At 36.5% G+C, this 72089-nt stretch overlaps 5 protein-coding genes across 5 annotated transcripts; 2 read left to right on the top strand and 3 right to left on the bottom strand.

Annotated features, from left to right (window-relative positions):
* Window positions 1-16721: 16721 nt before the first annotated feature.
* LOC131635206 (uncharacterized) lies at window positions 16722-17489 on the bottom strand. Its single transcript, XM_058905811.1, has one exon. The coding sequence runs from the start codon at window positions 17487-17489 to the stop codon at window positions 16722-16724; it is 768 nt and encodes a 255-aa protein (XP_058761794.1).
* Window positions 17490-19656: 2167 nt separating this feature from the next.
* LOC131635205 (acyltransferase GLAUCE-like) lies at window positions 19657-21256 on the top strand. The gene is made up of 2 exons (XM_058905810.1): window positions 19657-20091; window positions 20369-21256. The coding sequence occupies exons 1-2, from the start codon at window positions 19657-19659 to the stop codon at window positions 21254-21256; spliced, it is 1323 nt and encodes a 440-aa protein (XP_058761793.1).
* Window positions 21257-28911: 7655 nt separating this feature from the next.
* Window positions 28912-31413, top strand: LOC131635202 (pentatricopeptide repeat-containing protein At1g06143-like). Its single transcript, XM_058905806.1, has one exon. The coding sequence runs from the start codon at window positions 29004-29006 to the stop codon at window positions 30744-30746; it is 1743 nt and encodes a 580-aa protein (XP_058761789.1). The 5' UTR covers window positions 28912-29003; the 3' UTR covers window positions 30747-31413.
* Window positions 31414-32183: 770 nt separating this feature from the next.
* On the bottom strand, window positions 32184-33398 carry LOC131635204 (F-box/LRR-repeat protein At4g14103-like). The gene is made up of 2 exons (XM_058905809.1): window positions 32676-33398; window positions 32184-32588 (listed from the first exon to the last, which is right to left on the bottom strand). The coding sequence occupies exons 1-2, from the start codon at window positions 33396-33398 to the stop codon at window positions 32184-32186; spliced, it is 1128 nt and encodes a 375-aa protein (XP_058761792.1).
* A 5452-nt stretch (window positions 33399-38850) lies between these two features.
* Window positions 38851-40707, bottom strand: LOC131635203 (F-box/LRR-repeat protein At4g14096-like). Its single transcript, XM_058905807.1, has 3 exons — window positions 40331-40707; window positions 39169-39481; window positions 38851-39078 (listed from the first exon to the last, which is right to left on the bottom strand). The coding sequence occupies exons 1-3, from the start codon at window positions 40705-40707 to the stop codon at window positions 38851-38853; spliced, it is 918 nt and encodes a 305-aa protein (XP_058761790.1).
* Window positions 40708-72089: the final 31382 nt, after the last annotated feature.

Here is a 72089-nt window from a genome sequence, read left to right as displayed (position 1 = left end):
TCCAAGTATGCCCATGCGTCTATCGAATTTGGTGGCAAGGTAGTAAACCAAATGAAGGCATTTTTTGTCAGCGAACTAGGGAAATATTTGATCCTTAAATCCTCGTTTCCCGCTAAGTCTCCTGCTTCTGTCAAATATCTCGCAATATGTTCCACCGTTGACTCATTAGTTTCGCCTGAAAATTTTGTAAATTTGGGTACCTTAGTACCCCTAGGCAATTCTGTCTGCATGATATAATCTGATATAGGGGATGTATAGTTTGGACGTCTAAGTCCAGTACTAAGGCCATTATTGGCCATAACCCTTTCTATCATGGCAGTCAAGTTATTTTCTGTAGCCAGATTTTCTCTTCTGACTCTTTGAACAACCTCATCTGGGTGTTCGTTCCTACCCACAATCCTTAATCTGGGTCGATCTTCCTCCGTTTCTTGTCGAACGGGGACGGTTCTTTGATTTGAAGCTTCTAGGTTAATGATTGGAGTTCCTTCGAACATATCTGTTCTTCGTGAGGGGCCTACATCCCTAGTGGCTGTCCTAGATGACGGAACTATGTCTTGTACACGTTCTAAAATGGGCCTCTCTTCTTGATTCGAAGGCTGTTTGTCTTTCCTTTTAGGTGGCGTTATTCCCATGAATTCTGCCATTCGATTCATCTGAGATGATATTTTTTGGAAAGTTTCCATATTTTCTCTATTTGTAGTAGTAACATTTTCCATTAGTGGGCTTAAAACTGAAGTCAATTCTCTGGCCAAAACCCCTACCATATCATGGTTGCTTGCATCCATTTCTTGTCGAAATGCTACTTGGTTATTTGTGGTAAAGTGAGGCATCTGGGTAGAAAAACCAGTGTTATGTGGACTTCGACCCACTGAACTAACATTCGGTGAAAATGTCGCATTGTTAGTTGGGGCATATATAGATCCTGCCCCTCGTACGCCTGTTCCATATGGGTATGGCATTCCATATGAACTATTTGGCCTCCATTCGAAAGCAGAATTCGTGCCTTGACCAGGCAAATTATTTGCAGCATTTGTCGAGGCAAACAATACGTCCTCTGCGCTTGTGGATGAGGGTGCGGTTGTCGACACTGAAACTGGAATAGTCCCTGAAAGCCCTGTATTATTTTCAGGCAAAGCCTGGAAATTATCTGCAGGTCTCGATCCATTTGGACCCGTTGCATCACGTGTTCCTTGAACAGAAGTCGAATTTGCCGCTCCTGATCCTGAACCTTGTGGGGGATCTCGATCACCCCCTACACTGGCCGTAACGACCATTTTCTTGTTGTACCTTCGTTTGGGAATCGGTTGTGCACTGTTCTTTAATTTACCGTTCCTAAGGTTCATACAAGATCTTGATATTGTCTAGACAAAAATAAAGCAATTGATTAAAACAATCTGCTTGACACTGTCCCACTGGGCGTGCCAATTTGTTTACGGTGATTTCCAGTAAACAACCGCTAGTCTTCCAAACTATAATAAATATGATTTGGTTACTCGCAGGATCGACTAGATTGATCCTAGGACACATAGTCAACAAGATTGTTATCAACGTTCATTCGAAACATATTCATTGTTTGTCTTCTTCAATAAGCGTTGTTCGATTAAAGAATAAATAGTCTTGACAATCACTTTGTCATATATAAATGTGACTTCAGCGAAAGGATAAGTAACATAACATAGAAAATTAAAAGGACTATTGAAGCGTAAAGAATCTTAAACTGCAGAAATGTAAAAGACTTTGAAAGTAAATGAAAGTAATTCGAAAGTAAATGACGTTAAAGTAAAGATACAGAAATGTAAATGGCAAGAAGTAAACGAAATGCAGTAATTCTGGAAGGTAATTAAAAGAAGACAAAAGATAATACACATGTATTAAAATGGTGGTGTCATACGTACATTTTCTCAGCGAACTCTTTCTCTTAACGCTTGATACTTGAGTAAATATGTGAGCGATTTGTACAAAATGAACACACAGAAATCTAACATTAAGACTCCTATTTATACTAGTTTCGACCTTAACGGTCCTATACTAATCTGCTGCCACGTTTCTCATAAGAACTTCTAGCGATGCCATCTGTTACTTGGACAGTTACGAAACCGTCTTCGAATTTCAAATCTTCCCGCCTGAGTCCGTCTTCGATGCGTGGCAGTGTATTAAACAAACACTACGAAAAAACACGCTAAGTAGTAATACTTGAATATATTTATAAATTTATCTAAGTCCCCGAAGACACATACTTTTCATCAGCTTTCAGTATTCATTACCTTCATAGCGAACTTAGAAAACTTTACTCTCGAAGCATGACCATCAGTAGCCATTCTTTTATTTTTAAGGGATGGCCATCAGTAACCATCTTTCCTTCGATTTTCTACTTCTTCGAAGGATAAATAATATAAAACGAAATCTTCAGCTAACACTTCCTCCATTTCATTAATATCATTGGATCTAGGATGTTGATAGGTTTGAAAGGACCAAATCCATAATATTAGATGAATGATATTAATGATAGTGTGAGTTGATTTTACTTTATGCATTTTATCTTCTTCTTCTCTTTTTTTCTTTTTGATCGATGAAAGTCTTAATACTTTGAGAATTCTTATGGATTCTTAGTAAAGACTAGATCGTTACCTATTTTCTTTTCGTGCGGTATTGCTTTTGGAGAATGATCTACATATTATTTCTCTCGCATGCATTATCACATAAAGTTTTGACCGGCCTTGTTGTAGGGTGATTTCTACATAAATCACTTGGCGATCTGCTTAACATAGCGCAACATTTCGTGTCCCGAATAAAAAAGATCAAATATGGAAGAGAATTGTATGCGGTTGATTTAAGACTTATGGAGGTTTATTGTGTAGTCGCTATGATTTTATCAAGCTTCTGATAAATTTCTATTGAATTTAAATCCGAGAACATCCTTCACTCACCATCGATCTTCATTACTAACTTTGATAACATACTTGACAAGTTTCAAGATGGTTATCTTTAACATCTAACAATTGACTTTAATTTCCGCACTTTACTATACCGTTCTTTATATTTCTCACTTTATTGCTTTATTTTATCATTTCATCATATTTACATTCCGCTATTTTTCCTTTGTCCATTTGGACGTTTATATTCCGCTATTTTCTCTTTGTCCATTTGGACGCTATGTTTATGCTTCCGCTATTTTTCTTTTGTCCACTTGGACCATACTTTATTTTTATGCTAAAACACTAATAAATAACAAAAATCTAAAAAACTCTTAAGGCTCTTTTGGACTATTGGTTACTATCCCTAGCATTTTGGAGATTCGGACTTATGGACTTAGGACCTCTGGACCCTCATTCTGTTATTACTCTGTGATTGTTCTGTCTGTCTGGCATTAGATTGTTGTCTGTTTATGTGTGCAGGTATTTCCTTGAAAGCCCTTGATGGTTAATTCCAAGGCATTGAGATAAGGATTTTACCCGAAAACAGCCGTTACTCTGCCCGATTTTTGTCAGAATTTTAATGTGCTTAATGCAAAGTGGTGCTAAGACAATAAGTTCATCTGGATCCCCAAGTGATAATGTTGGTTTAGTATTGATATTCCAAAGGAAGGGAAATCTACCTTGACTCACAATGTCAAGTGTTGGCTTCTTATTTCGGTTAGACCGTTTCTTTCCTTAGCTTTTATTTTACGCAATAGGATAGCCTCTTCATCTCCTCCCACTTCTTAAATTTTCAAAATCTTCTCCCTTTTTCAAAAAACCTTCTTATGTTTGCAAACCTTTTCAAAACCTTTTTCTTAAAAAATATCTTTTGCTCTTAGTGGCTTTTTTCCCCTCTTTTTCTTCAAAGTTTAGACACCGTTAATTGTCGAAACGAGTGGTTATACCCCACGATTTTGAAATTGATTGATATAATGAGATCTTTTCCGCGTGAGAGAGCTAGTGGCATACTCGTCGATTTTATCCGAGTTGGAGCCCTTCTTTCATTTGCGATGCAAAGAACTCGTTTGTTCTCATGCTCAAGATCAATGGCTGAGTATTTCTCTCCAACGACGATAAAGTGTTTATTCGTTTTAAAAATGTTTTCCCTTTAAAGCGGAACTACATTAGCTCTGACTTCTCCATTGCACCGAGGAGGTATGTAGGCACAAGGCTTAACGCTTTGCCGAGCTTATTTTAAAAATAAAACAAACCGTTTTTTAGCACACACGACACAGATTTTCAAAAAGGTTCCTGTGGAGTACCACAGATATGAGGGGTGCTTAATGAAGGATAGAAAAACACTTAGAAAGGGGGGGTTTGAATAAGTGTAGCTTTAAAAACTTGACCGATAAAAATAAATTGCACAGTTATTTTTATCCTGGTTCGTTGTTAACTAAACTACTCCAGTCCACCCCCGCAGAGATGATTTACCTCAACTGAGGATTTAATCCACTAATCGCACGGATTACAATGGTTTTCCACTTAGTCAGCAACTAAGTCTTCCAGAGTCTTCTGATCACACACTGATCACTCCAGGAACAACTGCTTAGATACCCTCTAAGACTTTCTAGAGTATTCTGATCCACACGATCACTCTAGTTACAACCTGCTTAGATAACCTCTAAGACTTCCTAGAGTATTCTGATCCACACGATCACTCTAGTTCCTTACAACTTAATGTAATCTATTCTAAGAGTATTACAATTGCTTCTTAAAAGCTATAATCACAAACTGTGATATTTCTCTTAATGTTTAAGCTTAATCTCACTAATATATTACAACAGCAATGTAGTGAGCTTTGATGAAGATGAAGATTCTGAGCTTTGAATAGAACAGAGTTTCAGCAAGTTAATATAAGTTGTTTTGTTCAGAATCGTTAACCTTGCTTCTCATCAGAACTTCATATATATAGGCGTTGGAGAAGATGACCGTTGAGTGCATTTAATGCTTTGCGTGTTCCGTACAGCATCGCATTTAATGTTATACGCTTTTGTCAACTACCTCGAGCCTTGTTCACGCTGTGTCTACTGACGTTGCCTTTAATAGCTTCTAACGTTCCTTTTGTCAGTCAGCGTAGCCTGCCACTTGTACTTTCTTCTGATCTGATGTTTGTGAATACAACGTTTGAATATCATCAGAGTCAAACAGCTTGGTGCAAAGCATCTTCTGATCTTCTGACCTTGAAGTGCTTCTGAGCGTGATACCATCAGAACTTCAGTGCTTCTGATCTCATGTTCTTCTGATGCTTCCATAGACCCATGTTCTGATTCTGCTTCGACCATCTTCTGATGTCTTGCCAGACCATGTTCTGATGTTGCATGCTGAACCCTTTGAGACAAAGCTTCTGAGCGCTGAATTATGCATACTCTTTATATATTTCTTGAAAAGGAAATTGCATTTGATTAGAGTACCATATTGTCTTAAGCAAAATTCATATTATTGTTATCATCAAAACTAAGATAATTGATCAGAACAAATCTTGTTCTAACAATCTCCCCCTTTTTGATGATGACAAAAACATATATAAATGATATGAATTTGCGATCAGAAAGAGCAGACGGCAAAAGACAAATTACACAGCTATAGCATAAGCATGTGAATATGTCTCCCCCTGAGATTAACAATCTCCCCCTGAGATAAATAATCTCCCCCTGAAATAAATACTCGAAGAACTTTAATAAAAGACTTCCCTGATTACTTCGGTAGAGACGATCACATAAGCTTCTGTCTTCAGAGAATTCATAGCTTCTGACTTCTGCTTCCATTGGACAGCTTCAGAACTTGAATTTCTTTAGATCCCTAGAACATTCACAACTTCTGATTCCTGCTTCCATCTAGGACAGCTTCAGAACTTGAATTTCTTTGATCTTCAGAACATTCACAGCTTCTGATTTCTGCTTCCATTTAGGACAGCTTCAGAACTTGAGTTTTCTGGATCTTTAGAACATTCACAGCTTCTGATTTCTGCTTCCCTTGGATAGCTTCAGAGCTTTGAATTTCTACCAACACTACTTCATGCTAGATTTGTATCAGAACATTGTTGAATGTACCAGAGCATCATCAGAGCATCTCTACATCCTGAAATGTTACAGAACAAAAACTAAACGATAAAAGTCAGCATGAACGAGTCAGAACATAAAATGTATATTAGAACACATGATATGTATCAGAGCCATCTAGGCTAAAATAATGTATCAGAGCAAATAGAATTTTGTCAGAGCAAATAGACAAATTTTGGATCAATTTCTATTATCAGAAATTCTGATCATTCTTCTTTCTTGCTTCTGATTTCTGAAGCTTGACAGCACTCAGCTTGCTTCAGTTTCCATAAGCTTATTCTTTTTACAGAATAACGCTACTTATGGTTTTGCTTCTTGTGTTTTGAAGATTCTCTTCGCTTCTTTATACCTGCAAAACACTTAAACCATATAGAACTTGCAGTTCTTGTTAGTAAATGTGTGGGAGCTTTATCCAGCAACTGATAGATTAATCAAATCATTTATCATTTATTTTCTCCCCCTTTTTGTCATAACATCAAAAAGAATATTTCAAAAGATTCAGATGTATAAAACGACAAATAAAATCACTGGAAAGTAAAAACAAAGAAACTTTTCATTGATAATCAAAAGATATTACATGAGAAGATGTTTAACAAGCAGATGCAACAAGGAAAGAAAACTACTAAGACCAAAGACTAAGACCCTAGCAAGACAAAATCTGCGCCAGCATGTCTTGAACCCTGTCATAATTTGCAGTTTTCCTTGCCATGAAGGAGTGAAACGCATCATTGACTGCTTCTTGGGCTTCCAGGCGAAGGGTCAGGGAGACTTGATTCTGATGCAGATCTTCCACAATCTCTATCAGAAACAACATTCTCAGCAGGTGAAGATGAAGAGATTTCTTTGGAATGGGTTGAGGGAGAGGAGAGGTTAGATGAAGAGGAAGTTGAGTCTTGAAGGTAAAAAAGATGAGGAAGAAGATGGAGATGATGGAGGGCTTTCACCAGGGGGTTGAAACACACGTCTAGAATAGTTTCCAGACAACTTTGCTTCGAATGGATTCACCTTGAGAGGGTCATAGGTGATCTTTATCTTTTTGGGTTTGGAAGAAGATGTTTCAACAGCTTTTCTCTTTTTGTTTTGATCATTTTCATGGTTTCCTGGGCTTGATGAAGAGTTCATGATGGATTTGCAGATAATGAACAGCTAGGATTTGATATGAATGCAAAGAGATAGAGAAAGAAAACAAAGACAGAGTGTAATAGAGAAAATATAAGAGGGAAGGAGAAGCGTTTGAAGAGTATTTAAAAGAAAATAAAACAAATGATGGATAGCATTTAATGTTACGTGACATGAGGAGAGATAATAAAGACAAATGAGGTGACTAGCACAGTTACCTATGGTCGGCGTCCCTTCAACTGCACGCGCGTTTATCCATGAACAGTAAAGACAGGTTTACCATCCCGAGATAAAACGTTACAGCTGTTTTGCTTTAAAAGAGGTTCTGAATCAACTTAGACAATGAAACGTTAGTAATAACCGAATCATAATTTCTAAAAGATTTTAATCAGAACTTCGGAAAAAAAATAATCCACTTTCATTTCAGAAGATACTCATACATAAGAACTTCTCATCTTCTCATTATGGGCATAAATCCATACTGATGTTCTTCAGAATGAACTTAAACCTATCTTCAGCCAGGGGTTTTGTAAAGATATCAGCCCATTGATGGTCTGTATCCACAAAGTTTAAAGATAGAACACCCTTCTGAACATAGTCCCTTATGAAATGATGTTTAATCTCAATATGTTTAGCTTTTGAATGAAGAATAGGATTCTTAGATAAACATATAGCAGAAGTATTATCACAGAATATAGGAATGTTACTCTCATATATCTGATAATCTTCTAGCTGACTCTTCATCCAGAGCATCTGTGTACTGCAACCAGCAGCAGCGACATATTCTGCTTCTGTTGTTGATAGAGCAATAGTTGCTTGCTTCTTGCTATACCAGGAGATCAAATGACTTCCAAGAAATTGGCAACTTCCTGAAGTACTCTTTCTTTCAATTCTGTCTCCAGCATAGTCAGCATCGCAGAATCCTACTAAGTTGTATTCTTTAGATTTTCTGTAAACTAAGCCAACATTAGTAGTACCTTTCAGATACCTTAGAATTCTCTTAACAGCACTTAAATGAGATTCTCTAGGATCTGATTGGAATCTAGCACACAAACAAACACTGAACAGAATGTCAGGTCTAGAAGCAGTCAAATATAGAAGAGATCCAATCATACCTCTGTATAACTTCTGATCTACCTTCTTACTTACCTCATCCTTACCTAGGATGCATGTTGGATGCATAGGAGTTTTGGCTTCTTTGCAGTCTAGAAGATTAAACTTCTTCAGAAGTTCCTTCACATACTTGGTTTGGTGAACATACGTTCCTTCTGATGTTTGATTTATCTGTATTCCAAGGAAATACTTGAGTTCTCCCATCATGCTCATTTCAAACTCAGCCTGCATAGACTCAGCAAACTCCTTTCCAAGTGTAGCATTAGATGTTCCAAAAATAATATCATCTACATATATTTGACAAATTAAAATATCCCTTTTAAAGGTTTTACAAAAGAGAGTAGTGTCCACTTTTCCTCTAGTGAAACCATTATCCAGAAGGAAAGAACTTAAGCGTTCATACCAAGCTCTGGGAGCTTGTTTCAATCCATACAACGATTTCTTTAGTTTAAAAACATGATTAGGAGACATAGAGTCTTCAAAAACAGGAGGTTGATGGACATAAACTTCTTCATCTATATAACCATTTAAGAAGGCACTCTTAACATCCATCTGATAGAGAGTGATGTTATATTGAGTGGCAAATGAAATTAATAGACGAACAGATTCTAACCTGGCCACTGGTGCAAAGGTTTCTGTATAGTCAATCCCTTCTTGCTGACTGTAACCCTGAGCCACCAGTCTGGCTTTGTTCCTTACCACTTCACCTTTCTCACTGAGCTTGTTTCTGAAGACCCATTTTGTACCGATTATATTGAATCCATCTGGTCTAGGAACAAGATCCCAAACATCATTCCTTGTAAACTGATTCAGTTCTTCTTGCATAGCAATTATCCAGTCTGGATCTTCTAGAGCATGATCAACAGAAGTTGGCTCGATCAAAGATACAAGACCTAATTGACAGTCTGCATTGTTCTTAAGGAATGCTCTTGTTCTGATTGGATCATCCTTCTTTCCAAGAATGACATCTTCTGAATGACCAGAGATGAGTCTGGATGATCTTCTGACAGATGGTTCTTCAGAAATGCTTAGATTCTCCAGAGAAGCTGATACTTGATCTTCAGATTCTTTGCTTCTGAGAAGCTTTGCTTCTGATGCGTTGCTTCTTGGCTCAACAACTTCTGATACATCAATATCACAATCTGCAAAATTATCAAACTGCTTTGGTTTTTCAGAACCAAGCTTATCATCAAACCTGATATTGATTGATTCTTCTACCATCAATGTTTCAGTATTGTATATTCTGTAGCCTTTTGAGCGTTCAGAATATCCAAGAAGGAAACATTTTTGTGCTTTGGAATCAAACTTACCAAGATGATCTTTAGTGTTCAGAATAAAGCATACACATCCAAAAGGATGGAAATATGAAATGTTGGGCTTTATATTCTTCCACAATTCATAAGGAGTCTTATTTAGAATAGGTCTGATAGAGATTCTATTCTGAATATAACATGCAGTGTTTATTGCTTCTGCCCAGAAATGCTTAGCCATATTGGTTTCATTGATCATGGTTCTGGCCATTTCTTGCAGAGTCCTATTCTTTCGTTCTACAACTCCATTTTGCTGTGGAGTTCTAGGACAAGAGAAATCATGGGCAATACCATTTTCTTTGAAGAACTTTTCAAAGAATCTTTTCTCAAATTCACCACCATGATCACTTCTAACCTTTATGATTTTACACTCTTTTTCAGATTGAATCTGAATGCAGAAATCAAAGAACACTGAATGAGACTCATCCTTGTGTTTCAAGAATTTTACCCATGTCCAGCGGCTATAATCATCTATGATGACTAATCCATATTTCTTTCCTCTGACAGATGCTGTTTTGACTGGGCCAAACAGATCAATGTGCAAGAGTTCTAATGGCCTTGAGGTAGAAACAACATTCTTGGACTTGAATGCAGGTTTGGAGAAATTGCCCTTCTGACATGCTTCACAAAGAGCATCTGATTTGAATTTCAGATTAGGGAGTCCTCTGACAAGATCCAGTTTGTTAATCTGAGAAATCTTTCTCAAACTAGCATGACCTAATCTTCTGTGCCAGACCCACTGCTCTTCAGAAACAGACATAAGACAAGTCACCTTCTGACTCATAAGATCTTGCAGATCTGTCTTATAAATGTTGTTCTTCCTCTTGCCGGTAAATAGGATTGAGCCATCCTTCTGATTTACAGCCTTGCAAGACTTTTGATTAAAGATTATATCATAACCATTGTCACTCAATTGACTGATAGATAAGAGGTTATGTGTTAATCCTTTTACAAGAAGTACATTTGAAATGGAAGGAGAGTTACCAGACTTTATAGTTCCAGAGCCAATTATCTTGCCCTTCTGATCTCCTCCAAACTTGACTTCTCCTCCAGACTTAAGCACCAGGTCTTGGAACATTGACCTTCTTCCTGTCATGTGTCGTGAGCATCCAGAGTCCAGGTACCATGACATGTTGTGCTTTGTCCTTTTTGTAGCCAAGGATATCTGCAATAGGAATAATCTTATCCTTAGGTACCCACATTTTCTTGGGTCCTTTCTTGTTAGATTTTCTCAAGTTCTGATTGAACTTGGGTTTAACATTGTAAGCAATAGGAGGAACAGCATGATAATTCTTAATGTGAGTTTCATGATATTTCCTAGGTTGTGTCACATGCTTCTTAGTGTGTGTAATGTGAAAACTTTGAGCATGTGAAGTGTGCCTAATATCATGTGAGTGGCCATACTTGAACTGATCATACAATGGCTTGTATGTGATTTTCATCTTATCAACAGGTTCAAGTTTGTATGGGGTTTCACCCTCAAAACCAATGCCGACTCTTTTGTTTCCAGACACAGCATATATCATAGAAGCTAGCTGACTTCTGCCAATACTTCTAGATAAGAACTTCCTGAAACTTAAATCATATTCTTTCAGAATATGGTTTAGACTAGGAGTGGATTTTTCTGAATCAGAAGGAGATCCAACATTATTGGATAATTTTAACAGTTTTTCTTTTAATTCAGAATTCTCCAACTCAAGCTTCTTTGTTTCAAATTCAAATAGCTTTTTCAGCTTTTTGTATTTGAGACTAATCTGAGACTTGTATTCCAGAAGTTCTGTTAGACTGGAAACTAACTCATCTCTAGTAAGTTCAGAAAATACCTCTTCAGAATCTGATTCTGATGTAGATTCTGATCTGTCATCTTCTGTCGCCATCAGCGCACAGTTAGCCTGCTCATCTTCAGAGTCTGAATCATCTTCTGACTCATCCCAGGTTGCCATAAGACCTTTCTTCTTATGAAACTTCTTCTTGGGATTTTCTTTCAGAAGTTTTGGATATTCATTCTTGAAGTGTCCAGGCTCATTGCATTCATAGCACATGACCTTCTTCTTGTCAAATCTTCTGTCATCAGAAGATTCTCCACGTTCAAATTTCTTTGAACTTCTGACGCCTCTGAACTTCCTTTGCTTGTTCTTCCAGAGTTGATTTAGCCTTCTGGAGATCAAGGACAGTTCATCTTCTTCTTCGGATTCTGATTCTTCAGGATCTTCTTCTCTAGCCTGAAAAGCGTTAGTGCATTTCTTGATATTGGATTTTAATGCAATAGACTTACCTTTCTTTTGAGGCTCGTTTGCATCCAGTTCAATTTCATGACTCCTCAGGGCACTGATCAGCTCTTCCAAAGAGACTTCATTTAGATTCTTCGCAATCTTAAATGCAGTCACCATAGGACCCCATCTTCTGGGTAAGCTTCTGATGATCTTCTTTACGTGATCAGCCTTGGTGTATCCCTTGTCAAGAACTCTCAATCCAGCAGTAAGAGTTTGAAATCTTGAAAACATCTTTTCAATGTCTTCATCATCCTCCATCTTGAAGGCTTCATATTTCTGGATTAGAGCAAGAGCTTTAGTCTCCTTGACTTGAGCATTTCCTTCATGACTCATTTTCAAGGACTCATATATGTCATAGGCCGTTTCCCTGTTAGATATCTTCTCATACTCAGCATGAGAGATAGCATTCAGCAAAACAGTTCTGCATTTATGATGATTCCTGAAAAGCTTCTTCTGATCATCACTCATTTCTTGCCTTGTCAGCTTTACGCCACTGGCATTTACCGGATGTTTGTAACCATCCATCAGAAGATCCCATAGATCACCATCTAGACCAAGAAAGTAACTTTCCAGTTTATCTTTCCAGTATTCAAAGTTTTCACCATCAAATACCGGTGGTCTAGTATAACCATTGTTACCGTTGTGTTGCTCAGCAGAGCCAGATGTAGATGTAGACTTTGCAGTTTCATCAGCCATCTTTTACTGAAGCGTTTTTCTCTTCCTGAATCTTTTCTAAACACGGTTAAGTGCTTGCACCTTAGAACCGGCGCTCTGATGCCAATTGAAGGATAGAAAAACACTTAGAAAGGGGGGGTTTGAATAAGTGTAGCTTTAAAAACTTGACCGATAAAAATAAATTGCACAGTTATTTTTATCCTGGTTCGTTGTTAACTAAACTACTCCAGTCCACCCCCGCAGAGATGATTTACCTCAACTGAGGATTTAATCCACTAATCGCACGGATTACAATGGTTTTCCACTTAGTCAGCAACTAAGTCTTCCAGAGTCTTCTGATCACACACTGATCACTCCAGGAACAACTGCTTAGATACCCTCTAAGACTTTCTAGAGTATTCTGATCCACACGATCACTCTAGTTACAACCTGCTTAGATAACCTCTAAGACTTCCTAGAGTATTCTGATCCACACGATCACTCTAGTTCCTTACAACTTAATGTAATCTATTCTAAGAGTATTACAATTGCTTCTTAAAAGCTATAATCACAAACTGTGATATTTCTCTTAATGTTTAAGCTTAATCTCACTAATATATTACAACAGCAATGTAGTGAGCTTTGATGAAGATGAAGATTCTGAGCTTTGAATAGAACAGAGTTTCAGCAAGTTAATATGAGTTGTTTTGTTCAGAATCGTTAACCTTGCTTCTCATCAGAACTTCATATATATAGGCGTTGGAGAAGATGACCGTTGAGTGCATTTAATGCTTTGCGTGTTCCGTACAGCATCGCATTTAATGTTATACGCTTTTGTCAACTACCTCGAGCCTTGTTCACGCTGTGTCTACTGACGTTGCCTTTAATAGCTTCTAACGTTCCTTTTGTCAGTCAGCGTAGCCTGCCACTTGTACTTTCTTCTGATCTGATGTTTGTGAATACAACGTTTGAATATCATCAGAGTCAAACAGCTTGGTGCAAAGCATCTTCTGATCTTCTGACCTTGAAGTGCTTCTGAGCGTGATACCATCAGAACTTCAGTGCTTCTGATCTCATGTTCTTCTGATGCTTCCATAGACCCATGTTCTGATTCTGCTTCGACCATCTTCTGATGTCTTGCCAGACCATGTTCTGATGTTGCATGCTGAACCCTTTGAGACAAAGCTTCTGAGCGCTGAATTATGCATACTCTTTATATATTTCCTGAAAAGGAAATTGCATTTGATTAGAGTACCATATTGTCTTAAGCAAAATTCATATTATTGTTATCATCAAAACTAAGATAATTGATCAGAACAAATCTTGTTCTAACACTTAAAACCTTCCCCTTGTATAATCAACACCCGAACCTGAGTTCTCTTTCTTGTTTAAAAAACAAAACTTTGAGTTTTACGTTCTTTTCCCTTTTCCTTTGAAAAAATAAAGCGCGGTGGTGATTTCAAACAAAATATTGATTCGAGTCAATCCTATGGCTTCGATATCAGATTTTCCCCGCTACAGTAGTAGTGAGATTACATAAGCAGAAAAGGGTAATTTGAAACTAGTGGAAGCATGTGGCGAGATCAATATTCAAGGGTGACTTGAATTTTATCAAGATTATGTATTAGAGTTTCAATATGGTAGAGAGCAGCAAGATGGTTTATGGTTAAATTGGTATCACCACAGTTTAAAGTCAAGGTGGAGATTGTCAAAGTATGTCTTAAAACCCTTGTTGATAAAGAGAAACAAAACATATTTTGAGATTTCCAAAAATCAGGAAGCCAAAATGTAGCGAGAATGTTCGGTTTGGACAGTTACAGATTTCGGGTTTGATCGGTTCGACTTACAGATACTTTATTTAATATTATGATATTGAATATATATTAATTTGGAAATAGTCTAAATTAATCTAAAATATATTGTAAGATATTTATAATATTCTATTCTAATAATTAATGGATTATGTTTTGGGCTTTGTATGTTGGGTTTTAGTAATTATAAATATGTATCTCTTCAGTGTTTTACAGTGTGACAATCTTAAAGTTTATAGCGAAAAGGCTTAGTAAAGGTTTTAGGATATTCTCAAGGGAAAACTTAGAAAGGCAAGAGTTTTGGGAAACTTTTGGAGTTATTTAAGGGGATTGAGAAACACTTGTCCAAATCATTTTAGACTATGTATTTAAGTGAGACTTGGGTTGTTCCAAATACACTTATTCACATATTATTAGACTGGTGTGTGGATATAAATGGTGGGTGGCCAGATCAATAGACTGTGATATCATATTACAATTTGAGTTTAGCCTAACACGTCTCTACAAGTGACCTGATCAAAAGACTTTGATGTCATGTAAGGAATAATATAAATTGTACTATATTATGAATAAAGGTGTTCTTTTTATAGGAGAAAAATACAATCAACCAACTACTTAATTTCATTAAAGAAATAAAGAAAATAAAATAAATCTAAAAAGAATAATAATAAAATAAAATAATATATTATATTTTAATATAAGATACTACTCCTTCTTCTACTTCACCTAGAAGGGTTAAAAGATAAGAATCTACAAAAATCCCTAACCTCCTAGAGCAAAGTTTTTCTCCCCATTTGATTAGTGACAAAGGAGGATGAGGAATAGGAGCAACCAATACTCCAAAAAAAAATAAGAAATAAAATGCTAGGGAACTTACAAGTAAGAAAAACTTGGAGACATTTGCATATTAAAGAAAGCATTTTGAGAAAATAAACAAGATTGGTTTACTCTTATTTATACCCTTCAGATAGGGACTAAAAGACAAAACTAACGGATAAAATTCAAAAGATTGTTGAGACTTTGCATACACTATTAAACTAGCACCATGTCACTAGGGATTACATCATCAAATTCATAATGGAAGTTACGGTTCCCAAGTTATAATTATGGCACGCCCATTCATGATTCAACTTCCTACAAAGTATAAGCTCCCCATGGAAGGTAAAAAAGACAGCGAAGATTACACAGTCACATCATAGTATGATAGTAAAAAAGTAAAGAATACAAAAAATCTAAAAATGTTAGATCAGATTTGAAAGTTAATTCTCATAAAAAATACAATAGCGTGAAGTCCGATACACATGAAGGAAGAAAAATTGGACCACAAAATATGCTTTAGGGGACTACTATTTCAGTCTAGGACCATACCCATTTTATAAAGGTCAAATAGAGAAAATGATGTGAATAACGAAAGACCCAAACGCTCCTTAAAGACGTGATTTGAAAGCATGTGTTCTGCTGATAGGTGTCGTCTAAGAGAAGGTTCTAGAACCTTATTATCAAGGCTTCAGGAAGACCTCAAAGTCAGGTACACCTTTAACCATAAAAACTCCTCACTTTTGACTCTTATTGATTTAAACGTTCAAGTGTTTGTAGAAATTGTAGACATTTCACCCTTTTAATATTATCAAACAATACCAACACGAAGTGGATCATTCACTAGAATTTGCCATCTAATATGGGTATAGATGTCAAAAAAAGTCCTATATGACAAAGCCCCAATAATTAGTCCCCTACTTGGCCCTGTTATTTTAAGCCCCCTATTAAATGAATATTTTTTTTACTCCTTATCTTTATCTCTCTTGTATTTTTATTTTTTTGGGAGTCTAATTATTAGCTTAAATTTTAATTTACTTGGAACAAAAAACTTTAGTTTTTTTCTAAATTATGTATTTTTTTAAAACACAATAAAAAATTAATATTTTTGAAAATTAATTTCAAAAATAAAGAAAAGATTATTTAAATTTTTTATTTTCTTTTAAAATTTAATTTTTGAGAAAAAAATTTATTCGAAAATCAAAAAGCCAATTTTTTCTTAATAAAATATTCAATATTTTTTCAAAATTAAATTTGATATATTTTTCGAAAATGAAAAAACGACTATGTTTTTTATTCAAAAAAAATTTTCTTCGAAAAAAGCAATTTTTTTTTAAAATCGTTAAAAAGAATTTTGTAAACAATATTTTTTGATAAATAAGATTTTACCCTTACTTTAAACATAATATTCATTTTAAACAAACATACCCTTACTTTAAATTGAGAACTCATTTTGTGAATCTCATTAGTATTTGTATGGTCACTATCATTTTTCTCTATTAGTTTTTTTTTAATCAAGATATATTAATTTAGAACAATAGTTCTAACAAACTCGGTTACAAAAGGCAAAGACCGCCATAAACGGAAAAAAGCAAACACCGACAAAAAACTAACTTAAGTAATACAAAGGGGATTTGCAAAACTCATAGAAGTTGCAAGGAGAGTTAGAAGTTTTCCCAACAAAGGACCATCTCCAAACGAGCATCTTACAAGACCACACCAAATCATTAACATTGCAAATGGAATTATTGAAGATAATATCATTCCTATTAAGCCAAAGAGTCCAAACAATTGCCAACCAAATGCAACCCTCTTTGTCTTTCCTTACTTTCTTAAAACAAAAATAATTCCAATTCCAAAAGCTCTCCATAATATCATTAGCTTTTACAAGGTTCATTCCTATCCAAAGGGACATATTAAACCATACCGCTTCCGCTATCCGCCAATCCAACAACAAATGGGGAACACTTTCATTACTCTCATCACAAAGGACGCAAACGAGATTCGAAGAGGATAGAGGGATACCTCGGATCAAAAGCGCATTTCTTGTCGGAATCTTATATTTAAAACATCTCCACCCAAAAGCTTTCACTTTAAGAGGAACATCCACTTTCCAAATTAAAGAATAAATGAAGTCAAAACGATTAACCGGACCGAACGGAAAAGATAACTTACGGATCTCATTAAAACAAGAAGCCACGGAATAAGACCCGGAGTCCTCCAACCGCCACTTGGTCGCGTCCGGCCCTTCCGTCAAGGGGAGATCCGCTGGTAGCCCCTGAACAAACCGGTTCAGCAGCACTGTCAGCTCCAGTTCAGCCCCATAACGCACCCCTAAGTCACCCCACTTCCAATCCCCCTGCACCCATCCTCCCATACCGGCTATAGCAACATCCTGCAAAAGAGAAGAATTAAACAAAACCGGAGAAACATGATTTATATTAAGGATATGTTTGTTTTAACTTTAAAAATATATATTTTTTATAAAATAATTTTTATAAATTCTTTTTTTAAATATTATAAGATTTTATTTAAATTCATTTTTTGTAAATTAAAAAATAATTTTGATATTCTGTAAAATAAACATACATTATTAAAGATCAAAATATTGTCAAAATTACAATTTTTTAAAAACATATTATTTCTAAAATAATTTTTATCAAAAAATATTTGAAATAGTTTAAAATTAAGTGACTTTTTAAAATTTTGATATAAAAAAATTCAATAAAATGATCAAATATTTAAATAATATTTTAAAAATAACTACTCAAACTAAATTTTTGTTTAAAATTGTTATAAATTTTTTTTAAATAAAATTTTTTAAACAAAATATGTAAGAATATAAAAATCATATTTTAAAAAAAAAACTAAAACAAACGGATGCTAAAATAGTTTGATCCATAGAAATGAACAAATGGAAGTCAATGTTCGAAGGCGTGATCATATTAAGGGCCTGTTTGAAAGGCTTTTTAAAAACTCTATTTTAGTTTTTGAAAATTTAAAAACTAAAAACTTGTTTGAATATAATATTTTACAAATGTGTTTTTAAAAACTCTTCACAATTTTTCAGTTTTTAAAAGCAAAAAACTGAAATGGCTAAATTGTGTTTTGATTTTTACTTTTCAGTTTTTAAAAACTAAAAACAAAAACTATTTCAAACAGACCCTAAATGTTTAAGTGTTTGTCGATGTTTCATAATGATTGCCTCTTGTAAAAGAAATTATAAACATATTTGTAGAAAATATTTGTTGAAATATATTTTTAAAATTGGAATATTAAATATGATGAAGTTATTAATATATTTTTATATTTAATTTTAGATAAATACCCTTTTTGTGTCTACGTTAATGTTAGAGTTCATTTTGGTCCTTAATTTCAAAAAATATTATATTGGTTCCTTAACTCTTCAAAATATATCATATTGGTTCTTTTCATCTAATTAGTGACAGAAAAATTAAAAATCGATCGTCAAATCAGTCGATAAAATGACAAAAATAAAATGGTACCTTTTGAAGATGTAAGAGACTATATGTTTGAGAATTTGGAGGGAAGAAAGGGGAGAGCTTTGAAAAAAATAGAAGGATTGAGAAGAAAGAATTGAATGATTTTTGTTGGGAGAATTTTAGGGGATTTGCTTTTATTCATGACACAAAAAACTCCCTAATATGAGAGAACTTAAAATTTGTATTGAAGGAGGATTTTGAAGTTTGAAGGATTTTGGAGGACTCAAAAATAAAAATATAGTAATAATATACACTATTTTATCATTCTATACAAAATCATTTTTTATAAAAATATCAAATATTTTTCTATATTTTTAAAAAATTCATTTTCGAAAACCTTCTTCTCCCCTCCTCTTCAAACTCCAAACCATAACCTAATAAAATCTTTTAAAATTAAGGGACCAAAATGAACACCAAAATTAAGATATGGGACCAAAATTTGTATTTTGTCTTAATTTTATTTCATTATTTTTCTTTTGTTTATAATTATCAAATTAATATCTATTAAAGACATTTTAGTTACTAGCCTAGTGTTGGAGACTTGTGTACATTTTCTACAAAGTTATTAAGTAGATAAATTAATTGTAATTTCATAAATCTAAACTAGCAAAATAAAAAATAACAGGATAACAACAACAATTTAAACCGCCGCAGTAGTATCCTCGCGGCGCTTAACCATATATCTCCCGCAGAAAGAAGCGACAACTCTTCTAACATCAGTTTTTGAAACAGCGACACAATATACCTGTTCTCTTTAGGATATATTTTTAAAGAAGTTACTAAACATAATTGATAACCAAAATTAATACTAATTTAACTTATATTTGGTATTAACTCTTGCAGTTAAATATTAAACATATAGGTCAGTTTACAAACCTATATGCATTTTTGCCACATAACATACATGTAACTTTCATGTTAAGAAACTTGCCTAGTCATAAATGTACCAATATATTTGAAAACATATTATATATATTGGGGTCAAAAATCTTAGATTGTTATGAATTACATTAGGAAAAGTTCTATAACATTGTATCCAAAATGGAGAGGATTCAACTAGTTGAAAAAGTTGTGATTGTCCCTGAAAAACCAACACCTCGTAAACGAATGTTTTTATCAAACATTGACTTGTCACTTGTTGTTTACCAAGATTCTGCCTCTTTCTTTGATCCTCCAAGTAACCAAATATCTTTCAAAGATATTTGTAGCAAGCTATACAATGCACTTGGTAAAATCCTTGTTCATTATGACTTTATGGCGGGGCGGCTCGTGGCGAGTTTAGAAGAGAAAAATCGATTTGAAATTGATTGTAATGACGCTGGTATTGTTGTCGCTGCTGCGAAAACTGATAGAAAGTTGAATGAATTTGGTGTTATTTCGGCACCTAATCCAGAGTTAAGAGAATTGGTTGTTTTCTTGCATGAACATGGCGACGAAGATATTGACCTAAAGGAAATTCCCCTTTGTTCCTTACAGGTTAATTTTTTCCTTGCTTCATCCTTCATTTTTTATATGTTACGACCGTTATCAGGACCGTCTTAAGTTTTTAGAGGCTCGGTTGTATGATAGAAATTAATTTACGAGATTTTTTAGTCACGGTTTATCTATGAGAAATTTTTTGTCATGGTTTATATTTTTGAACTTTTGCGGTAATTTATATTGCACGTCTTTAAAGACTGCCTTGATCATTTTATTTCATACATGTTTTTGCTTATTGTTGCACATTGTACATAATGTATTTGTTTTATGATAGCTGACACAATTTGGATGTGGAAGTTTGGCACTAGCTTCTCATTACAACCACTGCATTCTCGACGGTATAGCAATAAGAGAATTTGAGACGAATTTGGCGTCGCTAACACGCGGTGACGAGCTCGTCATATTACCTAACAAAGACAGAACCGTCCTGAAAGCTCGGAATCCTCCAAAGATAACTCACCCACATTATGAATTCTCAAAATCTACAAACATAGAGGATTTATTCACAATCCGAGGTACAACTAGCACAAATGTTAAAAAAAACCTTGTAGAGAATCAAACTCATGTGCTTCATTTATCACCACAAAAAATATCAACCTTAAAAAAGAAAGCCCTAGAAAAAACAACCTTAAAAAACATCACAACATTTCAAGTCATTGCCGCGAAAATCTGGAAAGCGAGAAGCATAGCAACGAAGATCGAAGAAGATAAACTATCAACAATGTTGTTTCCGGTCGACGTTAGAAAAAAGGTTGTCCCCGAACTTCCGAGCGGATTTGCGGGAAATGCATTAGTCCCGGGTTTCACAAGATCAACTATGAAGGAGTTGATTGAACAAGGAGATGATTATGCTATAAAGAAAGTGCAAGAAGGGATTGAGAGATTGAATGATGAGTATATTAAATCGGGTATAGATTGGTTAGAGATGAATAAAGGTGTGCCTTGTAATGAGGATAGTTTCTCTTTGGTTGCATGGTGGAGATTAGGGTTAGAGAATGTAGTTTTTGCTTGGGGGAGATTGAAGTGTGCTACTCCACTTGTAGTTAAGCCTGGTTTGGTTATGTTGTTGCCAGGAGGAGAAGATGAAGGAGGGATTAATGTATGTTTGAGTTTACCTAAGGATCAATTGGATGAGTTTTGTAGGATAATGTTGGAAACATAGAACTTGTTTTTGTATTTAAGTGAATATTGGTATTTTGTTGTAGCCAATGGCAAAATATTATGATCTATGTTGGATTATTTGGCCTTTATATTAAGATGAATAATAGTAAATATTAATAAAATAATACTTCTAGTATACTCCCAAGAGAACACCAATGTTCTTCATGCTTATTGGAAATTACATTAAAAAAAAAATGTTACATGAAACTATATGAAAGACGAGACTACACATGTAATACTTCCTCGTGTCACTATTATTATATCCACTATTATAAATAAAATTTATTTTTCTATTCATTATGAACATTTGAAATATTTAGAGAAGATTAGTGGGTTAAATAACTCAACTATGTGTTAGTTGAATTAAATATGTATCTTATTGGTATAAGGTTCACTAAAAAAAAAAATCTCCTGTCACGCCCAAGAAACCGAGACTATATGCAAAATAACCGTGGCGTAACGCTGAGGTCACGGTTTGGCCACGAAAATCCAACTATGGGATATGCGGCTGTGGCCTAAAGTATAGTCCACGGTTTTTTGGTATATACCACGTTTTTTTGACAACCGTGACTTTTATAGGCCACGGTTTAGATAGTTTGATTAAGGCCGCGGTTTATATTTGCCATGATTACAGAACTGTGGTCATATGGTAAAGCCACGGTTTCAATTTAACGTTTAACATACAGTTTTGGTTCAAGATATAGCCACGGTTTGATTATGACCACAGATTTAAAACCGTGATTATATGTTATGCATTCTAAACCATTTATCTTGCCACGGTTTATTTCTGTATCATTACATAAATATGTCATATCCAAAAACAATATCCAAAAACTATCATTTATTTAGGATCAACCATGTTTTATAAATACAATTCTAGCATTAGATTATGCGATCATGAAAGTATCATAAATGTACTTCTAGTGTGAAGACAAAACCAAATACAGAGCTACTAATAGTTTTACACCATGACTAATGAGTTCAAAGGTATAGTATATGGTTGTGGTTCAGTCTCAAACAGCCAGTGGAAACAGCTAGTGGGTACAACCTTCCCTAAATTGATTCTTTTCAAAGATCGCTTCATGGTCAAAGTGGGTTTATAACCTGCAATCACAAGGAAATCGTTACATAATCTATCCAATCCAAACAGTTGCATAATATACTCAGTTCAAAAGTAACAGGAGCAGCTAAAATTCATGCTTCAGTGAACCAAGTACAATTTCAAAACGAATGATGCACCACACAAATCCACGCAGATTCGGAATGGCCCAAAAGCATAACATTCATCATCAAAACCAAACTTACATTTCAAAACTAACATGGACTCCGGTGTACCTAACGAGTTGAATCCTAACTATTCTTACGATTTGTATTCTTTCAAACAATGGTAAACCAGTAAGGTACTTCAATCCTGTCTTACGAACAAAATTAAAATTAATAATATAATTTAAAAAACACTTTAAATTGTATTTTTGAGTATCATAAACATTCTTCACCAAAAATACATAGAAATAATGAGACTGCATACCATCAGATTTTGCTTAATGTACCCTATTCTTTCTGGATTTGTTATTATCCTGTGACCTGGTAACTCATAGAAATACTGCACTGCATACCATTTGATTCCACTCTTCAATGCTCTGAAACGTTCCTTGTGGATATCGTCCTAATTGTTCACAACGGAGATCCATTATGGTGGATCAAAGCTTTCAAACAGTCAACAATATCTTTGGCCTTATCAAAGATCTTCCTGCGGTTAAACAAATCGTCTATGTAGCCTGCAACGAAAGAAAAATAAGCTCTTATTATAGCATAATTGAGTCCAAATCTAATAGCATAAAGAAAGATGAAAAAGCTAAAAGTTTACTAACTTATTTGCAGCTTGCAATTGTTCAAATGCACAACCAATTTCTGAAAAATTCCAGAAAGCCTCTCTCTATAATCTGACAATTTATAGTCCCTAAAAAATAAAGATTAGTAATAGTGTTAGATTATAATATTACATATCAAATTGAATGGCGCAATAGTATTAGTAACTGCGACTGCAATTGCAATTGCAATCACAAACATTTCGTTAGCTTCTTCATACTGAATTATTGAGAAATTAAACAGTTTCATAACAAAGAAGTAAAAACTAACTCATGTTGTGCTTCATAACAAAGAGTGGACCTGAAACCAAAACAAAAAGCTTAAAAAGCAGCTACACTTGTTCATGACCAAACACACTTGTTCAACCATGCTAATCTTAAACCAAAACAAAAGGTTTAAAAAGCAACTAGAATTATTCAGGGTTCTTAAAATAATGGCCAGTAGTCTCTTAAGCCAGCAATGTTTTAATCACAACTTAAACTAGACTATTAAATATATTGTGGGCTGACACATTTAGTTTGCGGCCCATGCTAACAAGCGCAGCGAACCATCATGTAGCACTTCAAAGACTGGGCAGATAAAGGGAGTGTGATTGTGTTCTTTGCTTCTTGGAAGGACTCAATAAGATAATAAAAGTTATGTTCCCAAATCTTGTTGAAGCCTGATGGACCCCTTGCCAATTATCAATAATGTGTGGTTAATTGTCGTCTAACAAGAAAGGCAACTTTCAATTGGAATTTAGAACACTATTCAGACTGCACTATTCTAGCAAGCAATCAATTTAAAACTATCTCGCAACCCCAGAAACACGGGGTAGAGGTCGCTCATCTGATGGTAGTCCAAAAAGTTCAATGGCAAGAACACCTCACAAAAGCAATATACATATTGTGGACACTTGATTTTTCATGCAATAATTTCCTTCTAGATATAAATCCTGAAAGTCAGCCAATCATGACGCAACTATAGCAGCAATGAAGACTGGCAATATGAAACTTCTATACAATGTCATACTATTAAGAAAATCCAAGCCCTACTTGTATTTCTCCCACAATCAAATTCTATAACCACTGACTTCTCATGATTCTAATCAATTAAACTAACGGTAATTAGCATTCAAACTTAACTGCAACAAGGGACCTTCTAACAGTTTCAGATTTTTTCACATCAAGACCAAGATCTACAGGCCAGCCCTGCACCATTCAAGTTTCATCTATTAAAAAAACATTTCGTCAATAATCATACATACATAACACCCCTAACAGGTTACATAATGTTTGGCATTTAACTTTCCATAATTTTATCTATAATTCTGATCACACTAACATTATTTGCTTTAACTTTCCACAATTCTATCTATAACCCTTATCAAACACTTTCTTACAAAATAATTAAAATATCACCTTGTGATTAAACAAAATCAAAACATGTATAAACAGGAACTTCAGTTAACAGTTAATGCCATAAACATAAAGTGTCACCTCTATAATTCTTCTATTTGATGCAGTGAAGTTATGACAATGTCTCTAAGCCTCAACTTGTTCCACTTAGAATATTCTCACAAGCTGCAAATATAAAATGAAGTTACTACACCACTGAAGTTCAAAAGTACATATATCTAATAGGAATAGCATCAACACTCAGCATGAGACCTTCAATTTTTTTGTCCTTGAATTACAATTGATTCCACTTTAACTTATGTTAAACCATAATATTTATCAAAGTTCGGAAGAATAGAACAATTTTGGTCCTTGAATTACAATTGATCAGTTTTGAAAATTTTAATTTTGATCCTTGATATACAATTGAACAGCATTGAAAAAGTTTTGGTCCTTGAATCACATATATCAAAGTTGTAATTATGATCAACAAAACATTTAGCATAATTCCAATTTAATTAACTCTCTTAACATAGCATTAAAGATTCACAAAAATTATTTGAATCAAGATCTATAAGACACAATGAAATATTGCTGCTAAAATACTAAAGCAAGTTACCTCTGGCTTGCAATATTTGCTAAGTGATCCAAGATGATTAACAAGATAAGTAGAAGGTGCATTAACTCCTGGTCTTGCAAGGTATGAACAGAACAACATGGTCAATTAGCTCCCACACAATTAAACCTAACTTTTCAGAACACTCTTTAATTCAATCCAAAAACAATGTATATATGGAGGGACAATATATAGAGGCACTTACCATTGAAGAAGCATTCTAAGACAGCTGCTCAACTATTACATACTAAAAACTTCAAACGTGAAAGAAAAGCTAGAGAAGAAAATTTGATAGATATTATTCTAAACACTCCATTGTGAGAAATCTACTACTACAAAATCTTAAACAAAATGAGTTGTTGCTCATTATTTGTGTAATCATTTGTTCTTAAACGTTGTTTCATTTTCTTATCTAGAAGCATTATTTGTAAACACTTTCTATTGTAACTCTGTTGAGATTTGATTTCCTCAAGTGACTAGGTTGTTAGTCTGAATACTTTATAGGTGAAAATTTTAGTATAAACATAACACATGCTAACACAGTTGTCTTACATGAGGTCAAGATAAATGTTACGACATCTGGAAACAAACCAGATTTATCAGATTGAATATTGATACTGAATTAAAATTGCAGAATGATAAATAGCACATAGAGATGTTAACCCAATTCAGTGCAAACAACACCTATTCTGGGGGCCACCAGTCAAGAAGGAAGTCCACTATCAGCAATATTAGTTCAAAGCTAAATACCCCAGTTTACAACTTCTCGCCTAATCACTACCTAGTGCTACTTATGCCTAGAAGTCAACATCTAGACCTGAGAAATCGTCATCCCATTTCCAATCACCGTAGTGATATCTAAAAGTCCCAATCCTAGTGATTGTATAAAAAACAAACCAATTTAGAAGATCACACTTCCAATATAAGAACTCTACTCGTTTTCTTAAAAGTTTTAAGAGTGAGAACAAAGAACTCAACTCATTACCTAAAGGCTTATGAGTGAGAACAAACAGCTTGACAAATAGTCAAGCTACATACAGTCTACCACACAGTATTAAAAGATATGCAGAAGACTTAAAGCACAAGAGACTCTCAAAACCTAAGCTTTCTAACCTTCCCGTAATTTATACAATAGTGAAAACTTAGTTACATTAGGTCTAGGGAACTCTTTAAATAGTCTTTAGCATTCCATGGGCTTAGAGATTATTTACTCGATCCACAAGCTGAGAGTTGTAACAAACTTGCAAAAAAATCATTTTGAATCTTGAAAACAAATATTGCTTCAATCTTCTAATTTTAGAAAATTTAATTTTGGTGGAGATTTGATTCCTTTTTTCTAGATTAAATATTCTTGACCTGCGTAAATCACTGACATATATTCAAAGGAAATATCACAGAATCAATTTAAAACAAATCAAATCCGTTCAAGATTCCAAACAACATGTGCTAATTTTCTAAAACAAGGTGTCACGACATTAGTCAGGACTTTTATTTTTTCTTGTAAGCTTAAACTTAGTTGTAACAAGAGATCAAGATGTTATGACATCCTAATTAACATCCTTCAAGCATCATGTTTTAGCAAAATTATGCCAATCCAAAAAACAAGGAGCTAACAATATTCCATTTTGTCAAATTTTGGCCAAAACAACCAAAGACCAAACTACAAAAATATATGTCAATTCAAACGCAGTTACACAAGCACAAGCTACATGCTAAACATGTAAACTTTGTACACGAGAAAGAAGATATGAGACACTCTCCCTCAACATAGTGTACATGAGAAAGAAGATGGGATATACTCCCCCTCAGACACAGTTCCAATTTACCATCCTGAACTTTGTATGTGAAGGATGACATAACTCAGCAAAATACTCAACCATTCTCATAACTCAGACCACAAGACACAAAGATAGGTACAATCAAGATGTTACAATATCCCACACGACATTATGTAGACACAAGAAGAAAACAGACTTAGCAGCAGAAGCATAGAAAAGAAACACACATAAAGAACATACTCAAGACTCAAACAAAAAACAGACTCCCCCTAAATTATTGAATCCTCAATTTAGAGACTAGACTCAATGACATTTTTCTCTCCCTTTTTAGTAAAAACATTGACCAAAAACAAGAGTAGAAAGAAATTGACAAAAAAAAAAAAGACTCAACAAAACAAACGCCAAGGACTGAACTGAGGGAAAAATGATGAAGAAGGAAAGATGGAAACAAAAAAAAGACCCAAAGGTACAAAAACTAACGAGAGAAAACTCTAAAACAAATAAACAATTTTTTTTGTATTTTTCTTTTCTCCCTTTTTTTAATTTTTTTTTTTGACAGATAGCGTATAACAGTTATCCAAATCTCCCTCTTGAGTCAGTGAAACTAACCCAGTCTTCTTCAGCAGTTGAGCTTGAATCATGTAGATGATCATGATTCTTCTTCAGGAAATTCATCTCTGTCACATATGTTTTCCCTGTTCTGGATGCTCTAGTAGATGTTCTAACATTTGTTGCTATGTTGAAGTTAGTCTTCTTTGAATCACCGCCTTTATCCTTATTTGACTTCAGCAGATGATCCTCCTTAGCACCAACATCTTTGGAAGATTTACTCATTGTTGAAACACAATTTGTAAGGATAATGAGGTTGTAAATCCTTTAAATACTAAGAATAATTTTATCTTCTTCCAGTCAAAAATAGTTTTGGAAGAAGATAAAATTATTCTTAGTAATAGTGCATCATTCATTAGGAGAGATACACGTTTCTTACCAGCTTTTCTTTTTTCCATGTTTTGACTAGTGGAAAATAAAAATCCTTTTCTTTTTTCCTCGCATAATAAGTAGAAGATCGCAAACTATCATGCTAACTCTCATTCGCAAAAATAATTAAATGGATCTCATTGAGTACAACAGATGTGAGGGGTGCTAATACCTTTGTCTTGCATAACCGACTCTCGAACCCGCTCTTGGTTGCAACGACCATTTCTTTTCTTTGATGGGTTTTATTCGATATTTTCCCTTTTCTCTTGGAATAAATAAATATTGATGTCGACTATGTTGTATTTTGAGCGTTTCTTACACGGGTATTTTTTTGTGCCGCAACAGCTTTCAACGATACATTAACCCTTATTTGGAGTACATTGAGCACCATGGGAGAATAACGAGATTCCAGAATAATTGATTCTCAAATTTTGGTAATACCATGGAGGAGCGTTTACATCTGCAACTTAGGAAGGTCATTCTCAACAACCTTTGACGCAATATCATCCCTAATCCATCTTAAGCTGAAATACTACAATGTCCATGATGAGACGGAGACAATAAGCGTCAACCTGTTTTGGGTGAAAAGGATCTATATAACTTTGTAGCATGACCGAAAAAGAAGGTGAAGGCAAAACTATAGAGATAAGTGTAGCCTATATGGTCTAAAAGTTGCGAGACATGGTTATTCAGCCTCCTAATAGTAAGGCAAATCTTCATGGTCGAACGTGTACAAGTGGCCGAACTTAATAAACTTGAAGCCAACCACCACTTTCCTAATGGCCAATAAGCAATAGTTATGTCCTCTTAATTCAATTCTTTTGTAAAATTAATAAGTAACACATTGTTCAATTAAAAAAAAAAAAAAGTATTTTCTGTCTTATTTATAAAAAAAAGTTTACTTTATAAATTTTTTCTTATAAATAAAATCGAAGAAAGTAATAAATATTTACTTAACTACTAGTATCTCTTTTCCTTGTGAGTACAAAGCTGACAATGAATAAAGTATTGCATCTTAATTTTGCCAATTGTTGAGAATCATTACTACAATAAGGATTGTTCCTTACAAAAGTGCCAACTCGTGCTTCATATGTTTATGCAATTGCTGCACATTCATGTTTGACTGAAGCAATGCTTATACCCAAACACTTTTCAATTCCAAAACACACAATCCAACTCAACAACAACAATCTACAACACAGTCTCAAAGACACAATCCTAACTCAAATAAAACAATGCTGGAATCTAAAAACACTAGAATCAATCTACGCCACAATGTTCAAAACCAACTTCAACCAAGATTGCTTCCTCATGAACCAATTCATAACCGCTTCATCCTCAATCTCTTCTCACACAAACCTCGCAACTTCCACTTTCACACAAATCAAAAAACCAAACACTTTAGTTTACAACGCACTCATCAAAGCATGTGTTCATTGCCACTCATCAAACCAAGCATTACTACATTACATAAACATGCTCCAAAAAGGCGTCGTACCCTCAAGCTATTCATTCTCCTCTTTGATTAAGGCCTGCACTTTGTTAACAGATTCTGTAAACGGTAAAACACTTCACGGACACGTGTGGAAAAACGGTTTCCATTCACATGTGTTTGTTCAAACTACTATCGTTGAATTATATTCCAGTTTGGGTAATGTGTGTGATTCAAGAAAGGTGTTTGATGAAATGTATGAGAGAGATAGTTATGCTTGGACGACGATGATTTCAGCGTATGTGCGTAATAATGACGTTATATCTGCAGAGAAACTGTTTGATGAAATGCCTGAGAGAAAAAACACGGCTACATGGAATGCGGTGATTGATGGTTATGCGAAATTGGGGAATATTGAGCGGGTTGAGTTTTTGTTTGATAAAATCCCTTCTAAGGATATAATTTCGTGGACAACTTTGATGAGTTGTTATTTGAAGAATAAAAGATATTATGAAGTCGTGAAGCTTTTTAATGAAATGGTGAATGAGGGAATGGTGGTTCCCGATGAAGTTACTATAACAACTGTGATTTCAGCTTGTGCTCATTTGGGTGCACTTGGGTTAGGAAAAGAGGTGCATTTTTATTTGATGATGAATGGATTTTGTATTGATGTTTATATTGGGTCTTCGTTGATTGATATGTATGCAAAATGTGGAAGTGTAGAAAGGTCGCTTTTGGTGTTTTATAAATTGCAGGATAAGAATCTTTTTTGCTGGAATTCCATGATTGATGGACTGGCTGCACACGGCTATGCAAAAGAGGCGTTAAGGATGTTTGAGGAAATGAGGAAGCAAGGAATAAGGCCAAATGGGGTAACGTTTGTTAGTGTTTTAACTGCCTGTACTCATGCAGGGTTTATAGAAGAGGGTCGTCGTTTGTTTGTGAGTATGATTGAGGATTATTGTATTAATCCTCAAGTTGTACATTATGGATGCATGATTGATTTATTGAGCAAAGGTGGTTTGCTTGAAGATGCATTGGAGATGATTAGAGGAATGAAGTCCGAACCGAATGGTTTCATTTGGGGTGCCTTGTTGAATGGGTGTAAGGTTCATAGAAACTTGGAAATTGCTCGTGTTGCGGTTCAGAATCTAAGGGTTATGGAGCCAAATAACAGTGGGCATTATAGTCTTCTTGTTAATATGTATGCTGAAGTGAATAGGTGGTGTGACGTCGCGAATACCAGGAATGAGATGAAGGATTTGGGTGTGGAAAAAACATGTCCTGGGTCTAGCTGGATCGAAATCAACAAGGAACTTCATGTTTTTGCTGCTTCTGATAAGTATCACCCATCTTATGGTCAGGTTAACATGTTTCTAGTTGAGCTGGATGAGCAGCTGAGACTATCCGGCTATGTCCCTGAAATGGGGTCTATTCTTTAATGACTTTGGCTCTTCAAGTCGGAGGGTCCTTAGAAGGATGATTGTGCTGTACATAGCTAAGTTGTTGAAGACAAACTCAATAAGTTCTTGCAAGGTAGGCTCAAAAGATTTCTTAACCTCCTTTCTATCTGCCAGTTTTTTCCGGACATTTTACTGCTGAGCCAAAAAATTTACTAGATGTTTGGTGATGGTCTATGTAAAACTACAAGGCTCAGTAAAGTTTTCTTTTAATACATTTGGATCCAAGACTCAATAAGGGTGCTTTGGCCAGTAGCCTTCCTAATTTGAACAAAGAAAGAATTGTGCAAACGAGGAGGCTCCCGTGAAAAGAGAAAAGTGAGGCAAAGAATTTGGGAACTTGGATAAAGAGAAGAAGCTAGGTAAGACAACTCTCAAATGAAAAAAATTATGTTCATAGAAGTTCCCATTCTCTTTTTTATTTAGGAAACCTGCTACTATAGACTAATCTACATTAGCACACTAAAATAGGCTAACATCTATATTGTAAATTAATATGCAGTATGCAACATATCTTATCCTTTGTAATGAAAAACAAACTGTCATCTATTTATATAAAATGTCAAAATAAATTAGACATTGTAGGAAAATAAATATTAAAAACTATAGATAAGGAGTGGGGCTATATTTTTACTATTGATACAATAATCTCAAGTTATAGTACTGTTAAAAGATCAGAAGATGATATAGAAGGTTTTAGTTGAATAATACTTCATTAGAAGATTTCATTAGAGTGTATTATTTGAAATTCGTCATCAGAAGGCCACATTAGAGTACACCAATAGATATACCATACAATCATAAATAATGATAATTCAGTTTCACAATGTATTTCTTAATGTTGGTAGTTGATTTTTAGTAACTGCTAACTTGTTATCATCCCCACATTTATGTATGGAAAATACTCAGATCATTACGGGACCTAAGATTGGCGGCCTAAAAGCCGATCAGGTAGGAATGGTCGATGACTGCGTGTCGAGGCTCCACAAAGCAGGGTAGTTTATGTAGGAAGTTATTGATGAAGATCAAAATAGAATCAACAAATTTTGTTATGTATAGCGCAGTATGAGCGGACTCAAACAATAACTAACTGTCTCTTAGTTGTTTTTTTTTCTCGGCACCAAAACTGCAACAACAACAACATAAGAGTCTCTAAAACACAATCCTTAGCTAATCAAAACAATGTTCAAATGTAAATAAGATACTGAAATCAAATTTTACATTAATGATCAAAACCAACTTCAAACAAAATTTCTTCCGAAAGAACCATAAATATTCTCTAAAACTCGTTCTCAGAAGTCTACATGATCAATAATAACAGTTGATTAATTCAACACAGGCATTTTCATTATATTTAGAAACCAAGTACAAAAGTTATCATGTAAGAATAACTTGCAGCAAGCCAAACTATAACAGCTATCATTCAACATAAACCTCACATGTAACAGAACTCCGAGGGAATGCCAATAATTTATTCTGTATTTCAAGCTTTTCCTGGGAATTCAAAGAAGACAAACAGTGGATTCTCATGCTCTCCAAAGATATGGAATTCAGCAACATAAGTTGCACAAATCGCAACTCATCTTTCTCTCCTCTATAATTTGTAATAGTACAACTTTTAAACTCCAAAGAAAGGCATTGGGTCAAAATATTTGGGAAAAACCCAAGATGGTAAATATTTGGTGTTAACGGCATATCAAGCAGAAAATTTTGAAGCTTGGGGCAATTATCCAATATATAAAATACAAAACTCCAGTCAATATATATTCCAAAGAAAATCTCCAGATGAGTTAAATTGGTAAACACAGGAACAGCCCCATACATCTGCAACAATCATGAAAAAGAAATCAAATTTAAATATAAATAATTTTACTGTAGTTTAAAAACAAAAGGAGGAATACAAATTCAAACCTCTTCTAACCGAAGAAACTCAACATTGGAAAAGGCATCCATAAAAACATCATAAATAGACACGTTAGAAACATTAGCCCTGATCAAACTGGTAAATTTTTTAACCTCTTCATCATACTCATATGACCAAAACCCCGTTGATAAATTCTTCATTTCCAGATCTTCAAGAATTGGACAAGCATTGAGAATTTCCAAAATACACCCGTGTTCGAAAAAATAAACACTATTCAAATGCAAAACTTTAAGTGACGGAAGGTTTGCAGACATAAAAAGATTCACGCATACAAATTTCAACTTTAGAACAACAAGGTTACTAAGACAAAAAAGAAAACAATTGATATTCAATTTCCAGTTATCAGACATATGAATGTCGATGTACTCGATTTTGCATTCTGCCGTGGCCATTAACAATAACATTGCACTGAATTTACCCGTAAAGCTATCATGGGATTCATGACATCTTAGGCGAAAGCTTTTGATTGGTTGGTGGTCACTTCTTTCTTTAATCGTGACATTTACCAGGTCTTTAAAGCTAATGTATGGTTCTTCTTTTTCGGAAAACCTTTGATCATCAAAGTCAAGATTGGGACTAGGATATAAAAACCATAGTGGCCTCCACCTCTTAGAAAGTACACGAGTTGCAAAAGCATCTTCAGATGGGAGAAATGAGATAATATGACCGAGGATTCCATCAGGCAACTTACTAATCCTGTCATCCTCCATCTCTGGAATCTACATTCCAAAACTGTGTTGTGCTTGGAGTACTTATAGAAATTTTCTATAAAAAAATAGTAATTAATCTCCCTAATTATCATTGCTTTCTCGAGTAAGAATTGAATGTAAAGGATGGCATGCTATCAAAAGATGCATTTATTGTTATGCACTGCACATTATGATTTTAAAGGAAGGACCTTTCATTTTTCATACGTTAGTATGATTTCAGAGGTTGAAATGAAGGTGAACGGCTGTATTTAGTGTTTTTGTTTTTCCCAAATTCTTTTTTGTTTCCAACAAATTAATAGTTGAATTTTTTTCACTCTTCTTAAGGATTTAAGATTGGCTAAGGCATGAAACATAATGGAATAATGGAGTGGAACAAAATATAACGGAATTGAATTTAGTGGATGAAATAAAAAAAATAGGAGCATTTAATGGAATGAGATGGAATGAATTTCCTCTTGTTTTAATCCACTTCATCCATTATTTGTAAATTCAAATTCTAAAATCATAATATTTACCACCTTTTTTATTCTTTTTTATCACATACCACGAATTCAAACATACACTAGAGGGACCACATGCTCCTGCATCGTCCTCGACATGTGCACCCCAACATAAAAATAATAGAAACTTTGATAGAAGATGTTATCACTGTGGCAAATATGGACACATAACGCCCGACTGTTTAGGGCTGGAAATGAGTTGAGTCGAGTCGAACTCGCCTCAGCTCGGCCCGACTCGACTCAACTCAAATATCATTTCGAATTCGTTATGAACTTTTTTCACCTCAAACCCGACTTGTTAAAAGTTCACGAACAACTCGGTTCGACTTGTTAGGTTCAACTCATTTGCTTCACGTACTTAAATTTTTTTTTTAAAGTCTATTCTTTTTTTATATGTGACATTTTTAAAATAAAAACTAAAAAAATAAAATAATTATATGTGACATTTTTTAAATAAAAACTATAAAAATAAAATAAAAGTTATAAGATTAGAATTTTTACAATGTAGATTTTATTTGTATAATTATTTTTAGAAATATTTTGCTTACTTGATAATATATCAATTAAAATTGTTAAATTAAAAGAAGCTATAGGGTTAAGATTTGAAGCAAATCTTTAAACTTATTTAAAAATAATAATATAATACATCTCATATATAATTGAATTGACTCATGAACCTAACGAGTCGAACTATATATAGTTCAAGTTCAGCTCATTTAGTTAACAAACTTAGTTTTTAGCTCATATGCAACTTATTTGGTTCATGAACCTAGTTCAACGATTTAATTGTCGAACCGAGTTTCGAACTATTTTCGAGTTGGTTCGGCTCATTGCCATCCATATGACTGTTATAAACTATACAGATATATCCTCAACCCTATAGTAAATCAATGTTCATAAGAAAAAAAGAACAAGAGTAAAGTGAAGAAGATGTGGAAACAAAAAGAGACACCTCAGAGCCTCATAGGTCATCATCACTCAGAGTATCCTCTATAGAAGATTGATACTATGATAGTGGTTTTTAAATACATGTGACTAGGGAGAAGACTTATCTTAACACGATTAAACCCTACACAAATAGCTATGTTACGTTTGGTGATAATGCAAAAGGAAGAATCAAAGGCATAGGGAAACTAATGTATCATGGCCTTCCTAGTCCTGACAATGTGTTACTATTTGAAGGGCTGACCACCAACCTGATCAATATAAGTCAGTTGTGTAATCAAGGTCTTAAAGTGAGCTTCGATCATAATATATTATTTCTAGTTAGGACAAGAAGTGGTTATGAAAGGAGAAAGGTCTAAGGACAATTTATATCTGTGTATATCTCATAGCAAATGAGACTCATCAACGAGTTTAATGATAATAGTTTATGAGACCAAGCTTTGGAATAAAAAACTCGATCATCTCAATCTCAAAAGCATGAGGAAAATTATTCATGAAGAGGTTGTAACAGGACTACCTAAACTCAATATTGAAGAAGACAAAATATGTGGAGAATGTCAAATAGGCAAGCAGACCAAAATGCCTTACAAAAAGCTCAAGTATCTTGCCACCTCGAAGGTTCTTGAACTGTTGAACATGGACTTTATGGGGCTTATGAAAGTAGAAAGCTTAGAAGGGAAAAGATATGTATTCATGTGTGGATGATTTCTCAAGGTACACTTGGGTTAGATTCATTATAGAAAAATCTGACACGTTCGAAGTTTTTAAAGAGTTATGTCAACTACTTCAAAGAGAAAAGGGGATTGTAATAGTAAAAACCAGAAGTGACCTTGACACTGAGTTTGAGAATTCAAAATTCTCTGAGTTTTGTGCTTTAGAAGGTATTAGCCATGAATTCCCAACCCCTATCACTCCACAGCAAAATGGGGTGGTGGAAAGGAAGAACAAATTCTACAAGAATCGACTTCAGTTATGTTGCATGCCAAGAAACTTTTTTATTATTTATGGGCCGAAGCTATGAACACAACATGTCACATCCATAATAGAGTAACCATTAGATCTGGTACTAAAGAAACTCAGTATGAGTTATGGAAAGGGAGAAAACCAAATGTCAAGTACTTCCATGTCTTTGGAAGTAAGAACCACATCCTGGTTGATAGAGAGTAAAGGAGAAATGTGTATTCAAAGAGTGAGGAAAGAATATTTTTTGGGTACTCCACAAATAGTAGAGCCTACATTGTATACAACAAATGCACTAAAACTATGTTGGAATCTATAAATATTGTCATTGATGAGGCTCCTAAAAATAAGGAAGATGAAGAAGAAGATGAGGTCCCCTCACGCAGACTGAGAGGTTAACTGAGTTCCTGATCAACAATGGATACAATAGAGGAGGAATTGACAAAACTCTATTTGTTAAGAATGAAAAAGGAAAGCTCATGATAGCCCAAATATATGTTGATGATATAGCCTTTGTTGGGATGGAAGATATGATGGCGGACCATTTCGTTCAACAAATGCAATCTGAGTTTGAGATTAGTGTGGTAGGTGAACTTGCAAGGAGACCAAGCCTAACCCTCTCTCCTATTCTCTATGGTGCACTTATATTCACGGTGTTTATTCCTTTATCTGGACATTCGATACAAGCAAGAGAAAAGTTCTCTTATCTGTATTTGGTAGCAAGAAAGTAGGTCTTTCTCATTCCTTTCAAGTGTATGTGCTAGTAAACATGAGACAAAACCATGAGAATTCCAAGAAGGCTTCCTCTAAGAAGAGAGCCAACATCGACAAGGCTCTTGAGAGGTTTCTTGAGGTTGAAAGAAAAAAGAACAAGAAAGCCGATGTAACACTCAACAAATTAGAGTAACAACACTCAACAAATTAGGATGTTACAAATATTACAATTGACAACCTGTCCTATAACACATTTACTAAAATTCAAAACATGCAACACCTGTCATCGCATGCTCACCTTCTCTTAGGGTATCATCGCAACGGAAATCACCTGTAAGCATGCAATAAAAGTCGTATATGTTTTAAATATATTACTTTAATCTTTTGAAAGGAAAATGAGATAAAACCTCCGCAAAATAACAAAAGCATCAAATGTTGAGATTATAACATCCAACTCTCTAATTTAACATCAATAAAACATAAATGAAAAGAAAATAATGTTTGCCCCTCCCGGTGTTACAAAATCAGAACAACATAAACTAAAACATAAAACAACTAAACAAGAATAGCCTCTCGCCATCCTCCAGCTCTAAACAGCTACTCGGTTACCTGCTTATCTGTACTCCAAAGAGGAACATAGACCAAAACAACAACAAAGGGGTGAGAATATATTCAAATAATAGTGGTGCATAAACAATCAAAGTAGATTACTACATGAGAGTTCACGCATATGTCAACTATGCACCACAACAACAAGTATCCATACTTCACTCATATCACATCATATGCATTTATTTAGGCAATGTGACTCACATCACATCAACGACACATAAGCATGTGGTACCGATCTCAACAATGGTTCTTATCATGAATCAGATTCCATCTGCCGAACCCCTGAGCCCCACACTAAGCTCCAAGCCCCATACCGAGCTGGGGACAAGTCACAAGTCCCCTCACCGAGACTCATAACCTATCTATTTCACCATCAACAACAGCAACATAGAACATGTTTAAGGGCACAACCTTCCATTAATTATGAGGAAAATCTCTTGGCCATGAGTGTAAATTGAGGATCGGGGAACACCAGACCTAGCCGACCATCGGAGAGAGATGTTGGTCGGCATAAAGAATAAGGAGATCACATACCCCGATCTAGATTTGATGTTTATACTCCCCTAAACACTTCACAGGAGAAAATTTGGAAAGAATGTGTGAGTATAAAGTTCAAAGAAGTCGGGATCAGGAACCTGTATCTAGTTAGAGAATCTTCTTGGATAGACAAGACAAGTACTACTGTTTCCACAAAAGTCACAATTATAACACGAATGATTGCATCCGACTAAAGGATGCAATTGAAGAAATGATTAAGAAAGGACAATTGACTGAGTACACCAGGAACAACAAGAGAGGCTATGAAAACACCCCAAAGAAGATTATAAAATATTTTGATTGATATGTACTCTATGGCATTGTAACAGAAAATGAAGAGTAATTGGGAGATCTCAAGGTGAGCTGTGTTCAATCAAATATATTCCACCTTTTTTTTCTTCTTATTTCCAAATCTCTAAGATAAGTACTTATTTGATTTTGATCTCAGATTTAGCCTTTCTTTAAGATGTCTCAGTAGTTGATTTTATAACCATTCAATAACTATCTATCTAATCCTGTTGGACATTCAAATGAACCATAATAAATTAAGTTGATAGAATTCATTAACACAATATAAATATTCATGGTTAGACTGCAAGAGTATCCTTTCATTAACTCCATAACTTTTTTTTACTATCACTCTATACATTTTTTTCAGGGAAGTTATTTTTTATTGTTAAATAATGAGATTTTCATTAGGAACCTACTCTAACAACATCCAACATTTAACAGAGATCTTTGGCAATGCCAATAATTCTTTCATCATTTCCATCTTTTCCTGGTTATTCAAGGAAGATGAACTGCATATTCTCATGCTCTCCAACGACGTGGAAATCAACAGTAAATGTTTTACAAACCGCAACTCATATCTATGTCCTCTATAATTTTTAGGCAAAATACTCTTTTTGGTCCCGTATATTAACCTTGGGGATTCATTTTGATCCCTTAACTTCAAAAAGTTTCATATTGGTCCCTTAACTCTTCAAAATGTGTCATTTTAGTCCTTTTTGACATATTAGCGACGAATTTAACGACCAATTTTTGAGTTTTTCCGTCGCTAATATGACAAAAAGGACTAAAATGACACCTTTTGAAGAGTTAATAGACCAACTTGAAAATTTTTGAAGTTAAGGGACCAAAATGAACCCCGAGGTTAACTTACGAGACTAAAAAGATTATTTTGCCTAATTTTTAATAGTGCAGCTTTTAAACTGTAAAGAAAGGCCTTCTGGCAAAATACATGGGAACCACAAAAGATGAAAAACATGTGTAGTTAACGACATATCTAGGAGAAAACTTTGAAGTATAGGGCAATTTTCCAGGACAGAAATTATAAAAGACCAGCTAATATTTCTTCCAAACATGATCTCCAAATGAGTTAAATTGGAAAGCACAGGAACGACATCAAACGTCTGCAACAGCAATGAAAAAGACAACATAAAGAAAATATTTCTTAAACTAAATTAAAGATAAATAACAAAAAAAAGAAAAGAAATACATACCTCTTCTAACCGAAGAAACTCAACATTAGATAAGACTTCCAAATCAACACCATAACGAGAGACATTAGTAACATCCGCCCTTATCAAATTAGTTAATTTTTTAACCTCTTCATCTAACTCATCTGACCTAGATGAGGTTGATATATCTTTCATTTCCAAATCTTCAAGAACTGGACAAGAATTAAGAATTTCCACAATATGCCCATCATCAATAAATTGAACACTTTTCAAGTGTAGAGTTCTAAGTGAGGGAAGGTTAGCAGGTATAAAATGATTCACACTTACACCTTTTAGCTTTAGAACAACAAGAGTACTAGAACAGAAAACGCAAGAATTGGAGTGTCATACATGCAGTGGCGGAGGAACATGGGGGCGGGAGGGTGCTGTTGCACCCCTCAAAAGTTGAAAATTCTATCAAATATGCTTTATCAATTTTAAGACACCTCTCATAATTTTTATATCATTTATATTATCATACATTAGCTTTGGTTGTTTTATTTCTAAAGTTACAAAAATGGATCTAAAAAGTTCTTTTAACTTTATTAAGATACTTAATTTTTATATAAAATTAATTTATAAAAATTTATTATCTTTAAACAATTTAAATATATTTGAGTAAAAAATTGTTGAATCGTCTATATGTATAGACAATATAATTATGTTGATCCTATTGTTTTTTCTTACAATTTTTGTAGTTTTTTTTGTAGTTGGTGTTAGACTTAAACTAATTCATTCAATTTGATTTTAGTATTTTTTTATGTTAGCAATGATATTAAATAGTTAATTGTATTAGTGATAGAATAATTTATTTTTAATTCATTGTATTGAAATTAATAGTTAATTTGTGCATGTTTCATCAAATTTATATAAAAGTTAAACTCTTATCCTTTAATTAATGCAATTTAGAAATGATACAATAATTTAATATTAGAAAATTAATAGTTTTTTAAACAATAAGCATCTAAAATAAAATAAAATAATATAAAAATATTATGAATTTTGTGTTTTTGTTTTAGAAGAGATACAATAATTGAACATGCAAAATTTGATGTTTTTTTTATGAAAAAAAAATCTAAAAAGTATAAATTATATATAATTGTTATGAATTTTAAAAATATTGTTGCCCCCCTTATTATTTTAGACAAGATCCGCCACTGCATACATGTGAACGTCAATGTGCTTCACTCCACGTTCTGCTGCAGCGGTTAACCATGTCAAGACATTGTGTTCAAGCATAGAGTTATCATGATATTCATGACAACGTAGGCGAAAGCTTTTGATGGGTTGGTGCACACTTCTTTCATAAATAGTTAGATTTACCATATTAATAAAGCTAAAATATGGTTCTTCTTTTGTGAAAAATCTTTGATCATCGAAGTCGAGATTGGGACTAGGATATAAAAACCATAGTGGCCTCCACCTCTTAGAAAGTACACGAGTTGCAAAAGCATCTTCAGATGGGAGAAATGAAATAATGTGACCGAGGATTTCATCTGGCAACTTACTAATCCTGTCATCCTCCATCTCTGGAATCTGCATTACGAACAGTCTTGTAGATGGAGTACTTAAAGAATTTGTTTCTATTAGTAACTAATATCAATATTCATTTGCTTTCTCGAGTAAGAAATGAAGGTAAAGGATGATATGCTATCAAATGCATTATGATTATTTATGAAGGAAGGACCTTTCATTTTCCATACGTTTTCATGTTTTCATGTGTTAAATTGAATTGAATGTGAGTGGCTGTAAGTGTTTTTGTTTTTTCCAAGTTCTTTTTTATTTCCAACAAAGAGTGGAAAATTATGATTAAATTAATCATATGTATAAACTAAATTACTAAAATATAAAAACATTTACGGTAAAAAAAATTATTTTAATAGGTAAAGAACTGAACCATTTATTATAAATAATTTATTTAATTAAATTAAAAACTAAAATCAATTTAAATTGTTTATTTCGTTATTTTAAAAAATATTTTGAAAAAAAATATCTTATTAATTTTCTTTTTAAACTGATTTCACTATCACCATGTTTAAATCGGTGTGGTGTCGTTTTCTTTACCTCCCCGTTTCACTTGGGAGGACGGCACGCTAGACCCATCACGCGAAATTTGGAAGGAGAATGCGCCCGTGGCGGGATGAATTTTATTTCAGTTCTTCCTACGATATCACACGAACTTTCTTATTTGTCCTACGAGTAGGAAAGGGGAAAAAAGATCTCAACTAAACCCTAGGAGTTTGCTAAGTGTGGGGATTTACACCTAGACTAGAAATTCTGGAGTCCGGGAGGTCGGTTATACATAGGGAAGTGTTTAAACACCCTACATATCTGTAGTACTCTACAGGAACCTTCTCTGTGTCATTGTGTTTGTGTTTGCTGCTAATGATTGGGAAAGTTTCTCCTTTGTGTTAGGAGAGAGAATTGAATTGATTTGAAAAGACAGACAGACAGACAGACTGACTATTTTTTGGTTTTTTATTAGCTCGCTGAGATTCCTTGTGAACCTCATGCCTACATATCCCTAGTGGAAGTCAGAGCTTAATGTAGTTCGGGGAACTAACTAGGGAAATTAATGTTTTTTGGTGCCTTGCTTGAAGCTCAAGGTTGAAGCTTGGAATTAAATCTCTGTTTACAGTAAAGAGACATGAAATTATCTCTACAGAGAGGTATTTGTACTATTCTACCACAAACATTTAAAGGAGTGACAGAATAACTGAATTCATTTCATTCAAGAGGGGGACCTTACTTGTGTGTGTGCAAGTATGCCAGTCAGATGCCTCTTAAATGAAAGAAAGATGCTCGTCCAAATTAGGGAAAGTGTACAAGTCTGGGGATGTGCCAGAGCATGTCTTTCAGAATCCTAAATGGGAGACTTTGATTGAAATTGAAATTGAAATGTTTGTTTGTTTGAATGTGGTAGAGTAGTAAAAATATCTCTTTATAGAGATAAGCTATGTCTATCTACTGTATGAAAGATTTGACTTTAGCTGGCTTGTATGAGGCCCAAGCTTGAGGCTTTTTGATTGATTAATTAATATTATTGACTCTGGGAGATGACTCTACTGAGGATTAATTACAGGGTATTTTTGTGTTCTGTACAAAGCCCAGAATTGAGGCTGATTCTACTTAGGGAGACTCTATTTATGTGCCTTGTACAAAGCCCAAGGTTGTGGCTAACTTTAGCTAGAGAAAAACACTATTTTCTGCCTTGTACAAAGCCCAAGGTTGTGGCGGACTCTTAAATGAATTAAGTATGGATGACTATATGGGGAAAGATCCTAAGTGTTAGGAATCTTTGACACATGAAAGATATGGTTTATCTGCCTTGTACAAAGCCCAAGGTTGTGGCTACTGAGTGATGAAGGACTCACTGGGGAGACTCTATTATCTGCCTTGTACAATGCCCAAGGTTGAGGCTGACTCTTGACAGGGGAGTTTTATTGTTTGGGTGCCTTGTATGAAGCCCAAGGTTGAGGCTAACTGTTTTTTTTGTTGTTTTTAACTCTATTGAGGAGATTTTATCTATTAAAAGACTGTTTTTTGATGGAAGCTAACCCTTTCCAGGGATTTGACTCAGCTGGTGAATTTGTCTGTTAAAAGACTGACTTTTATCATGTTTTTGGAGGCTGACCCTTTCCAGGGGTTTTGACTCTTTTGGGGAAATTATCTCCTAAGAGAAATGAATCTATTTATTATTTTTTTTTTTTTGACATTTATTAATTGACTTTGGAGGCTAACCCTTTCCAGGGGTTTTTATGAAATGATGGATTGATTTTAATTGACTTTGGAGGCTAACCCTTTCCAGGGGTTTTTATTAAAATGAATGATTTGGGTAGCACTCCATTAATTATTAAAGGATGAAAGGATTGGCAGAAAGATTATCTAGTGGAGACTTCTTGTTTAAAGCCCAAGATGAAGGCTGACTCAATGCTGAGGATGACCAAACATGGATCCTAGACTCTACTAAGGAGGATTGATGAAGATAAGGGTGACAGAGACTGTCCATGTCTCTCATTCCAAAAATGTGCTCAATGTGAGATTGAGACAAACTTAGCTTGTTTTAAGTCTGGTTTAAATTGGAAGAAACTCACCAGGGTAGGCTAAAAGGTGACTAAAGACCTGTTCCTATGTTTATAAGAAACCTGATGGGTCCTTGTATACAAGCTCAAGAGGAAGCTGGAAATGCTTTTAAGAAGCCTGTGGGTCCTTGTACAAAGCCCAAGAGGAGGCTAATCGAGGGTCCTTGTTATAGCACAAGAGAAAGCTTATGTGGTTTTGAACTTATTTTGGCTCTAAGCAAATGGGTAAGAGGTTTCACCGGGAATAATTCCTCTTTGGGTGGATGTGTCCTATTTTTTTTTGATTCTAAGGTTTTTGCCAAGATGTTTCACCGGGAATAATTCATCTTGGGGGTTTGAACTACAGATCTCTAATTAGGAAAGAGCCTTCACCGGGAAGACATTCTCAATCCTAGGTCATATTCCTATAATATATATAGTTTAACTGTCCTAGGGTTTATACTCAAACGTAGTTCTAAACTAATATATGCACAGTTCTATATTTGACAGTAATTTAAACAAAGACTGTAAATTGAAAACTTGTAAAGCCTAACCTGGATGGAGTGGAGGCCATTGAAGAAGTATGTACAGAGCCTCAACAGTATTTTTGTTGTTTTGTTGATAACAGTTGAATGTATATGATGAACAGTTAATGGTTTTTGAAAACAGAAGAAGTGAAGATGGACAAAGGTCACATAGGTATCTGAAGAGTTTCACCGGGAATAATGCCCTTCAAATACCAGAAGAATGTTTTTGAAAACAGAAAGAAGATTTTGAAAATACAGTTTTGAAAACAAGCTAAGAAGAGAAGGTTTTTTGGGACTTACACTCTATTAGAGGCCCACTTAAAAATGATTTACTGTTTATGAAAACAGTTGAAGAAAAGATTGAAATGATATAAGGTTTTGTTGTTTGAAAACCTTAATCATCTGTGTAATCGGAGATTTGAAAACAATTTTGTAGATTGACAAAAGTCAACTTAATTAAGGCAAAGATGAAATCTATACCTAATTAAGACCTAAATAAATAGGGTTTTTATCATAACATTATTCACAAAGTAATTAGGTTAAAACAAAATGAATATATATGTTTTAAAGTATTTAAGAAAACATTTAAAACATACTATTTTAAACCTAATTAAAATACATGAAATAAATAATATTTTTATGATTTTTTTTGATTATTTATAAAATATATATATTAATCAACAAGTGTTTAAAAAATGAAGTCAAAATGAATTAATTTGATAAGTTAAATAATTGGTTAAAGTTGTGAAGGAATTAAGTTAGAAAAGTGATAAAAAAAATAGGTTTTGGTCCTAGCAAGGCTTGAACTCACGCCCTTATAGCCACACACTCAAAACAACACCACTGAGCCAAACGCCAGTTGGTGACTATAACACGCGCGCATTTGGTTTTGTTTTAAAACAAGTTAGAAAAATCTGAAAAAAAAATAAAAGGATGAAAAAGTCTGGGGCGAGGGGGATTCGAACCCCAGACTTGTGGCATGATGATACTAAGGGCGCATGTGTGGCCACTAGGGCAAGTTGTTTAGTCGTTAATAAAACGCATACCATTCAAAATAAAATAAAGCCTGCCCTGAGAATTCAAATTTGCGCGCCACCACCATCTTCGTCTTCAACCTCAAGCTCTCCATTTTTGGATTTCTGAACTCACTCGTTTCTCAACCATTTGTCATGATGTAAACACGAAACTTGCTCTAATTTCACTCACGATTCTAAATATGTAACTAACATGAACTATCATTAACTACATCTAACTAATTTATCAGAAATCGTGAAGAACCCTAAAATTTCAAAATCAAATTAAATGACTATACTGAAAGATAAATGGATGATGATAGAGGGTTTTCAATCCTCTGATGATGCTGAACAAGATAGAATCGAGCTATTTCACAAAAGGTACTTAAATTAGAGAGGTGAAGTTCAGAAACTTACCTCTGAAAATGGAGATCGTGAGGATGATTGAGAGCACCTGGGTTTGAATGAATGATCTCAATAGCTTCCCTGAGACTCAATGATGCTAACTGGATGCTTATTGTAGCCTGAATCCATCTGAATTGTTCTATGGACCTCCCTCGATTTGAGCTTCAAGTGGACATGGAGGTTGTTGAATCCTGAGTTACAGATGAGCTGCAGCCATCTGGTTAGCTTCACTATGACCTGAGGAGTGTGTCTGGATGATTGGCTTGCCTTGAAACCTTCTGAATCACTCCATGGACCTCCAACTGCAAGTGCTCCAAAGTGAGAGCAACAATGGTGTTCCTCCACCTACAGAAGTGATCCAGGTGCTTGGATCACCTCAAATGACCTCCCTTGAGATGTTAGAATGCTCACTTCCCAAAGATAAGCTTTGGTTTGAAGAAATCGATTCTTCTTGCCAAAGAACTTTGAAAAACAATGAACAAGAGGAGAGAAGGAGAAAGCAAGTAATATGGTTGCTTTGGTGTATTTTTGAATGAGGAATGCATCTGTATTTATAGGCAAATGGATCAGTATAGCTGCAGAGGAGTGAGCTTCCTTAGTGAAGTTGATTTGCTTTCTTAGCCATGAAGGAATTTTGCAAATATCTCTTATGCAATGATGAGAATTTTGATTCCAGCTGATCAATCCCCTAGCCCTCGATTTTGCTTGATCTTAGGGGACAATTCTGAGCCAGAAATGAGCTCTAATTGGTTGGTGAGAAGATTCCTTGGGTGATTCATCAATTTGCCATAAATTCACAAATGTAATCATTACATAATCACATGTTCTTGTTTTTTAGAATCTTCTTCAATCCTTATGGCATGGTGAAAATGAATGCATGGCATGATTTCAGATGTGTTATGGGTCGTGTAGCATCCATAAGAGAGGTTATTTGCACAAAATTTGCAAAGTCCAAAAGTGTCCATGACCTATAATTTTACTTCATGAGGCCAACTTTGAACAAGCATAACTCCTAGCTCAAATTGAATTTGGAGAAGGTTGAACACAATTTGGAAAGCCCTAAACATCTACTTCAAATCATTAGTTTATGTCTTCTTCAGAATCATTTAGGAAATTTGTGAAAAATGAGCCTAAAGTTGGATGAAAACTAGGTTAAAACACTTAGAAAAATTTCTAAGTGTTTATGACCTAAACTTCAAAATTTCCAAAACTTCATAAATGGTTGATCTTTTGAAAAAAGTTCCTTTGTAAGATGTTGTTTTATTTTGCAAGATCTACAACTTTCATGTTGGAAGTTTTTTGAGTTGTGTAGGTGAAATTTTGAGATCTCACCATGCCTTCAAAAACCCTAATTCCCGACTTTTCGCTCCTTGATGAATTTCTTTGAATTTCTTTGGCCAAATGACTTTGACATCCATATATTGATGATATTGATCTTTGAAAGTCATTTTTTGACCAAAAACCTTAAAAGTCAATGATGATCCTTCACAGTTGACTTTTTCCTGACAAAGTGAATTTTTGGGCTTTTGTGTAGAAATAAGATCTTCTCCACAAATGGATGATATAAATGGATTATATGGAGGTAGTAGAGATCCTTGAATCATGTCTTGAGTTTTGGATTCATGCCCTGATCAGAAGTCAACTATCTTGGTGAATTAGGTCAAAACCCTAATTTGTCGACCATGTGAAAGTAATGACTGTAGACTTTGAATTGAAGTGTGATGTCCAGTAGACCTTGTAATATGAGTTATTTGAAGATGATTGATGTCTTTGAATGACCCTCTGAGGTTTTTTTTAGGGTTTCCCAAATGTGATCCCTGATTTCAGTCCTTGATAGGCTCAGAACCCTAGTCTGGCGACCTGAGTAAACCTGTACTCATATGACTGGATGTCTAATCAATCATAGATGAGAAAAGTGAAGTCTTTGAGCCTCATGATTGTATTAGGGACTAATCCTTGTATTGATTGATCCTTTGCCTGAGCTTTCTTGTCTTTGAGCATCCTCGATTAGGTACCAGATGGAGAAATGACTGCTCTGGGTACTTCTCTTGACCTGATGAAAAATTCTGAAGATATGTCATCTCAGGGGGGTCAAAAATTAGGGTATGACAGATGCCCCTATTTAAGTTTCTTTTATCTGGAGGGAGAGAGATTGAGATCTCGATCTCTCCTGCGTAAAAGAGACTTAAATATCAAAGAATGCCCGAATTTTGGGCGCTCCTGAGATGTTATAATTGATAAAATCTTTGCATGATTTGATCCTGTTGTCGCGCTTGACGGGGGATGAGGAGACAAACTCCTGTAGAAATACTTGATGTGGATTCTGGAGAATGGATGGCAATGTAGGATGCGCAGTCCATCTTCTTTAACTAAGTGTCGATACTTAGAAAAAGGTAAACAACCTCCTCTCGTTCCGGATGTCCAAATCTCGAAACTGGTCTTAGTTGCGTTTGGACAATATCTCAGATAAAGAGAAAATCTCCAAAGGTTTGTTTCCTCATCAAACTTCTCATCAGCACTTGGAGACGAGACGCCATTTGATGGTAGTAAAGAAACTTCAAAGGTTTGTTTCCTCATCAAACTTCTCATCAGCGCTTGGAGATAAGATGCCATTTGATGGTAGTAAAGAAACTTCAAAGGTTTGTTTCCTCATCAAACTTCTCATCAGCGCTTGGAGATAAGATGCCATTTGATGGTAGTAAAGAAACTTCAAAGGTTTGTTTCCTCATCAAACTTCTTATCAGCGCTTGGAGATAAGATGCCATTTGACGGTAGTAAAGAAACTTCACCATCTTCCCTTTTGACTTGACGTCTTTGAAAGATTGTCATATGGGCCCATGATCTTTTGAGGGGCTAATGACTTCGTTTGAAGGCGGACGAACTGTTTTCGGGGTGAAAACTGCCATTCGTCAACTGATGCCTGGGGAATCAACGAACTATTTTCCTAAGAGGAAAACTGCCATTCATCGACTCTGTGGGGAGTTAAGCATCCCAGAAACAGACAAACTGTTTGAAGAAACTGCCATTTGTCGACCTCTTGAGTATTTAGCAGACAAACTGTCTTTTCTTGGGAAAAGACTGCCATTTGCCAATTGCTAGGGGAGCAAACTGTCTTCTACTGGGAGAGACTGCCATTCGTCGACCCTGTCATGAAAGAAAGTGAGCAAACTGTCTTCTGCTGAAAGAGACTGCCATTTACTGACTTTGTTAGGGAATCTGAACTATCTTCTGGATGAAGACTATCATTTGCTGACTCCGCTGGGGAATCGTTTGTAGATCTGCTGGGAGATTCTGAATTATTTTCTTTGACGAAAAAGAAGGTGGCATCTCTCGACCTTGCTGGGGAAATACCAGACCTGTAGGGAGTTCCGGAATGTGAAGCAGACTATCTTATCGGAAGAAGACTGTCGAATGTCGCTCTGCAGGAGATTCTCGGCTGAGGGATTCCAAAAGTGAACAAACTATCTCTTTGAGGGAGACCACCATTTATTGACTTGCTTGGGGAAACCTCTCTACATGGATCGTTGTCTTGAAGGAAAAAGTTTCTCCAGTGTTTGTAGGGGAAACTTGAGTTCATGCCCTCATGACTCGGGCATTCTCATGATTAAAAGCCTCAATTTAACTATGCAGTTGTGATGTAATGTATGCATGAATATTATGACAATTATAAAATGTAAAGTGAATGTGAATAGAATTGTCGCGGATGTGAAATCCTATGATACGACTGAAATTCTTGTGGATCAGAAGATGTCCTCTTCTTGGAGTTCGAACTCTCTCGGGAATATCTGGTTATCAGTTGTCCGCTGTTTGAAATGAGTAATATGAATTGAAGTGAAGATCCGTCATCGGGAGATGTTCGCAAAGCGACCTCATGGGGAAATCTTGGTTCCCGGAGTCTCCCCCGTTCTCGGAGCAACTGTTTGCATTCTTCCTATTGTTTGTAAGCCTTAGAAAGAACTTTCACCTTTATTTTTGCAAGTAAATTCATTTTTATTTTATGAAAACATTTGTTTCAAGAAATTGACTATTTAAACTTAAAATGCATTTCAAGAAACTGAATAAGACTAGATTGCAAAGGAAAGCACAAGGCTCAAATTATTATATATGGAATGGTAATCAGCCAAATGCTTGATTCCATGGAGTATTTACAAAGTTGGAAATCGGTAATTTTCGGGAAAAGGGCTACGATGAAACGTGACGACCGTTATCTTTCCCTTCCACTCCAAGTTGCGCTGTATTCGTGCTTCGTAGAAGATGACCTACTGCTGATGAACACTCCGCTATGGATTTTGAATGATCAAGTTTGTCCTGAACACAGTTACTTGCCATATATCCCTAACTTTTGCGTAAACTACCCCTTTCGGGTTTTAAGTTTACCGGGATTGATTATCATTTTTTATGTCTCTAATTTTTGCCTGAATCGCCCTTTCGGGTTTTCGATTCATCGAGACGCTCTTTTTTGCCTAAGTCGCTCTTTGCGAGTTTTCAACTTAGCGAGCTGTTCTTTTGTTTATTTAGGCGAAGTATTTCTTGACTGCGTCGACGTTCACAGGACGGGTGAATTCTTCTCCATCCATAGTCGTGAGTATTAAGGCTCCTCCTGAGAAAGCTCTCTTGACCACGTAGGGGCCGTCATAATTGGGAGTCCATTTCCCTCTCGAATCTGTGAGAAAAGATTGAATCTTTTTGAGTACAAGGTCGCCTTCTTTGATTGTGCGAGGTCGAACCTTTTTGTCGAAAGCTTTCTTCATTCTTTGTTGATATAGCTGTCCGTGGCATAAAGCTGTCATGCGCTTTTCTTCGATTAAGTTCAGTTCATCGAATCTGCTTTGACACCACTCGGCTTCTGTTAATTTTGCCTCCATCAAAACTCTCATTGATGGAATCTCAACCTCTATAGGTAGGACTGCCTCCATGCCATATACAAGGGAGAAAGGAGTTGCTCCAGTCGAAGTACGTACTGATGTACGGTAACCATGAAGAGCATACGGGAGCATTTCATGCCAATCTTTGTAAGTGATGACCATCTTCTGAATGATTTTCTTGATGTTTTTGTTAGCTGCCTCTACAGCTCCATTCATCTTTGGTCTGTAAGGAGATGAGTTGTGATGTTCAATCTTGAATTCTTCACAAAGTTCCTTCATCATTTTGTTATTCAAATTTGACCCATTGTCAGTGATTATCTTGCTAGGAATGCCGTAGCGACAGATGATGTGATTCTTGATAAACCTGACGACAACTTGTCTTGTAACGTTGGCATATGAAGCTGCTTCAACCCATTTGGTAAAATAGTCTATGGCTACCAAGATGAAGCGATGTCCGTTGGACGCTTTTGGCTCGATCATTCCAATCATGTCGATTCCCCACATGGAGAAAGGCCAAGGGGAAGAGAGCATGTTGAGCAGAGATGGCGGCACATGAATGAAGGATAGAAAAACACTTAGAAAGGGGGGGGATTGAATAAGTGTGACTTTAAATCTTGAGCGATAAAAATAAAATGCACAATTATTTTTATCCTGGTTCGCTGTTAACGAAGCTACTCCAGTCCACCCCCGCAGAGATGATTTACCTCAACTGAGGATTTAATCCACTAATCGCACGGATTACAATGGTTTTCCACTTAGCCGCAACTAAGTCTTCCAGAGTCTTCTGATCACAACCTGATCACTCCAGGAACAACTGCTTAGTTCACTCCTAAGACTTTTTCTAGAGTCTACTGATCAACACGATCACTCTAGGCTTAGTTCACTCCTAAGACTTTCTGCTCAGCCAACTGCCAAGACTTCCTGCTCAGCCAACTGCCAAGACTTCCTGCTCAGCCAACTGCCAAGACTTCCTGCTTAGCCAACTGCCAAGACTTCCTGCTCAGCCAACTGCCAAGACTTCCTGCTTAGCCAACTGCCAAGACTTCCTGCTCAGCCAACTGCCAAGACTTCCTGCTTAGCCAACTGCCAAGACTTCCTAGAGTATACTGATCAACTGATCACTCTAGTTCCTTACAACTTAATGTAATCTATTCAAGAGTTTACAAATGCTTCTTAAAAGCGATAATCACAACTGTGATATTTCTCTTACAATTTAAGCTTAATCTCACTAAGATATTACAACAGCAATGTAGTGAGCTTTGATGAAGATGAAGATTCTGAGTTTAGATTGAACAGCGTTTCAGCAAGTTAATTTGAATTGTCTTTGTTCAGGATCGTTAACCTTGCTTCTCATCAGAACTTCATATTTATAGGCGTTGAGAAGATGACCGTTGAATGCATTTAATGCTTTGCGTGTTCCGTACAGCTTTGCATTTAATGTTATACGCTTTTGTCAACTACCTCGAGCCTTGTTCACGCTGTGTCTACTGACGTAGCCTTTAGTAGCTTTAACGTTCCTTTTGTCAGTCAGCGTAGTCTGCCACGTGTACTTCCTTCTGATCTGATGTTTGTGAATACGACGTTTGAATATCATCAGAGTCAAACAGCTTGGTGCACAGCATCTTCTGATCTTCTGACCTTGAAGTGCTTCTGAGCGTGATACCATCTTCTGATCTTCAGTGCTTCTGATCTCATGTTCTTCTGATGCTTCCATAGACCCATGTTCTGATTCTGCTTCGACCATCTTCTGATGTCTTGCCAGACCATGTTCTGATGTTGCATGCTGAACCATTTGAGACACATCTTCTGAGCGCTGAATTATGCGTACTCTTTATATATTTCCTGAAAGGGAAATTGCATTGGATTAGAGTACCATATTATCTTAAGCAAAATTCATATTATTGTTATCATCAAAACTAAGATAATTGATAAGAACAAATCTTGTTCTAACAATCTCCCCCTTTTTGATGATGACAAAAACATATATAAATGATATGAATTTGCGATCAGAAAGAGTAGACGGCAAAAGACAAATTACACAGCTATAGCATAAGCATATGAATATGTCTCCCCCTGAGATTAACAATCTCCCCCTGAGATAAATAATCTCCCCCTGAAATAAATACTCGAAGAACTTTGATAAAAGACTTCCCTGATTATTTCGGTAGAGACGATCATATAAGCTTCTGCCTTCAGAGAATTCATAGCTTCTGACTTCTGCTTCCATTGGACAGCTTCAGAACTTGAATTTCTTTGATCTTCAGAACATTCACAGCTTCTGACTTCTGCTTCCATTCAGGACAGCTTCAGAACTTGAATTTCTTTGATCTTCAGAACATTCACAGCTTCTGACTTCTGCTTCCATTCAGGACAGCTTCAGAACTTGAATTTCTGGATCTTTTTGGAGCATTCACATCTTCTGATTTCTGCTTCCCTCGGATAGCTTCAGAACTTGAATGTCTACCAACATCACTTCATGCTAGATTTGTATCAGAACATTGTTGAATGTACCAGAGCATCATCTGAGCATCTCTACATCCTGAAATGTTACAGAACAAAAACTAAACGACAAAAGTCAGCATGAACGAGTTAGAACATAAAATGTATATTCAAATACATGATATGTATCAGAGCCAAATGTATCAGAGCATTTAGGCTAAAAACATGTATCAAAGCAAATAATGTATCAGAGCCATAACATTATATGTATCAGGGCAAATAGAATTTTGTCATAACAGGATAGACAATGATATTCAAATTCTATTATCAGTGCTTCTGATTCATTCTTCTTTCTTGCTTCTGATCTCTGAAGCTTGACAGCACTCAGCTTGCTTCAGTTTCCATGGTTTTGCTTCTAGTGTTTGCTTTGAAGATTCACTTCACTTCTTTGTACCTGCAAAACACTTAAACTGAGTAGAACTTGCAGTTCTTGTTAGTGAATGTGTGGGAGCCTTTACCCAGCAACTGATAGATTTAATCAAATCATTTATCATTTATCTTTCTCCCCCTTTTTGTCATAACATCAAAAAGAATAAAAAAAATTCAGATGTATAAAACGACAAAAGAAAACATTTACTGGAATGTATAACACAAGGAAACTTTTCATTGATAATCAAAAGATATTACAAAAGGTTCCTATGTTTAACAAGATGAGAAACATTCCTAGCAAATACAAAAAAGGATTTCCAAAAAGGAAATCACTACAAAAATTAAAAACAGAACCCTAGCTAGACACGCTCTGTGTCAACCCATCAAGAATCCCGGAGGACTTCTTGTCTTCCAGACTGAAACCTCCACTGTAGGAGAGATCCCAGAACCAAGGAGGAAGTGAGGGACAGTTCACAGACAGAGAGCTAATGTTGCAAACGGGGCTTTTCCTTAACATAGAAGTTAAGAATATCATTCTTAACCTCCTCCCATAACTCAAGAAAGTCTTCTGTCTTTGGGTGAAAGTTGATAACAACATCAAAGAAGAGTCTGACTTGAGCGGTATTAGAAGAGCCATCCCGAGATGCACAGAGATCTGTCGCCTTTGAGTCATGGAGCTTCAACAGGCTTAGGGTGAACGCTAGGTTTTGAGAGAAGAAATGAAAACCGAGAGAGAGAGAGAGAGAGAGAGAAATCTTTGAAGAGGAAAACAAAAAGATAGGAAACCAAAAAACCATTTTGAAGAGTATTTAAAAGAAAATAAAGTGAAACGAATGATGAAAAGCATTTAATGTTACGTGACGTGAGGAGAGATAATAAAGACAAATGAAGTGACTGGCACAGTTACCTATGGTCGGCGTCCCTTCAACTGCACGCGCGCTTATCTATGAATAGTAACGACAGGTTTACCATCCCGAGATAAAACGTAACAGCTGTTTTGCTCTAAAAGAGGTTCTGAATCAACTTAGACAATGAAACGTTAGTAATAACCGAATCATAATTTCTAAAAGAATTCAATCAGAACTTCTGATTAAAAAAAATGTTCCACATTCATTTCAGAAGATACTCATACATGAGAACTTCTCATCTTCTCATTCTGGGCATAAATCCATACTGATGTTCTTCAGAATGAACTTAAACCTATCTTCAGCCAGGGGTTTTGTAAAGATATCAGCCCATTGATGGTCTGTATCAACAAAGTTTAAAGAAATAACACCCTTCTGAACATAGTCCCTTATGAAATGATGTTTTATCTCAATATGTTTAGCTTTTGAATGAAGAATAGGATTCTTAGATAAACATATAGCAGAAGTATTATCACAGAATATAGGAATGTTACTCTCAAATATCTGATAATCTTCTAACTGACTCTTCATCCAGAGCATCTGTGTGCTACAACCAGCAGCTGCGACATATTCTGCTTCTGTTGTTGATAGAGCAATAGTTGCTTGCTTCTTGCTGTACCAGGAGATCAAATGACTTCCAAGAAATTGGCAACTTCCTGAAGTACTTTTTCTTTCAATTCTGTCTCCAGCATAATCAGCATCGCAGAATCCTACTAAGTTGTATTCTTTAGATTTTCTGTAAACTAAACCAACATTAGTAGTACCTTTCAGATACCTTAGAATTCTCTTAACAACAGTTAAATGAGATTCTCTAGGATCTGATTGGAATCTAGCACACAAACAAACACTGAACAGAATGTCAGGTCTAGAAGCAGTCAGATATAGAAGAGATCCAATCATACCTCTGTATAGCTTCTGATCTACCTTCTTACTTACCTCATCCTTACCTAGGATGCATGTTGGATGCATAGGAGTTTTGGCTTCTTTGCAGTCTAAAAGATTAAACTTCTTCAGAAGTTCCTTCACATACTTGGTCTGGTGAACATACGTTCCTTCTGATGTTTGATTTATTTGTATTCCAAGGAAATACTTGAGTTCTCCCATCATGCTCATTTCAAACTCAGCCTGCATAGACTTAGCAAACTCCTTTCCAAGTGTAGCATTAGATGTTCCAAAAATAATATCATCTACATATATTTGACAAATTAAAATATCCTTTTCAAAGGTTTTACAAAAGAGAGTAGTGTCCACTTTTCCTCTAGTGAAACCATTATCTAGAAGGAAAGAACTTAAGCGTTCATACCAAGCTCTGGGAGCCTGTTTCAATCCATACAATGATTTCTTAAGTTTAAAAACATGATTAGGAGACATAGAGTCTTCAAAACCCGGAGGTTGATGGACATAAACTTCTTCATCTATATAACCATTTAAGAAGGCACTCTTAACATCCATCTGATAGAGAGTGATGTTATGTTGAGTGGCAAAAGAAATTAATAGACGAATAGATTCTAACCTGGCCACTGGTGCAAAGGTTTCTGTGTAGTCAATCCCTTCTTGCTGACTATAACCCTGAGCTACCAGTCTGGCTTTGTTCCTTACCACTTCGCCTTTCTCACTGAGCTTGTTTCTGAAGACCCATTTTGTACCGATTATATTGAATCCATCTGGTCTAGGAACAAGATCCCAAACATCATTCCTTGTAAACTGATTTAGTTCTTCTTGCATAGCAATTATCCAGTCTGGATCTTCTAGAGCACGATCAACAGAAGTTGGCTCGATCAAAGATACAAGACCTAATTGACAGTCTGCATTGTTTCTAAGGAATGCTCTTGTTCTGATTGGATCATCCTTCTTTCCAAGAATGACATCTTCTGAATGACCAGAGATGAGTCTGGATGATCTTCTGATCCATTACTTCTGATATACACAGCTTCTGGAGGTTTACTACTTTGTTCTGCAGCTTCTGATAAGACAAAACTGTATCTGCAGAAATTCTTAAGCTCTTTGTTTCATTAGAAACAAGTTTATCATCAAAACAGATGTTTACTGATTTGTCCGCAATTAATGTTTCAATGTTGTATATTCTGTAGCATTTAGAGCAATCAGAAAAATCAAGAATGAAACACCAATGCTTTAGAGACAAACAAAACAGATGGTTCCAAGACTAATAAACTTTCTTTTCTGAATTCCTACAAACAAAGTTTCTTCAACAGATTTAAGAACCAGAACTTGAAAGACAATCTTTCTTCCCTTCAAGTGTTGAGACCAACTTGAATCCAGGTGTCAAGTCATGTTGAATGTTGTCTTCTTTGTTATCAAGAGAATCTGCAAAAGAAATAATCTTTTTCTTTGGTACCCACATCTTCTTGGGTCCTTTCTTGTTAGATTTTCTCAAGTTCTGATTGAACTTGGGTTTAACATTGTAAGCAATAGGAGGAACAGCATGATAATTCTTAATGTGAGTTTCATGATATTTCCTAGGTTGTGTTACATGCTTCTTAGTGTGTGTTATGTGAAAACTTTGTGCATGTGAGGTGTGCCTAATATCATGAGAGTGGCCATACTTGAACTGATCATACAATGGCTTGTATGTAATTTTCATTTCATCAACAGGTTCAAGTTTGTATGGGGTTTCACCCTCATAACCAATGCCAACTCTTTTGTTTCCAGACACAGCATATATCATAGAAGCTAGCTGACTTCTGCCAATACTTCTAGATAAGAATTTTCTGAAACTTAAATCATATTCTTTCAGAATATGGTTCAGACTAGGAGTGGATTTTTCTGAATCAGAAGGAGATCCAACATTATTGGATAATTTTAAAAGTTTTTCTTTTAATTCAGAATTCTCCAACTCAAGCTTCTTTGTTTCAAATTCAAATTGCTTTTTCAGCTTTTTGTATTTGAGACTAATCTGAGACTTGAGTTCCAGAAGTTCAGTTAGACCGGAAACTAACTCATCTCTAGTAAGTTCAGAAAATACCTCTTCAGAATCTGATTCTGATGTAGATTCTGATCCGTCATCTTCTGTCGCCATCAGCGCACAGTTGGCCTGCTCATCTTCTGAATCATCTTCTGACTCATCCCAGGTTGCCATAAGACCTTTCTTCTTATGAAACTTTTTCTTGGGACTTTCCTTCTGAAGATTTGGACATTCATTCTTGTAGTGTCCAGGCTCATTGCATTCATAGCACATGACCTTCTTCTTGTCAAATCTTCTTTCATCAGAAGATTCTCCACGTTCAAATTTCCTTGAACTTCTGAAGCCTTTGAACTTCCTTTGCTTGGTCTTCCAGAGTTGATTTAGCCTTCTGGAAATCATGGACAGTTCATCTTCTTCTTCAGATTCTGATTCTTCAGGATCTTCTTCTCTGGCCTGAAAAGCGTTAGTGCATTTCTTGATATTTGATTTTAATGCAATAGACTTACCTTTCTTTTGAGGCTCATTTGCGTCCAGCTCAATCTCATGACTTCTCAAGGCACTGATAAGCTCTTCCAGAGAAACTTCATTCAGATTCTTCGCAATCTTGAATGCAGTCACCATCGGACCCCATCTTCTGGGTAAGCTTCTGATGATCTTCTTTACATGATCAGCCTTGGTGTATCCTTTGTCAAGAACTCTCAATCCAGCAGTAAGAGTTTGAAATCTCGAAAACATCTTTTCAATGTCTTCATCATCCTCCATCTTGAAGGCTTCATACTTCTGGATTAAGGCAAGAGCTTTTGTCTCCTTGACTTGAGCATTTCCTTCATGAGTCATTTTCAAGGACTCATATATGTCATAGGCCGTTTCCCTGTTAGATATCTTCTCATACTCAGCATGAGAGATAGCATTCAGCAAAACAGTTCTACATTTATGATGATTCCTGAAAAGCTTCTTTTGATCATCATTCATTTCTTGCCTTGACAGCTTTACGCCTCTGGCATTTACAGGATGTTTGTAACCATCCATCAGAAGATCCCATAGATCACCATCTAGACCCAGAAAGTAACTTTCCAGTTTATCTTTCCAGTATTCAAAGTTTTCACCATCAAATACCGGCGGTCTAGTATAACCATTGTTACCGTTGTATTGCTCAGCAGAGCCAGATGTAGATGCAGGTGTAGGTATAGTCCTTTCACTTTCATCAACCATCTTTTAAATGAAGCGTTTTTCTCTTCCTGAATCTTTTCTAAACACGGTTAAGTGCTTGCACCTTAGAACCGGCGCTCTGATACCAATTGAAGGATAGAAAAACACTTAGAAAGGGGGGGATTGAATAAGTGTGACTTTAAATCTTGAGCGATAAAAATAAAATGCACAATTATTTTTATCCTGGTTCGCTGTTAACGAAGCTACTCCAGTCCACCCCCGCAGAGATGATTTACCTCAACTGAGGATTTAATCCACTAATCGCACGGATTACAATGGTTTTCCACTTAGCCGCAACTAAGTCTTCCAGAGTCTTCTGATCACAACCTGATCACTCCAGGAACAACTGCTTAGTTCACTCCTAAGACTTTTTCTAGAGTCTACTGATCAACACGATCACTCTAGGCTTAGTTCACTCCTAAGACTTTCTGCTCAGCCAACTGCCAAGACTTCCTGCTCAGCCAACTGCCAAGACTTCCTGCTCAGCCAACTGCCAAGACTTCCTGCTTAGCCAACTGCCAAGACTTCCTGCTCAGCCAACTGCCAAGACTTCCTGCTTAGCCAACTGCCAAGACTTCCTGCTCAGCCAACTGCCAAGACTTCCTGCTTAGCCAACTGCCAAGACTTCCTAGAGTATACTGATCAACTGATCACTCTAGTTCCTTACAACTTAATGTAATCTATTCAAGAGTTTACAAATGCTTCTTAAAAGCGATAATCACAACTGTGATATTTCTCTTACAATTTAAGCTTAATCTCACTAAGATATTACAACAGCAATGTAGTGAGCTTTGATGAAGATGAAGATTCTGAGTTTAGATTGAACAGCGTTTCAGCAAGTTAATTTGAATTGTCTTTGTTCAGGATCGTTAACCTTGCTTCTCATCAGAACTTCATATTTATAGGCGTTGAGAAGATGACCGTTGAATGCATTTAATGCTTTGCGTGTTCCGTACAGCTTTGCATTTAATGTTATACGCTTTTGTCAACTACCTCGAGCCTTGTTCACGCTGTGTCTACTGACGTAGCCTTTAGTAGCTTTAACGTTCCTTTTGTCAGTCAGCGTAGTCTGCCACGTGTACTTCCTTCTGATCTGATGTTTGTGAATACGACGTTTGAATATCATCAGAGTCAAACAGCTTGGTGCACAGCATCTTCTGATCTTCTGACCTTGAAGTGCTTCTGAGCGTGATACCATCTTCTGATCTTCAGTGCTTCTGATCTCATGTTCTTCTGATGCTTCCATAGACCCATGTTCTGATTCTGCTTCGACCATCTTCTGATGTCTTGCCAGACCATGTTCTGATGTTGCATGCTGAACCATTTGAGACACATCTTCTGAGCGCTGAATTATGCGTACTCTTTATATATTTCCTGAAAGGGAAATTGCATTGGATTAGAGTACCATATTATCTTAAGCAAAATTCATATTATTGTTATCATCAAAACTAAGATAATTGATAAGAACAAATCTTGTTCTAACAATGAATTCTATCGGCGTAGATCTGGCATTTGTGACACCTCTTTGCGTACTGGTAGCAATCTGACTCCATCGTCAGCCAATAATATCCAGCTCTCAGTATTTTCCTTGTCATGGTATGTCCATTGGTGTGAGTACCAAAGGAACCTTCATGTATTTCTTTCATGAGTATTTCTGCTTCTTTTCTGTCAACGCATCTGAGCAGAACCATGTCGAAGTTTCTCTTGTACAGAACATCTTCATTCAGGAAGAATCTACAAGCTAACTTTCTCAAAGTCTTTCTATCTTTCTTTGACGCCCCAAGAGGGTACTCTTGCTTTTGAAGAAAATTCTTGATGTCGTGGTACCACGGTTTGTCGTCGACGATTGCTTCTACTGTGAACACATGAGCGGGCCTATCCAGGCGCATAACATCGATCCGAGGAATGTCATTCCAATAATTTATCCTAATCATGGAAGAGAGTGTGGCTAATGCATCAGCCAAATTGTTTTCTTCACGAGGAATGTGATGAAAATCTACCCTGTCGAAGAATGGTAACAATCTTCTCGCGTAGTCTTTGTAAGGAATTAGCCCTGGTTGGCGTGTTTCCCATTCTCCTTTGATTTGATTGATGACCAAAGCAGAATCTCCATATACATCCAAGTGTTTGATTCTTAGATCCATGGCTTCTTCGAGACCTATGATGCAAGCTTCATATTCGGCCTCATTGTTTGTGCATTTGAAAGTTAATCTGGCAGTAAATGGAATATGGGTACCCTGAGGTGTAACAATGATTGCCCCAATTGCTCGTCCATAAGCATTGACAGCTCCGTCAAAGATTAAGCCCCACTGGGATCCTATCTCAGGTCCTTCGTCTGGTAGTGGCTCGTCGTAATCTTTCATCTTGAGGTACATGACGTCCTCGTCCAGAAAGTCGAAACTGGTTGATTCATGACCATTGAGTGGGTGGTGAGCCAGGTGCTCAGCTAGAATGCTTCCTTTCACGGCTTTCTGTGCGTGATACTCAATGTCATATTCTGACAACAACATCTGCCAACGGGCAATTCTCCCGGTTAAAGCAGGCTTCTCAAAGATGTACTTGATTGGATCCATATGAGAGATCAAGTAAGTAGTATGTCGAATCATGTACTGGCGGAGACGCTTGGCAGCCCAGGCCAAAGCACAACACGTCTTCTCGAGCATGGAGTAGCGGGATTCACAGTCAGTGAATTTCTTGCTCAGGTAGTAGATGGCATGCTCTTTTCTCTTTGTCTCGTCTTGCTGTCCAAGGACACAACCCATGGAATCTTCTAAGACGGTTAAGTACATTATCAAAGGTCTTCCTTCCACTGGAGGAGACAAGATGGGTGGTTCGAGCAGATATTCCTTAATGCTGTCGAACGCTTTCTGACAATCGTCTGTCCAGACGCAACTTTGATTTTTCCGTAGAAGTTTGAAAATAGGAGCACAAGTTGCAGTCATGAGATATATGAATCTCGAGATGTAATTCAGACGTCCAAGAAATCCTCTAACTTGTTTCTCGGTTCTGGGTGAAGGCATTTCTTGAATTGCCTTGACTTTGTCTGGATCTACTTCAATTCCTCGTTTGCTGACAATGAAACCAAGGAGTTTTCCGGAGTAGACACCAAAGGTACACTTGTTGGGGTTCAGGCGAAGCTGAAACTTCCGTAAGCGTTGAAATAACTTTGTCAGATTCTGTATGTGATCTTCTTCATTTTCTGATTTGGCAATCATGTCGTCCACATAGACTTCCACTTCTTTATGCATCATGTCGTGGAAAAGCGTAGTCATGGCCCTTTGATAAGTTGCCCCTGCGTTCTTTAGTCCAAAAGGCATAACACGGTAGCAGAACGTGCCCCAGGGGTGATGAAAGCTGTTTTTTCCATGTCTTCAGGTGCCATTTTGATTTGGTTATATCCTGAAAATCCGTCCATGAATGAGAAAACTTTGGATTTTGCTGTACTGTCTACCAACATATCAATATGTGGTAAAGGAAAATCATCCTTAGGGCTAGCTTTGTTCAAATCTCTGTAGTCGACGCACATGCGGACTTTTCCGTCTTTCTTAGGAACGGGAACAATGTTGGCTAACCACTGAGGGTATTCTGAAGTGACGAGGAAACCTGCGTTGATCTGCTTTTGAACTTCCTCTTTGATTTTCATGGCCATCTCCGGATGAGTTCTTCTCAATTTTTGCTTGACCGGAGGGCATTCTGCTTTTAATGGCAAGTGGTGCTCCACTATACTGGTATCCAACCCTGGCATATCTTGATAAGACCAAGCGAAGACATCTGAGAATTCTTTGAGTAGCTGTATCAAACTCTCTCTGATCTCTGAACTGAGCGAAGCTCCAATCTTAACCTCTCTTCTGTTTCCATCGGAACCAAGGTTAATGATCTCTAGAGGCTCATTGTATGGCTGAATGGCCTCTTCCTTTTGTTGAAGTAACCGTGAAATTTCCTTTGATATTTCTTCGTCTTCTTCTTCCTCTGCCTCGAATACAGGAAACTCAAAGCTTGGAGAAGTCATACGGTCGCACGTTTCAACGGGGTATTTTATGATTAATCTGCATATGTGTGACAAGTTTTATTTAGACAACGAGGGAAGACTCGGTGTATGCAGTTAATAATTTTTTTTTTGATGTTTTTTAAGGGTGTTTTTTAGGATTACCAATTTCCGAAAAAAAGAAAAGGAAAAACTAAACGAAAGAACAGAATGACATTTTTATTTATGGACAGTCATTTCTTGAAACAAAGACCCTATAAAACAAAACTCTATTGCTTTGGGCGAAGCAAAGAGGGACATTTAACTAAGAAATAGTAAAATGCAAAGCCCTATGAAACATCTCTTCACCCTGGGCTATGGTGAGAGGACAAAATAACGGTGAAAGTTCCTACTTAGGAGTGCGAACAACAGTTGAAACTTCAACAGCTGTCCAGTAGTGGCGAACCCCATTGTGCACTAAGTAATCTGGAACCTTAGGCTTAAGCTGGCCTGTGGTAGGTCTTGATTTACCAACCACTGTCTTTGCAACACTCAGACGATCTTCTTCTACTTCAGCAGACTGAGCGGTGTGAGCATACCCATTTCCAAGTGGAGTATGTCGGTTTTTCTTTTGAGGAAATTTCCAATCTTCTGAATGGAGAGACTCGTTGTCGGAGACACTTTCGAGATCATCCTCTTCTGTATTTTGGTCTTGCTCTTCTCCCAAGATGGCATTGACTAGATATGTGAACTCTAGATCCTTAGCTTCGGAAGGTGACTTAGGGATATAATCCTCAATGATGACTTCACCAGTAGGTGATGCTGAATAGCAAGGGTTATACATCTCTTTTGGCTGAGAGAGGTACTCAAAATCACTGTTCCATCCAGTTGGAACAATATCTTCCAGAGAGATTTTTGAACTTTCAGGAGCGGAGTATTTCACCATGTAGTCGAATTTTCCGCTTTGTTCTCCTAATGTATCCCAAGTCTCTTCGGGGATAGGAGGAACTTCTTCTGATGAACCATGACTTCTGGTGGTGAAGCTGTTAGTAACTTCATCACTGCTTGGTTGAGTCTTACTTTCAGATTCTTCATTTGGATAACAGCAAAGTGGTTCAGATTCTGATAGGGAGATGTATCCTGCTTTGTGAAGATAGGATAACCATTCCTCTTCATCGGTGCTTTCCGTATCGATGATATTGACTGTTTGTTGAACAGGTTGAAGAAAACCTCCACTGCAGAAAGTTTCTTGAATAGGGAGAACTACTTCAATCCCTGGGATAGCTTTTGATGATGTCGGAAAGAATCCAATTCCCGTTCTGTTCTTGTTGTTGGTAGGAATATTAATGTGCCCCCAACCACTGGTTGTGCCATCCTTCACAACTTGGATTGCATCTTTGTATGAAGAGATAGACGCTGCTTTCTCCTTTCCTTTGTCCAAGGAAAGTGCTTGGAATTTAGTTCCAACAACTTCTTTTGGTTCTATGTCGGAGAATGATGACAGGTTACTGACGATCAGAGCTCGTTCTCCACATACGGTTACCAATTTGTCATTCCTTATGAACTTCAGTTTCTGATGAAGTGTTGAAGTAATTGCCCCAGCCTCATGAATCCATGGGCGACCTAGCAAACAACTGTATTGTGCTGGAATGTCCATAACCTGGAAAGTGATTTTGAACGTCTGAGGTCCAATAGTTATGGGAAGATCTACTTCTCCGAAAACTGACTTCCTTGATCCATCAAATGCTTTGACGATGACATGACTTTTTCTTAGAGGGTAATCTTCGAAAGATAATCTTGATAATGTTGATTTAGGCATGACGTTGAGAGAGGATCCGTTGTCTATTAGGACTCCTGTGAGTACATCACCCATGCAGCCAACTGAGATGTGAAGTGGAAGATTGTGGTCCACTCCTTCTTCAGGAAGATCTTCGTCACAGAAACTTAGATTAGTTCCGGCGGAGATGTTGGCAATGATGTTGTTGAATTGACTTATTGTAACACTTGGTTCTACGAAAGCTTGTTCCAAAACTTTCTGTAGAGCTTCCCTATGAGCTTCAGAACTCAATAGCAGGGAAAGAACAGAAATCCTAGACGGAGTATGTAGTAATTGATCTACAATGTTGTATTCACTCCTCTGGATTAACTTCAAGATCTCATCATTTTCTTTCGCTTGAACAGCATTGGTCGGAAGATTGTCTTGCCTATGTGGTACTTCCTCCGAAGGTTTCTCCACATTTTCTGTTGTTCTGTTGAAGACTCGTCCACTTCTGGTGACTCGACTAACATCAGCAATGTTGACAACAGACGGTAATGGTATTTCCTTACCATTTTCAATGAATGTAGCGTTGTACTTGTATGGTATAGCCTTGCTGGACTCATACGGTACAGGACCTGGTAAGTAGATGACTAACGGTGCAACTGCTGTTTTCCTGCTATCATACTTAACTTGCATAGGTTCAACTTGATTAATTTGAGGAGATACGGTAAAGACTTCATCATCTTCTCTGTTGGCAAGAACAGTAATGGTATTGTCATCCATCAGCTTTTGAATGTCGTTGCGAACACGCAAACATCCTCGTGAATTTCTTCGACAGATTCTGCATCTACTGTAGGCGTGGAAATCTGTTCCAAAGTAGGCAAGTCCATTTAAAGTTTTGTGGAACCTGACTACCGATCCTTCAAGATCTTCAACTTTGTAGATTTTGTATTCTCCTGGACATCCTTGAACCATGTTGATGTCATGTTCAGTCCTGACTCGGATATGTTGAATCCATCCTAAGTCCATTTGTTCTTGTAATGCAGCTTGAATTACGGCACATCCTTGATTATTCTTTGGACAAATTTCGCATGTGAAGTAGTTGTGAGGTGGTACATGACCGTACCCAGCTTGTTTAGCGTGCATCTTGACAAGATTTTCCCCTATCTGACGAATGTCGTAGATTTGAATGACGTTGGGGTGCTGGTCTATCAGATTTACTGAAGCTTCTTTGTGCTGCGGCAAAGGATTTGCTTGGACGTTTGGATTAGTATCTTTGAAGGATAGCATTCCGCTCTTCACTAATCGTTGGACGTCAATCTTGAAAGAGAAACAGTTCTCAATATTGTGACCTGGTGCCCCCTGATGATAGGGACAAGATTGGTCAGCCTTATACCATGGTGAGGAACTGTTTGTAGGATTTGGAGGACTCCTTGTCTGAATGAGTCCTTTTGCCAGTAATGTTGGAAACAATTCTGCATACGGCATTGGTACGGGGTCAAAGGCAGGATACCTCGGAGCCCGATTGTTGTAATTTGGAGGTCGAACCTGCTGCTGAGGTTGCTGCGACCTTTGTTGAATTTGTTGTTGCGAAACCTGAGGTTGATAAGCTGGTGCTGAGTTAACAACCGGAGTTACTGTTGCAACTTGAGGTTGGAATTTCTTCTTGATTTTGTGTAAGACATTGCTGACATCTTGATCCTTTTTCTTCTGGAAAGAACTTCCATACTTCCTTGGACCAACAGAAGATTCTGGTTCTTTGTTCAAGCGTCCTTCTCGAACTGCTTCTTCTAAACGCACACCCATGTTTACCATTTCGGTAAAGTCACTTGGTGCACTTGCAACCATTCGTCCGTAGTAAAATGGACTTAAAGTTTTGAGATAGATTTTTGTCATTTCTTTCTCTTCAAGTGGTGGACAGATTTGAGCAGCAACTTCACGCCATCTTTGAGCGTATTCCTTGAAGCTTTCTCTATCCTTCTGAGTCATGGCCCGGAGTTGATCTCTGTCGGGAGCCATATCCAGATTGTACTTATACTGTTTGACGAAGGCCTCTCCGAGGTCTCGAAATGTACGAATCTCTGAACTGTCCAAGTTCATGTACCATTTGAGTGCAGCACCAGTCAGGCTGTCTTGAAAATAATGAATGAGCAATTGTTGATTATCAGTCTGAGTTGACATTCTTCGAGCGTACATCACAAGATGACTTTGTGGGCATGAATTCCCTTTATACTTCTCGAATTCTGGTACTTTGAATTTGTGAGGAATCTTAACATTTGGAACCAGACAGAGGTCTGCAGCATTCTTTCCAAATAGATCTTGTCCTCGGAGAGTCTTGAGTTCCTTCTGCATTTGCAGAAACTGTTCCTGGAACTCGTCCAATCTTTCATACACGCCAGCATCCTCACTTGGAGCGTGATGATATACTTGTCCGCCCTGCGGGGGAAAAGTATGCATAATCGGCTGTGGAGAAGCCATGACAGCAGATCTCGGTATCTCAGCGTTCTGTTGTGCGAAACCCATTGCCGTTGCTCTTGGAACTTCAATTTCTAGAGGTTTGTAACCCTCCGGTGGACGCATATCCATGGTGACTTTCGGAGCTTCAGAAGCTGGAGGTATGTACCCTTCTGGAGTAAAGTTATACGGCATGCCCCAAGGTCGATCAGGCGGCATGGTATACTGAGGAATAGGAGTAGAAACAATCTCGGAAACCACAGTCCTTTGTGGTTCTTCTGGCGTTGGTCGATTCTGCGCAACTACCAGGGCTTCTACCATACTATTGAGTCTTTCAACAGTACCTTTGAGAGTATTAATCTCTTCTCTGAGTTCTTCATTCTCTTGCTCAAAGTCTTCCATTCTTTTCTTGCGACTTGAACGAGTGTTGTATGAATGAGACAGCTTGAAAGTCTTGTCCACCTCCTTCTCCTCCTCTCTTTCTGGAGAAAGGAAAGTGACTATTAGATCCGCGACAATTCTCGTGTCAGTGCGTACGACTAAAGCGATGTATGATATGCAATTAAGTTATTATTTTTCAAGGAAACACCATAATTACGTTACGAAACATCAAACTTTTATTAATTAAGCGAAAACGCCGTTTTTACACACTTTGAAAATGGAAATACAGAGAAACTGAGAGAAAGGACTCTAAAACTTTGATGATGAGCCGACTTCACGTTCTAACATCTTCTTCTGTTTCTTGAGCTGAGCGTTCTCTGACGTGAGCTGATCGATGATCCAGGAAGCAGGAGGGATATGATGAGAAAGTGACGTTTGTGTCACTTGTCGATCGAGTACTTCAAGTAACTCATCCTTCCTTCTTAGGATGTTTTGAATTTCAACATTTTCCGTGTTGACAATTCGATACTTGTTCCTCCAAGCATTCCTTTCTTGGCATACCTTGTTTAATGCTGCTTGCAGTTTTTCAACATCGGTGGAGAAAAGGTAAATTGGTTCCCTTAGGGGAATAGGTTCTTGATGTTGATATGGCATCCTGAGCTTGAATGCTCTGACGCGTACCCATTGAAGGTAAGGATCCAGGGAGATGCAAAGATGTTTTCCTAACAATCTTCTCCCTTTGCTGTGAACAAGACGCCAGGCTTGGACAATTTCCTTCTTCAGCATGTTGCCATGATCGTCGATGTTCTTGAAGAACAGACCCTCCAATTGAATATTACTTGGAATATTTTTCATAGGATAGCCGTATTGACGACGGGCTAAAGCTGGATTGTAACTGATTCCTCCCTTAGTTCCAATAAGGGGTATGTTGGGGAAACTTCCGCAACTGAAGATGATCTTGGTTTCGTCGTTGTCAGGACTACACCAATCAATGTCTGTATGAGTGAGAGACATGATTTTCTGTGACCAGTAAAGGCCATCCCTCATGTTCCAGAAAGTGCTAGACTTTGGCAGGTGGGAAACGAACCATTCGTATAACAACGGTACGCAGCATGTGATTAATCCTCCTCGCTGCAGGTTTCTTGAATGCACAGAGTGATAAGCATCCGCAAGCAAGGTTGGAACTGGATTTCCAATCAAGAAGATCTTAATTGCGTTGATATCGACGAAATCGTTAATGTTAGGGAACAAAAACAATCCGTAGATGAGCAAAGCCAAGACTTCCTCAAAAGCGCTCATATCTTGGATGCTGACGAAGTACCGAGCTTGATCAAACAGGAAGTTGGAGGGTAATCCTTGAATTCCTCCTCTACTCACCATATGAGTTCTGATGTCGACTACGTTCAAGGGAGTAGTTGCAGCAATGATAACGTCGTCAGGATTCTTTTCCAAACCGGAGTACGGATCTTGCGCGTACACGGGTATTCCAATCAGACGAGAGTACTCCTCTAACGTAGGCATGAGCTGATAATCTGGAAAGGTGAAGCAGTGATACGTTGGATCGTAAAACTGTACCAAGGTGGGAAGGATCCCATCCATCATGTTGGTATTGAGCAAAGGCAGAAGTTTTCCATACTTCTCCTTGAAAGCCTGGGGGTTGACCACCAGTTTTCCGAGCTTTCCCAGTTCCTCGACCTGGGGAATCTTGAAGGTGTATTTCCTAGCTCTTTTTCTTCCATAATCCATGGTATAGATCCTTAAGTCCTTTCTCCGTTTCTCTCTTTCTATGAAGTTCAAAACGTTCGTTATTTAGTTTCCTTGAAAAACGACTCGAAAAAGACTCTTTTTGTTTTTAGTTGTTTATTAATGAATGATGCATGAATGCATGAATGCACACACAAGAGTTTCAAACAAACATGGCGTTGAAGGGTATAGTGGTCATGAAGTCCAAACGCAATCTCCGCCCCAATGGTAAACTAAGGTTAAGGATTTTTGTACCTGTAGAACGGGTTCTAGGGGTCTCAGAGTTTTTGCTCAACCTTAAAGATACGTTGATTGGTATCTATAAGAGAGTTTTCTCTGAGTGTAGTATCTGCGTGACAATTACTTCCGTAATCACCGCTCTACGTCCTAAAAAAGGCTTTAAGTGGGGTTAATGTGTTTCTAGGTCCTCCTGGTACAAATCAGTCTCGGAATGCAGTGGCGCAGTTAATCACAACCAGCCAGGCAAATCCCAAGAGTAGATTTGGAAACCAAGATTAGAGGGCCTTCACCGGGAAGACATCCTCCATCCTATCTTATGTTGCACTCAAATCCGGGTATAGGATTTCTCACCACAAGGGGGAATCAAGCCCTTTCCCGATACAGAATAAACAAAATAAACAAATATATATGCAACAAACACATGATATGACACAGAGGTTAGGCAGGACCTCTCTTGTTTGAGGGGGAATTTGGCATCCCTAATTCCTCATTGGGGCTGGACCAGCAACAGGTCAACCATTGGTTTGGATGAAAAACCAAGGTTTTGAACACTTATATCCCCAGCAGAGTCGCCATTTTTCTGTGGTGTCGTTTTCTTTACCTCCCCGTTTCACTTGGGAGGACGGCACGCTAGACCCTTCACGCGAAATTTGGAAGGAGAATGCGCCCGTGGCGGGATGAATTTTATTTCAGTTCTTCCTACGATATCACACGAACTTTCTTATTTGTCCTACGAGTAGGAAAGGGGAAAAAAGATCTCAACTAAACCCTAGGAGTTTGCTAAGTGTGGGGATTTACACCTAGACTAGAAATTCTGGAGTCCGGGAGGTCGGTTATACATAGGGAAGTGTTTAAACACCCTACATATCTGTAGTACTCTACAGGAACCTTCTCTGTGTCATTGTGTTTGTGTTTGCTGCTAATGATTGGGAAAGTTTCTCCTTTGTGTTAGGAGAGAGAATTGAATTGATTTGAAAAGACAGACAGACAGACAGACTGACTATTTTTTGGTTTTTTATTAGCTCGCTGAGATTCCTTGTGAACCTCATGCCTACATATCCCTAGTGGAAGTCAGAGCTTAATGTAGTTCGGGGAACTAACTAGGGAAATTAATGTTTTTTGGTGCCTTGCTTGAAGCTCAAGGTTGAAGCTTGGAATTAAATCTCTGTTTACAGTAAAGAGACATGAAATTATCTCTACAGAGAGGTATTTGTACTATTCTACCACAAACATTTAAAGGAGTGACAGAATAACTGAATTCATTTCATTCAAGAGGGGGACCTTACTTGTGTGTGTGCAAGTATGCCAGTCAGATGCCTCTTAAATGAAAGAAAGATGCTCGTCCAAATTAGGGAAAGTGTACAAGTCTGGGGATGTGCCAGAGCATGTCTTTCAGAATCCTAAATGGGAGACTTTGATTGAAATTGAAATTGAAATGTTTGTTTGTTTGAATGTGGTAGAGTAGTAAAAATATCTCTTTATAGAGATAAGCTATGTATATCTACTGTATGAAAGATTTGACTTTAGCTGGCTTGTATGAGGCCCAAGCTTGAGGCTTTTTGATTGATTAATTAATATTATTGACTCTGGGAGATGACTCTACTGAGGATTAATTACAGGGTATTTTTGTGTTCTGTACAAAGCCCAGAATTGAGGCTGATTCTACTTAGGGAGACTCTATTTATGTGCCTTGTACAAAGCCCAAGGTTGTGGCTAACTTTAGCTAGAGAAAAACACTATTTTCTGCCTTGTACAAAGCCCAAGGTTGTGGCGGACTCTTAAATGAATTAAGTATGGATGACTATATGGGGAAAGATCCTAAGTGTTAGGAATCTTTGACACATGAAAGATATGGTTTATCTGCCTTGTACAAAGCCCAAGGTTGTGGCTACTGAGTGATGAAGGACTCACTGGGGAGACTCTATTATCTGCCTTGTACAATGCCCAAGGTTGAGGCTGACTCTTGACAGGGGAGTTTTATTGTTTGGGTGCCTTGTATGAAGCCCAAGGTTGAGGCTAACTGTTTTTTTTGTTGTTTTTAACTCTATTGAGGAGATTTTATCTATTAAAAGACTGTTTTTTGATGGAAGCTAACCCTTTCCAGGGATTTGACTCAGCTGGTGAATTTGTCTGTTAAAAGACTGACTTTTATCATGTTTTTGGAGGCTGACCCTTTCCAGGGGTTTTGACTCTTTTGGGGAAATTATTTCCTAAGAGAAATGAATCTATTTATTATTATTTTTTTTTTGACATTTATTAATTGACTTTGGAGGCTAACCCTTTCCAGGGGTTTTTATGAAATGATGGATTGATTTTAATTGACTTTGGAGGCTAACCCTTTCCAGGGGTTTTTATTAAAATGAATGATTTGGGTAGCACTCCATTAATTATTAAAGGATGAAAGGATTGGCAGAAAGATTATCTAGTGGAGACTTCTTGTTTAAAGCCCAAGATGAAGGCTGACTCAATGCTGAGGATGACCAAACATGGATCCTAGACTCTACTAAGGAGGATTGATGAAGATAAGGGTGACAGAGACTGTCCATGTCTCTCATTCCAAAAATGTGCTCAATGTGAGATTGAGACAAACTTAGCTTGTTTTAAGTCTGGTTTAAATTGGAAGAAACTCACCAGGGTAGGCTAAAAGGTGACTAAAGACCTGTTCCTATGTTTATAAGAAACCTGATGGGTCCTTGTATACAAGCTCAAGAGGAAGCTGGAAATGCTTTTAAGAAGCCTGTGGGTCCTTGTACAAAGCCCAAGAGGAGGCTAATCGAGGGTCCTTGTTATAGCACAAGAGAAAGCTTATGTGGTTTTGAACTTATTTTGGCTCTAAGCAAATGGGTAAGAGGTTTCACCGGGAATAATTCCTCTTTGGGTGGATGTGTCCTATTTTTTTTTGATTCTAAGGTTTTTGCCAAGATGTTTCACCGGGAATAATTCATCTTGGGGGTTTGAACTACAGATCTCTAATTAGGAAAGAGCCTTCACCGGGAAGACATTCTCAATCCTAGGTCATATTCCTATAATATATATAGTTTAACTGTCCTAGGGTTTATACTCAAACGTAGTTCTAAACTAATATATGCACAGTTCTATATTTGACAGTAATTTAAACAAAGACTGTAAATTGAAAACTTGTAAAGCCTAACCTGGATGGAGTGGAGGCCATTGAAGAAGTATGTACAGAGCCTCAACAGTATTTTTGTTGTTTTGTTGATAACAGTTGAATGTATATGATGAACAGTTAATGGTTTTTGAAAACAGAAGAAGTGAAGATGGACAAAGGTCACATAGGTATCTGAAGAGTTTCACCGGGAATAATGCCCTTCAAATACCAGAAGAATGTTTTTGAAAACAGAAAGAAGATTTTGAAAATACAGTTTTGAAAACAAGCTAAGAAGAGAAGGTTTTTTGGGACTTACACTCTATTAGAGGCCCACTTAAAAATGATTTACTGTTTATGAAAACAGTTGAAGAAAAGATTGAAATGATATAAGGTTTTGTTGTTTGAAAACCTTAATCATCTGTGTAATCGGAGATTTGAAAACAATTTTGTAGATTGACAAAAGTCAACTTAATTAAGGCAAAGATGAAATCTATACCT

Source organism: Vicia villosa, unplaced genomic scaffold, assembly GCF_029867415.1.
Source record: "Vicia villosa cultivar HV-30 ecotype Madison, WI unplaced genomic scaffold, Vvil1.0 ctg.001445F_1_1, whole genome shotgun sequence".
Classification (NCBI taxonomy): Eukaryota; Viridiplantae; Streptophyta; class Magnoliopsida; order Fabales; family Fabaceae; genus Vicia; species Vicia villosa.
The sequence above is the reverse complement of the archived record's forward strand: the minus strand, read 5'-3'. Positions and strand labels throughout refer to the sequence as shown.

Coding starts and splice junctions, on each gene's coding strand:
- LOC131635203 (XM_058905807.1), bottom strand. CDS start 40,707: ATGCAGATTCCAGAGATGGAGGATGACAGGATTAGTAAGTTGCCAGAT. Junction 39,482..40,330: donor AAGCACATTGACGTTCACAT/GTATGCAGTGGC, acceptor TTTCTGTTCTAG/TACTCTTGTTGTTCTAAAGC. Junction 39,079..39,168: donor AGTTTCTTCGGTTAGAAGAG/GTATGTATTTCT, acceptor TTGCTGTTGCAG/ACGTTTGATGTCGTTCCTGT.
- LOC131635205 (XM_058905810.1), top strand. CDS start 19,657: ATGGAGAGGATTCAACTAGTTGAAAAAGTTGTGATTGTCCCTGAAAAA. Junction 20,092..20,368: donor TTCCCCTTTGTTCCTTACAG/GTTAATTTTTTC, acceptor GTTTTATGATAG/CTGACACAATTTGGATGTGG.
- LOC131635206 (XM_058905811.1), bottom strand. CDS start 17,489: ATGGGAGGATGGGTGCAGGGGGATTGGAAGTGGGGTGACTTAGGGGTG.
- LOC131635204 (XM_058905809.1), bottom strand. CDS start 33,398: ATGGAGGATGACAGGATTAGTAAGTTGCCTGATGGAATCCTCGGTCAT. Junction 32,589..32,675: donor AGTTTCTTCGGTTAGAAGAG/GTTTGAATTTGT, acceptor TGATTGTTGCAG/ATGTATGGGGCTGTTCCTGT.
- LOC131635202 (XM_058905806.1), top strand. CDS start 29,004: ATGCTTATACCCAAACACTTTTCAATTCCAAAACACACAATCCAACTC.